Here is a 72089-nt window from a genome sequence, read left to right on the forward strand (position 1 = left end):
ACAGATTGGATGAGGTTATTATACCGTGGGGATTCCCTAAGACAAAGCTACTTGATAGTATAGTGCAGGGAAGTACTAACAGCTCAGCTATCCTTTTATTTTCCTCACAAGTAATCTATTTGAAAAGATGTTTATTCAATGAAGGAAGGAAAGGAGGAGGAGGGAGTGAGGGAGGGAAGAATAATAATGCCTAGAAAAAAGCAACTAAAGGTTGTTTCAATTATGCTTCTGAAGTGCTAGCTGGCATGTTTCATAAAGATGAGAGGCTACTTAAATCTGTTAAGGGAAAAAACATAAATCTCTCTGCTCTTGAAGAGTGGAGAAATGACAAAAGTGAAGCTGTTTTTGCAGCAAAAAGCAGAAAGCCTTGTACAGAAGTAACCCAAGAATTAAAGAGCCTTGCATGTCAGAGCTATCTAAATGTTTGATGAATTGAAAAGAAAAAGAACATTCATGGTGATTATTATTTTCTCCCCAAATACCTGATATAAAAAGAAGTGGCCTCCAAGTTGTGGAATGTAAATCTTTTATTAAAACAGTTGTCTTTCCACAGTAGTAAAGCTTTGGCACATACAGTATAAAAAATAATCACCAACCATAATTATACCAAATTTCTCTTGTCAACCGCATACCAAGTGTCTTCAATACAATTTTTTATCTGTATAAAAATACTGAGAAAAATTGATAAATAACAGGTAAGAGAAAGACACTTCTAAGCAACTGTTAGAATCATTTGGAAGAAGTGAATACTGTGGATATTTTAAATATCACAGTAGCAAGGACACGCCATTCCTATAGTATTGTGGGCCAGACAATTAAATGAAAGCAGAAGTGTTTGGGCAACTTTCCTATTTAAACTTTTGGTAACATTATTCAATACATTATGCAAACCAAATCACACAGAGAATCATTTCATTTAAAATACTGAGCAGTATTGACTATTCTGAAGCAGAATAGGCAACATACTGCCCTCATTTATGAGAAAAGTCTCAAAACACTTCCCAGGGTGATGCTTGGAGAAGCTGTGAGTTGAGCTGAAGCTGGAGTCTCCAGAGCAAAAGGCTAAGAAAAGAAACAAACATTCAAAGATGGGATCTGCTAACATCACTCGACTTCGGATAGACCATGGCAGACACAGATGCTTGTTCCGTTGGGTTGCAAATATTACTCTCTGGAATCTTCTTTGTCACCCTGCACATCTAAAGGCATGAAGCATTCGATTGGGCAATCAACATTCTGTTAATGGAAGAAGAAGAGAATCAGTAGCAAATACTCTATAAAGTATATGGGGGTGTGGGTTGGAAGGGGAGACTTGTGACAACTGTTCATAGAAAAGAAACTTTCTAGTTTGAAGATCCCAGCCATATACTGAGCAATGAGAGATGTTCAAAAATTCAATGATGCTTTAGGATACAGTATTCCACACAAGTCACTTAAGAGATCTTTAAAACAACAACAACAACAACAACAAATATTTGGTTCATTCAGAAGAAAGGAATCTGCAGAAAGAGATTCCCTGTCATGCACCCAATTACATTTAGGGAGAGTCTACAGGGGCAAATTGACTTATAGTGTTTGTTCTCTGATGATATCTCGGTGTATACTGGTTGGGGGAGTGACCTGAGGAGGGGCCTTCAGGAACAGTTGAACCACCTGGTCTGTAACAGTTGTCACAGAGCCAACCCTGGAGGAGAGAGATGAAACAAATGGAGCTTATGACAGACATCCCAAGGGCATCATAATTAGTGCTTGAGTTAAGAATTTCAGCTCTTGTGCATTGGTCAAATATAAGCAGTTAATCACTAAAGAAGCACTGATGAGAATCTCATGCATTTGCAACTCTTGGAATACATTTTGGTTTATCACCAAAGCTCACACTGGCCTCTGCATACACTTTGTCTTTCTCCTGGAATTTCCTCTCTTCTCTTCCTATCTAAATCCCACTCAGTCTGCTAAGTTTGATTGCAGTCCCAACATCCTCAGCAATGTTTTTTTTTTTTAATACTAGATGATGGAAGAGATTGTTTCAAAGAATCCTAGAGCTTTTAAAAGAGACTTGAGACCACATAGACACATACCTTCATTATACAGCAAAGGAAATAGAGATCCAGGGGAGAGGAGTGGCTTGCTGAGAGAGAGAGGGAAGTCACACAATGGGCCATGGTTTGGGGCTGCCACCATGGAGTTGGGCTGATGCTAGCCATGGTCTTTCCAGCATTGTGTGGCTACTCCCTTCCTAAACCACCCTGGCCAGTAACATGGAAGTCTTGTCTCTGGCCAGCAATGGAGTGGAGCATAGGAACAGACCACGCTACACCAATAAAGCTCTCTCAGATTTTTGCCTGAAGTGTGAGGAAATGAGAGTTCTCTTTCTCTGTTCCTAAATTGGGAGACGGTAAATTTGAAGCTGGTCATGGATGTTACCATAAGCAGGGAATCTACTAGAAAAGAAAAGGTAGCCTAAGAGCAACAGACTCCATATGCCATGGTGGGAGCTGCCCCTCAAGCTGGTAGATACAGAACTTTTCAGTTATGGGAGACATTTTTGCCCACTTAACTTGAACAGGACTTTCCTCTTGCAACCCAAAGAACAATAATATATTCTTTCTTATTTTTTTAAATATATTTTATACATTATTTCATATCTTTTATATATTCTAGACATTTTCCATTTTGTAGCCTACTTCCCATAACACCTAACATAATGCAGGTCAATGTCTACCTACAGAATCAGGAATGTTCCTACTCCTGTCATAAGTGGTTCATTGAGCACTTTGGAACAGAATAGGGGTCACAGGGGAAAGGTTTCATGTTCATTAAGTAACAAAGTGACTGAAGTGTGACCAATGTCTACTTCCCAATAAATTCTCCTTTACACATTTTTATACCAAGATGACTGAGTTCTATGATCGGTCTTCATGAGAGAAAGAGGGGGGGGTTTGAAAGAAAGAGACCAACTTCACACTCTAGGGATGGAATCAGATCAGTTTCCTTGGACTGTGTCCCTTGGTAAGGTGATGCAGAGAGAACCCTGAAGAAGCTTCCCTGATGCCAGATGAATCTCCCCAAAGTACATTTTCCATCACGCTCATTTTCTTCTTGTGCATCTGTAACTGGTTAATGCCAAATATATCATACTGTGGACCTCGCCTGGGGTGGAAGCATGTTTCCTTCCCATGGATCAGAATTTGGAGTGTTGTTAGGAAAGGCATGTCTCCATTGAAAACGAAGGACGATGACCTTCCATTACTTTCCAGTTACAAGAGTCATTTCCCTTTGAAATTTTACTTATTTGGGAGAGGCACAGCATTCTGTTGTTACAATGAAGGAGGGCATATAGTAGAAATAGCTGAGGAGTACTGGCTTAAATAGTGGATTTTTTTGCCATCTAATTTTTGACAAGAAGACACTTAGGCAGAGGTTTGGTTCATGGAGCCCACCTGGGCCAGTTCATCCTGTCCCTGGGGGTGTGCTTACTGTCCTTCTGCTCCCTCAACCAAATCTGAGACACCCCAAGTCCAGCCAGTTTATTCTTCTCTTTTCCATAAACCCTTTCTTGCTGACTCCAGTATAGTCAGAACTGTATTTGTCAGACTCAACTCAAAAACCTTCCTTAATTAGCTTGATTTTAAATACATACTAATTTAATTTCTGACTATATCATTAAGTAGAGCCATGACCACTTCTCATTTCCTGTTTGTCCCATTTACTTAGCATATTGGTAGAGCTAGTACAAGGATATATATTTGGACTAAGAGAGGGCACAAAGTGGAATTTTCTTAGACCCAAAGTATTATTTGAAATATTTCACAACAAGGCCACAGGGAAATTGTCCATCAGCATAGAGCTGGCTACTCAGTGCTCCATAGCAGGTAACACTTCCAGTGCTGAAGAACAGAACAGCCTGAGAAGAGCAGACATGGGGAGGGGCTGTCTGCCATTCTCAGGGAGGATGCTCCAGAGTCTTATCAACTCTTCATAAGAGGCATGGAGGCACCTTGCACACAGCATGTAAATACAGGAGCCTCCCCTGTGTCATATCTAAATTGCAGGGAACCTGGCACATCCCATCTTACCTGCTGGCCTCCAAAGCATGTGCAGGAACAAATGGCACCTAAAAATTCCTTCTACCACCGTTCTCCCACCTGGTAAACCTTCCCATCATCGTAGCATGTTGTTCCATCTACATGTAGGCACAAATCAGAAGCACATGTAAGACCAAGAACAGCAATGCAGACTCAGCTTGATACAAGGGTGGGTTCTATTTTATCCTAAATTTGTATCATCAAAGTCCAAATTACTCAAATTTATATGAATCATCATAAGAGAGGTACTACTTCTCAGATCTTAAGGCAGCATTTCCACAAACTAGATCTAATAGGTTCAATGGAAATCATATTTTAAAAGTTGAATTGACAGACCAATAGAGACTTCTTCCACCATTTTCACTGCAGATAATGATCAAAATACTCAGAAAAGTGCTAAAGTGGCCTGTAATAACATTCCATCATGACTCCTTTTTGAGGCTCACCTCCACTTTTCCAAATCAAAAGATGAACAAAGCCTCTGTTCAAACCTCAAGGGGACCTAAAGTCTCCAGTCCATCCTGTGAATGGGCGTTACAGCCCCTAATGGAAGTGGGTGTGCCAATAGAGCTCCGGAAACCATTCTCAATGATGTACCGGGATTGCACTTGAATTCTCCTTTCCCATTGCCCAGACACGTGCAGCTCAGCATCTCGCCGTTGTCTGCCCTGCGAGTCCACTTCTCCCCAATCTTGTAGTTCACATCATTGTCGTAGCACCATTCTATGTGGGTGGGAAAATCACAGGCAGAGTTATTTGTGTTCTGACTCTCAAGAGAAAAGCACACTGGGATATAGGATTTTAAAATCCACATATCTCGAAAGAATGACAAGTTAAAGGTCACAATCCCTACTGTGAACTGATTCTTCAGTTGAATTAAAAATACAGTTTCTACTATTTATTATTTTCTAGGCCATTTTAAGGCACTCCACAGTAATCATGTCATAGCACTTGGTCAATGATTTCCATTTAAATTTTCATTAAGGTTTAAAATTGTGGTGAATGAAAGCAGGATCAGAGTAGTCTTTTAGGAATATATATATATATGTATGTATATATATATATATATATATATATATATATATATATATATATATATTTTTTTTTTTTTTTTTTAAAGTCAGTTTTGGATTTGCAGAGACCTTAGATACAAAGAAGTGCAATGAAACAGATCAGCATTTTCTTTCTGCCATGACCTCTTGCATGTAAGTTGAAAGAAAGAATAAACATAGATGACAAAACAATGATAAACCCTGGCTATCATCCCTACAAATAGAGACCTGGTGCTGAAGAGGATCCACAAGTTCTATGCCTTTACCATATGTAAAAGATGACTTTTAGTCTCTGAGATTTATACTAAATAGAACACACTTAGGAAGTTTACATCAGAATGCATTTTTTCTTCTAATTTATAAAATCAACAATTCAGTCTTCTTAAATTGGAATAAAAGGCATTAAACAACTATGACATTCAAGCAAAGAATATGTAAGTTGATCTAAAGACACTCATAAACAACCCTAGACTTCTGCTCCCACAATTGCACCTAATACTTACGCAGGCAAAAAAACAGGCAGACTTTAAGAAAGTAGTTCATTTTCAGAAGTTAAAAACCAACCACCTCATTGCTGCCACATGTTAGCACACCCAACTCTACCGCAGTGCACACCCATACTTCTGCTCAGCCTCCCAATTTTATATACCATTTTCAGGTGGCCAAGCTCAGAAATCTACACTGTAAAAATCAGTTGGCTTTTGAATTTCAATCTGGATTAAGCCATTTCATGTATACAAGTCAACTAACAACTTTTAAGAAATCTTTAAAAATCTGTTCTGTTTTACTTCCATGAATATGATTTCTGTAAAAGTTGATAAAAGGGTTGTTTATATGGTATAATGGTTAACACTTGTAAAAACGAACCATTGGTCAATAATGATTATATCTCCTAAAATCAAAGGATAAGTGAAAGGTTATAAATTCTAATAGTAACTCTCAAGGCACAATAGATAATCCTAGGATCACTGTAATTTGAAACATTAAAATCTCTATAATTTGAAAATCAAATATATTTTGGTGAAGTGGCTTTTAAATTATGGACAAGTAGTATATCTGTACATTTTCCTTTACATTACTAGCAATATTCAAACTATGTGGCTGGTGTGTGTGTGTGTGTGTGTGTGTGTGTGTGTGTGCACGCACACATATTCAATGTGTATTTGTGATGTGTGTATATAATGTGAGAGTGTGTGTGTACATGTGTATGTTTGATTTGTGCTAAATGAGTATGAATATGAATCATCATCTTGAACCACATTTAACACTAAAGATTAAAAGAGAATTGGGGTTTCTCTGACTGGTACTCTAAATGAGAACTGACTCCACTGAGTTTGACTTAACAGAAAATTTCAAAGGCATCACCAACAACTTGCTTTAATCAGTAGTTGTATTAGCATACGACTTGAAATGAAGCAATATTCAACAAGTAAATTTTCCCATCATTTTTCAATGATGCAAAATGTTACTTTGAGTCCAACAGTTTTCTCAAATATTTGGAAGAGCTTGTGTCTACCAAACATGACTCCTTGGTACGTTAATGCGAATGTATGGAACTGGAGGAGATGGAGGAAGAGTGGATGGTCAGAGCAAGCTACTCTACTCACTAGATGAATCGCATCTGAAATGCCCACTGCCAAAGCCCAAGCACTGGCACGTGAGTTTAAAACCAGTTTCAGATATTCGCTCCCATTCATCTCCAATGTCATAATGGGAAGCCGAGTAGGGGTCAAAGCAGGTGTCATCAATAGGTTGGTTTGGGCCTATGAGCAAATGGAAGAAAAAGCAAAAGAGACCTATTATTTGTGGTTTGGAAGAAGAAGAAGAAACCAGAACATTATATACAATGACTTAATCTAACAGAAAAATTCCGGTAGCTCTAAAATTCCATCTGCTCCATGGATGTATCAGCCACTCTCATAAATGATGTAAAGGTGTAGCCAATGGACACTTGCCACCAGCATCTGAAAAGGAGACCATCTTTCACTTTTGTCTTCAATTGTAAAAATGATCAAATCTGGTAAATCTACTTTATAGAACATGGAATCGACCTTGAGGCAATTTAAGCCAGGTAAGAACAAGGGTAGCAATGCCTCTCCATCAGGACCTGAGTGACCTTGAGTTAATTATTTAACATCTCTCTCACGAGGCCAAGAAGCCAATGTATTGTCCTTTTGCCAACCTGTAGAAAGTGCTCACTAAACTAAGAAATATTATCAGAGGCTACCTTCTGCTTATGATGCAAAGGTCTTAGCATTTTTATATACTGTTATAATGCAGTCTTCACTTTTATTATTGCATCTTTTTGCATAATAGTTTGGAAATCCTAGATTTTGCAAAATAGTTATTATGATAGTAAAACTGATTTTATTAATAAAACCAACTGTTTCAAATAGGAGAAATCAAATGGGAAGTACATGAGTTAGGACTAAGTAACAGTCTCATCATGTGACCGAAGATCTTGTCTCCTTATGTTTTAGAAAAACTTGTTTTAAAATAATTTGTGTAAGCCAGGCATGCTAGGTACACACCTGGAATCCCAGCGACTCAAGAGGCTGAGGTAGAAGGATTGAAAGTTTATGGCCAGCCTCAGAAAAATAGCAAGGCCCTGTCTCAAAATAAAAACTTTTAAAAAGGACTGGGGTTGTGGCTCAGTGGTTGAATGCCCCTGAGTTCAGTCCCTGATACCAATAGCCAAAGTCAAGAGACCCTGGCTATCATGAAGAACACCACTGCCAGGAATACGGAGTAGGAAAGAAAAACAGAAAGAACTTAAGACTGTTAAATGGGGATTCATTATTCCAAAAATATTCAGGAGTTAAAATTCTATCGTAACTAATGTTATGGAGATGGAATCTTTTAAAGAAAATAAAAAGATGTGGAAAAGCACAAAAACCTTTATGCTCTCAAAAATTCCTTTCACACAACAATTTTGCCATTAAAGCCACAAAATGCAATACCTAATAACAAAGACAAAAGAACCTCCCCCCAGCCTGCCAGCAGTTAGCTGCTATAATTCACCAAAGTTTACACATATAAAATAGTAGTCTTTTGTCAGATGAAGAATAAGGCTGAAATTATATAACTGGACCCTAGGATGGAATTCTGTCACATGGCATAGACATGAGTTACCACTCCTTTTTGGTGTGGAGAGAGACCCTTCCAATGGGAAGATTCAGGATTCAGGATTCACGATTTTGATTTTTTCCTATCTCATGTTCCTGGGTGAATAACATCAGCTGCTGCAAAGTAAAAGCCAGGTGGCATGCTACTGGCTTGAAAGGACTTGCAAAGTGCTACAAAGAAGAGTGAGTGGTTGCCGGGCACAGTGGCACATGCCTGGAAACTCAAGCTACTTAGGAGGCTATGGTAGGCCAGCTTCAGCAATTTAGCAAGGCCCTAAGCAACTTAGCAAGCTCCTATCTCAAAATAAAAAATAAAAAGGGCAGGGGATGTAACTCAATCCCCAATACCCATTCCCCACCCCACAATAAAGTCAATGGTCATTTAACCTTTATGATGGTTTTACACCTATATCATCAGGAGAAAAAAAGTGAAATAACTTTAGAATTAGGAAGCTCTTTGGATAAAAATGGGTTGCAGAGGAGAATTTCCCATTAGTATTGGTACTAAGAATCACTCTAGGGGACCACAGCATGGTGAGAAGGAAGGGGTACGGGAAAGTATACCAGGAAACCAGTGCCTCATATCAACTCAAGACACTGGGAAGGATTCAATACTTTTGGGCTAAAAAACTGGCCTGTCATCCTAACACTGCATGTGTGTTGGTGAGGACACTTAAAGTTAAATGAACTTAAGGTTGCTCATGTACTTCATATTGATGGTAGGCACACTTCCCACAGTTGCAAGGCAACAAGCAACAAAGGAACAGTCACTAGGAAAAGCCTTCTCTGGTGCAGTCCAACAAGGAGCATGTGCCTAAACCACATGTGAATTTACATACCAGGGTTGCCCACAGTCACAACCTCCTCCAGAACCTTGTGCCTCTTCAGGTTTTTCATTGCCTCCACTAGGATGATGTAGGTGGCCCCTCAGGTAAGGCCTGTCAGAGTGGTACTGGTGGAAGTTCCAGGAACTCGGAACTGCAATTATTGGTACAGCCAAAATGGGGAGAGAGCATTATAGTAAAGAACAGATGCGGGCTCCCCTGGTCCCTTATCATTAACCCTCACTGTTTAAACAAATCAAAGGGAAACTAATAAAGACCAGGGGTATATAGGAGTCCCAACTGGCCAAGGAGAGAAATGGAATGAGCATGGAATAGTCACTTCTCTCAGATTTTCCTACCCAAAGTCTGCCTATGTGCTCCATAGTTAGCAGGAGCCCTCAACAACACTAGCCGCCTCTTAATCCTACTAGATGTGGCTCTGTAGAAGCCCATGGAAGCCCTGCATGATCCTTTCACATCAAGCACAGACACTGCTCTCTGTGGAGACAGTCTGGCCATGCACAGTGGGCAGTAGACCACAACACAATACAGAGTCCTTAAAACAATGGCACATCCTCAAACTCAGGTTTCTAAGCTCAGGAATCTCCCACAACATAGTCATTTTAAAAAACTGTGCCAGTGGGACAAATTAAAGGATGGGGTTTTAGTAAGAGAATCCGTTACTTCTAACAGCTGACATGCACATCTCCTCTTACATTCTTTTTCCTTGTATATACTACAGATAATGGGATTCTTCAAGGACAAACTAAGAATGGTGCACAAATGTAAATTCAGTGGAATATCTTTCTTCTTTTCTAAGATCATCTCTTTGTTCATCTTACTATGGAGCCTCCAATGTGTGAAGATAATACAAATGATTTCATTCTCTACTGAATAAAAGCTAATGACGCTCTCTGGTACATCCTCCCAAGTAGAGCCATATGGACTTTTAATAAATGATCAGTGCTTAAATGTGCCATCTCTCTAAAAGTTCTAGAAGTAGCCATTTTACATCAGAGCCTCTTAATCCTACTAGTAAGAAGCCCATGGGAATTGATAACCATTACCAATTAATAACCATTATCAATTCAAGCAATGAAGACTATTTATCAACCTGATCAAAGCCCCTGGGGAAATCAGCAATTCTCAGATTACAAAACACTTTCCCAGAAGGAAAACTTTGTCACTTCTTTCCTCTAATTTATTCCTTTCTGAGCTTCCCAGCCACAGGCAGGGAGGGAGCTGATTACCTGTAAGGTTTCTTCTGTCGTGCCAATGGGCTGACATGAAATGATATACTCAGAACTGTCCTGGAATGGAGTCCAAGAGATGGTTGTCTGAGAGAGAACTTCTTGTCCTGTAGAGGCATTTGGATTGAGCTCCCTAATGTGAGGGTAGAGGTGGTAGTCTACTTCTTCCCTGGGGACATGAATCTCATCTATATTCGGCGAGTATGGTCTTGGCCTATGCCTTACGGGAGTGACTGCTGTGGGTGGTGTGGTTCTCCTAAAACCATGTTCCTCATGACCATTTGTTGCCCCAAACTGGGCTGCCAATGGCTTGTGCCAGGAAGCTGAATACCGTTTCCATTGTCAACCCCAGGGCTGGTGATGAATGGGGTCTTTGGTACTGTGGAGGGAACATCCAAGATCTCTGGTCCTTGAAGTTTGGGGTGAGGAAGGGTTACCAGTTGGGGAAGCTCATCTAGCCAAGAGAGGTTATAGCAAAAAAAGCAAAGTGCGTTAAGTTTCAGTAAGTAGCAACCATTATCAATTCAGGCAATGAAGATTGTTTATCAACCTGATCAAAGCCCCTGGAAAACCAGCAGTTCTCAGATTACAAAAAAAACCACTTTTTCCCAGAAAGAAAACTTTATGATTTTTCTCAAAGGTTTCTTTATAGTTTAGAAAAAGAAAGTGTTAGCATGAATTTGTTAGAGACACAAAGCTTTGAACCATTGAGCACCACAGAAGCTGCCTCTGTTCAAATTAAGCCTAATGAAACTGCAATGTGTAGTGCCTCCCCACCCCATTCTCTTCTCTCTTTAAACCTGAGAAACAAATTATAGGAACTAGAATCCACAGCGATCATGTCAGTATCAGAAGTATGAGAATTACAGAGGTTTAAATCAGAAGTATGAGCATTGCAGAGATTTAAATCAATAGTTTTCATGGTTGGAAATGGTAAAAAGAGGTAAGAACACATATTTGTTTTGAAAGCTTTCCTATTGCCATATGTACAGCATTTTCTCCAAATTGAACTAAGACTGAATGACAAAGTAAAACATTATTTAGTTCCAAATTTCAGAAATCAAATAATAAGACAATGGGAGGGGTTTCTATCCCTCCTTTTTTAAAAAAAAAAATAGTCAACACAAAGTATAGAAGAATAGCAATAACAACTTGGTTTTATATTTTATATCAGATATGAATTTTTGAAAGGTAATAACAAGGTTTTATATTGACTGGCCTTTTAATAAATAAATAAATAAAATGGAATTCTACAGAGGATGTTCAGTTATTCCTCCTGTCAGAGAGTACAAAATATACACTGGGCAATTAGAAAAAACATCCAAGAGATACGCATCAAAACATGGAGAAACCCTTTTCACAATGCAAAATCCATCATTCATTAGTTTAGTCTTAACGTTCCTCTCATTACCTGGAAAGTGCTTTTTACCTGTCTTTTTCCTCCCAATCAGGGGCTCACTCTTCTGGTTGTTCTTCAGGGCAATGATGTAGATTGTGTACTCGGTTCCAGGTTCTAGGCCTGATGGGCAGAATAGAACGTCATGTCATATGGAGGGTACTGTGTGGAGAATGTCTTTTGAAGTGCAGGGCTTCCCGTTCTCATGATATAGCATCAAAGATACAGATGGAGTTTCAAGACTTAGACTGTCAGAGGGAGTAAAGAGGAAAGGGAGGGAGCACAATACCAGTAATAGTGGCCTCTGTGACACCAGGTTGGGGCCGAGGGACCACTTCTCTGGGAGGGGACCCAGGCTTCTCATATTTGATGATGTAGCCAGTGATCTTGGCACGGGGTGGTTGCCATGCTACCAGCAAGGAGTTGGGGGTGGTAGTCAGAAATCACTGGTTGGATGGTGCATCAATGGCTAAAAGAAAGCAAAACTAAGTCTCAGAAAATAAAAGCCAAGAAAATGGTCCCATATCCACCCCCCAGCCCTTTTAATCAGACTTAAGAGAGTGAAATTCTGTAAGCTCTTCCCATGGTTCACAGGGAGTCATATTACAAACACCCTTCATTTGTTTCTTAAGTTCATGTGTCTGATTATACTACAAGCCAGTGGTGTCCCTCAGCACAAAGCAGTTACCAGTGGAGGCATCGATGACCACGGGGGAGCTGTGGGCATTGTCGTTCAGGGTATACAGGTAGATCTTGTAGTCCGTGCCAGGTTGCAAACCTGGGATGTGAGAGGAGATGGTTTCTATGTGTTCTTCTTTACTAGGAAAGTTTTCAAGCACACACCTGCAATTTTCTTGGCTCATCTACCCACCCATGTTTATACAGACCATGGAAGTGGTCTACCTTTGAACAATAAAGTAGAACATAATGTGGACATTAACTGTTATTGTGGAGCATACTTAAAAGCAAATCACTAATGCAGAGAAGGACCTCCGACTAAAATAAATTTTTAAATGCAAAAACGCTACTTTAGAAGCAGTCCTCTTGGAGAATGAGGGGTGCCCCACTGAGTGTACTTTCTCTATAGGGTAATTAGGTGGTCATTATTTGGTACTTGGAATCAGAATTGTACAGCACAAAAAGACCTAAATTGATCTATTTTATCAAATTCCCTCTGAACTTTGACCTTTATTAAGTAATGTTGTTTGTCTTTATTAATTATGTCTTTTTAAAATCTATATTAATGCTAAGAACTATACACCACCATTTCATTTTTTTTTCTTTTCTATTTTCATTTTTTTGTGCTTCTGGGGATGGAAGCCAGAGCTTCACCAAGTGCTTTACCATTGAACCGAATCCTCAGACCCTATTTCTTTTGGTTTTACATTATTTTACTTTTTTTTTAAATAAGAAAGGGCATAGGGATGAAAGAACAAATCTGATAAAAAGCCATTTCTCTGAGACCACACACTAGACCAAAATCAGAGATTCAAAGGACAAAACTATTTTGGTTATGGTATGAGAATAACTGTTTCAAGCTTTGTTATCATAAAAAATTGGAAATAAATTGAATCATATAAGACATAGAATAACTAAGAAGCTGGTTTACATTGTGAATGTTGATTGACTGTCACTTGTGGTGAAGGTGGTGGGTCCCCTCACCTGTGATGGTATAGCTTCTGACATCTGGGCCGATGGTTCTATGAACTGGGGTCTGGCCATTGACTGGGACAGCATCAACTTGGAAACCAGTGATCATCTCGGTCTTGGTTCGCCAGTTAATGGTGATGGTGGTCTCAGTAGCATCTGTTACATGAGCCCTTCTGGGAGGGCTGACATCTGCATGGGATTATAGCTAGAGATTAGTGCCTGCCTGGCCCATATAGGTGAGATTTCGATCTTTTAAAACATTTCTTTATGTTTTAAAAATACATCCTCTTCAGAAAATACATTGATTAAATAATTTGTAGATTATCTCCCTTGGCATTCAAAGAATGTTCAACAGTAATTAGAAAATATGGAAATAGTTACATTGCGTGCCTTTTTCTTTGAAGAACTGAAAAGCTTTATAAATACTACCAGTGGTTCCCAGGTCTGACTTTATAGTACCTACAAATACTTCAGTAAGTATTAAAATGATTAATTTACTGTACTGTAAAAGTGTGTGGTAGGAATTATAATAGCATGGCCAGCTAGCAATTATATGTATATATAGCCAGTATTATTGCTAGTATTTCGTTGTTTTTATGGGGCTTCATATCTTTTCTCTCAACAGAAAAGATTCTATTTTATCTCTATTTTATAGATGATGGAACTTTTGACACTTTATGTGACGGCTGAAAGAGCGCACAGCAAGTTATTGATGGAGCAGAAACTAAAATCTGGGCCAAATTTGATCCCATACTTATGGTGCTGTTAAGATACAGTAGAAGTCAACATGTCCTCCCCAGACCTAACTCCAGGAAAACAAATTCTAACAAGCGGAGCCTAAAGTAGCTGTTAGTCCTAATCTTTAACACCAGTGTTATACCATTATGAAAGGATTTCATTTTAGGTATCAGTGGAATACTTTCTGAAGGGGCAAAAAAGGTAACAGTCAAAAAGTTAGGGAATCCCACCAATTTCCACATTGGGATTCATTCCACTTTTAACTTAGTGACCAGAGAGATCATTTATCATTCTTTGTTTATACAGAAAATTTTGAAACTAGAAAACTGGATTACTTACTCTCGAGAGTGGTGATGATCCCCTGAGCTGGTCTGCTGGTCAGTGTGTCCTTAAGACCATAGACACTCACTTCATATTTGGTAGCCACCTAGAAATAAGGGCTTGGTGAGCTTTAGCAGTGTCATTGCAAGAAGCCCCGGGAGTTTCACCATGGCTTAGATAATTCAGTGGTTATTAGTAAAAAAGAAATAAACTAACAAATCTCACAACACTGTCAATTCCTAGATTAATTTCATCTCTATACTACAGATGACCAGCAACAGACTGAAATTAAATGAATTTTAAAATGGGCTTATGCCCAAGTAAGCTATAACTCACATTTTCATGTAAAACTGGTGATGAAAAAATAAGAAAAATGGGTAATAGCCTGGTTTTTTTTTCTTTTATGATATGACAGGTGTAAATCAAGAATTTTTATGGTAACAGACAAAGATAATTTTATTTTCTGTCTCTGAAACCCTTTTCTGTAGTTTCCCTGTAACTGGTCTTAAGATATATATTAATTCTCTGATACTCTAGCTAGTTTTCCATATATAAGTCTAGAAGGATTTAAACATTTTTTAATGAGGGTAGGGTCAAGTTGGTTGGTACAATCTGGAGAACATTTCTTGCCAAGATGACATCACTCAAAAAATGTATAACTAAATGAATTTATGTACTCAGCCTACTGATATGCAAATTGCCCCCACATATATAGAATACTTCCAAAAGAGCTGCACAAAATCTAAAGCTATTTATAAAATTCTGTTCCAATAGTCATCTGGAAAAGCTTAGGTCAACAAAAAGCAATTCTCTTGATACAAAAATCACAATAAAATTATTTGACAGGAGAGGAAAAGATCAGTTGGATCAAGCATGAGATTATGTTTCTACCACCTAATAAACTATGTAAGAGAGGCTCTACTTTATTCCAATGACAGAAGTCACTTCTTACCATGAGTCCTGATACAACCACAGAGGTGCTGTCAGGAGCAAGGTTGATTTCTTTCATTGGTCCGGTCTTCTTGTCTTTGGGGGTCACTCGTACTCGATATCCAGTGAGCTGGACATTGGGTGGTGTCCACTGGGCACTAAAGCTTGTTGGTGTAATCTGAGTAAACCTCAGGTTGGTTGGAGCAGGGATGGCTGTTGAGATGGTCATTGGTCAAAGATTATCTTACAGGAAGTGGGGAGAAGGGAACATAGAGTGAATTCCAGGAAGTAGAAGGGATAGCTCTTGTTGGATTAGAGGATTCCCTGGTCCAGAAAAGATTCAGAAGGAGAACGTAACAAGAAGGGATACAAAAGGAAGAAAGTTTGCTGAAATGTGTGTTCTATATCTGCCAATTCTCAAATCCTGAAAACACTTTAAATACTTGAGCTCAGTAGTCTCTGTATCACATTTGAAGACCAGTGTTTAAAATACTGTGGGAAGTAATATTTTCAAGTGTTTCAATGTTCAAATAGTCCAGTTCCATCCTGTATCTCTCAAAGTAAGACAAGGTCTGCCCACTGTCAAGTTAAAGAAGATACCAAAGAAGCTTTCTGTGCCCAAGAAGAGACTAATTTGTCAACAGAGTTAGTGGTGATGATGCTGGACATAAACTTTCTAAAACTGAAGACATTATCCTGGACAGATCCAATGCAGGTAATTCTTTATGAATTGAGAACTTTTGAAAATTAATAAGAATTCAGTGTTCATTTTATTTAACCCAGATTCAAATTATTTAACCCTTCTGGGACTTCCAGCAAATTTTTATTTGAGTTGAAATATTCACTAATTCTATTTAATAATATACTCAAACAAAATTGTGATATATCAACTTCCTTTTGGGAAGTCCTTTTTGGACTATGAAGAACTAAACACACTAAAATAGGCTTTTTTAAGGGAAAAATTAAAAGCATTCATATTTAAGAAAGAACATACTGTCTCATGAAAAGAAATGTCCAGCAACTCTAAAATAATAAAGTTTTTGAGATATTCTTCTTGGGAGTTTCATTTTGTTGTTTTGTTTTTGTTTTTCTGTTTTTTAAAGCATAGACAGCAAAGTTTCTGAACTAATTTCAGTCCACTGTGGAAGCAGGAGTAGAATGTCACTGACTGAATTGCTAATTATAAATTACTAATTGTTGAGTGAGATGTCTTTTAATTTTCAAGACCACTGAAGAAAAAGTAATGACAAGGCTTCCCACACCATCATCACCACAAAAGACAAGGTGTATATTTAGAAGTAGTGTTTCATTTTGTTTTTTAAAATCGGTAGGCAAGGGCTACTTGATAAGCATGTTGCTCCAAGACTCACGTGTTTTCTGTCTTCCTTTAAGAGGTATGCTCTCATGGTGTTCGTAGACACTGGAAACACTGACTAAATATTCAGTCCCAGGCAAGGGGTCTGAAGAGGCAAGTGAGACTCATTTTACACTTGTGCTTGAAGGTAGGAAAAACCAAAGTACTCCTGGGACTATTTCAACTGATACCATATACAAGCTTTCAGTCCTGCAAACAACTTACAACTATGTAAACATGGATACCTGGAGACGGTCTGTAAGCAGGTGATGATGAAGGGTCACCTTGCCCTGAGTCCTCTCCAAGCCCTGTCCTAAGTTCTTCCTCTGTATGACTTAGTTCTATCTGCACCTATAACCAGTACCTCTGGATGTTTGGTTGGTGACAACCGCCCCCCACTTTACAAAGAAGAAAGCTGAGGCAAACAGAAATGATCATTTTTAAATGACTTGCCCAGGATCATTCAGTGATTGACCCAGGTCAGGACCAATTGTCTTAATAAGCTTTATTGGAAAAGGGTCACATGATAAAGGTATAGCAATCAATTGAGCCATATTAATATATTTTAAAAGTTTAGCCTACATCCATGAGTAACCCTTTCTCCCATTTTGATATAACCAAAGGGTACAGAGGAAGCTTTCCAACCTTTGAACTTCTGCTCACTATACCCTCATTCCCCTATATACTGTTGACTCTTCAGTCTTTCTGCAGAGGGTCCTGCAAGGTTTGGAAAAGGACCAGAAGGGAGGGCTAGATGCTGGAACATCACATCTTCCTTCCTAGTTGCCAGAGGCAATGTAACTTAACAACTGGGGACCTCAGTTGTTTCATCTTTAAACAGGATAATAATAATTCTCTAAGGGGGAAATGGCTACCTTGAGGTCATAGCATTAGGACCAGAAGGTCTTAGAACACATGAACATGTAATAGGTATTGGTTGAGCAGGAACCAACATGCAATGCAGGGTTTACTGTATATCAGGTGATGAGGTCACCAATGGTTCCAGAATGCTCTACAACAAAAATAGTGCTGTGGACGCTATCATGCAAATATAAGGATGTTCTCTGTCACCAGCCAGCAAGTAAGAAATCAAGATCATGGTCACACATAGCTGCCTTTCTTTGTGTTTTGCTTTCTAGAACATGTTGGAAAGGAAGAGGATGTTTTGAGACCATCATTTAGGAATGTCCCTAAATGTAAGCCATTTCTGCTTATGTGGAATCTTTGATGTTCTCACACATTGTATCACAATAGTGAAATATAATAAGAAATGTTTATGTGAAACACAGCACCTCATTGCAGCCTACTCTTATTTTCTTTAAAAAAATATTCTGTTTCAAAATGGCAGGGACTAGAAAGAGACAATTTCCATAACCTGTTTAATGTCAGTTGTTTTCTAAGACCTCAGCCTTCTGAGAAATCCTGCCAACAGATGCTTTTTGAAGTACAAATTAAACTTCTGTCCTCACAATATCCTGATCTATCCCAAGCAATCAGTCACTGTTTTTAAGTTTTCAAATGTTAAGTAGATTATCTACTGATACTTTAACAAGAAAAAATGACAACACAACAGATTTGGGGACACTATTTTCAATCTTTATTTTTTTCTCTTCTAAACACTTAGATTTAGTCAAATAATTTCTCTTGAAATTCACTTATTTTATGTGTTTAGTTGAAAGCAGAATGTGTTTGAAGTCTTGGAACATTACTTTTAGGGTTTTCCACTAAAGTTGTAGATATCAACAGTATATTGAGATAGCAATAAGTATTACGTCTTTCAGAATTTACAGAAGTGGACTTGGGACTTTAGTTTGGAGCTCGTCTGCAGCTCTTCTTCGTTAATTCTCTTTGAGAATTAATACATCTGCTCCAGGCTAGTGTTTATTCAACAGATGTACCCGACTGCTTACTTGTTAAGACCACTGCATTGTCTGATGGAGAAATCGACAACTCTGCAACATCGTCCTCGTTTTTCACAGGTGAGTAGTGCACCAACAGGTTGCTCAGCTCAATAGATGAAGGGGGTGCCCAGGTGACGCGCATAGTGTCTGGACCAACATTGGTGAATCTCAGGTCCATGGGAGGAGGGACAGCTGGTTTCAAATAAAAAGGAAGATTATATTAATATGATTTTTAAAGTCAAAGCTCACAAATCCACTGAAAAGGTAAAAAAAAAATCAATATTTCATGCATAAAGGAAAAAGAGTCATAATCATGCAAATAGTCTAATCTAAATCTAATGATTACTGTTAAAAAATCAAACACTACATTCAGTACTGTTAGGCTCCTTTAACCTTTCTGCCATCATCGGTGTGTTCTGAAGAATCATTTTAATCTACTTTTAAATAGGTTGATTTTTACATACATGATGAATACCACTTAAGATTCTTTTATCCCAGGCCAAAGAGGCTTAAGTTTCCACACAGCAAAAAGAAACATAGCGGGTATGTTCCAAAAAAAACAAACACACATGCACACAGACAAAAGACAAGAAGGTCCTAAATGTCCCCCAGACATGAAATATCTATGATCTAATGGCATAGCCACAATTTCATTCAGTGAATTCTACTTACAAGTGAGAAGGGTTCATGCAAATTGGTTCTCAGTACGTTTCTTACCATGCAGGGCAGAGAACCTTTAAGATGTTGCATGCTTGTCCCCAGACTGTGGTTAAAGAGGAGTTCCTTTACCTTATGATAGCAACAAAATCTAGCATATGTTGAAGTTTATTTTTCTTGTACATCAAAACAACCCCTTCCATTCTACTGTAAATTTTGATGGCTTTATAGTCAGCTACAAAAAAGGAACATGGTGGAGTTTATCCAGAGGTAGAAGGAAGAGTGTAATGGCATATTCTGGAAGTACCTTTCAGCATGAACTGGTGTTCATCCTAAAATTTGGTATTTATGTTAGGAATTTAAAAAAAATGCTAGGTCTACAAATTTAACTCACCTCTGCTGCTTTGTATTTACTAGATCTGACATCTAGATTCCTCTAGTTTTATGCATACTTGCAGTTTAAATGAAAGTGCACTTAAGACTCTTTGCATACGACTTCAATTAGTCAGGCATATGCTTTAGATTCCTTAGGCTCAATCCCTCCCATCTTCATCTCTGTGGCCAATTGCTGGCTTCTCCCTTGAAACATCCATATTTAACCAGAGTGGCTGTTGGCAGCATGCAACACCATCCATGTGTCAAACACAGAAGTTTTTAAAATTCACCCGTTTGCTGTGTCAGTGTAGTAGGGGCACTCTCTCCGCCATTAATGAGAGTGATAACGCTAATGTCATAGTCAATGCCGGGTTCCAGCCCTGTAACTGTGTAGTACCCTACTGAGGAGTCCACAAAATCTTCAAAAATAGGGATCCCTTCTCCTGCTGCAACTACTGTGATGCGGTACCCAATAATGGTGGAAGAGTTTAGCGGGGTCCACCTCAGGCTGATGCTTGAATCGGTTATATCAACAAAGCTTAGGTCAGTGAGTTGGGCACCTCTATTTAGTTACAAAGCGAAGAGGGGGCATCAGGAAAATAGAAGCAAAAAAAAAAAAAAAGAGGAAAAAATAAAGCAGTGTATATCAGGTTATCTATAGTCAAATTGATAGACTGGTAAAGCAATGATGGTAATATGCAATCTATTTCAAATGATCTGAAAAGATGTCCTAAGTATCCTGAATAGTTTGCTTTCCTGGGAAAATAAAACAGGTTACAATATTCTTTTAGGGATTTTCTTGCATTTTGAAAATGTCCCTAAACAGTAAAGTTTGACTTCTCAGATTCCTAAAAATCATAGGCCAGTTTAGGATGTCAAAACCATGAACCCAGACACAATATCCACATTAAGTATCAGCAATGATTTAAAAAAAATTTCAAGCTGTCTCAGTAGGAAAATCAAAGCTTGCATGAAGGTTTTAAAAAACTGGCTGATAAATTTTTTTTGCCTCATACAAAACTCATGTCAACATCATGGTGATAATACTAATGCATTATGGATGTACGGTGTGAAATGTGCCTTTCCCAAAAAAGCACATTCAGGCCAAGGACAGACAGGCTTGCGTCCAAGGCCACTGCCAATCTTTTAATTCATAATCAAAGTTATTTAATTAGCATTAGTAAACACATACCAAACAGTGCCAAAGAGGACACAGTCTGTGCAGTAATTTCATTCTGTCATCATCCAATTTTGGACAAACAACGAATGTATCCCTAGATAGGTCTTTTCTTTCAATTCATAAGAAGGAATGCCCTGTGGGCATGGCCTTGATTTCCTTCTTCATTCTCTTTTCCCTCCTCCAATTTAAAAAAAAACTTTGAAGTTGCAAGATAAGGAACTGGATATTGTCAACCATACATTACATCTGTGCTCACACATGGAGACAAAAAAATATTTTATAGATGGCTGCTAAAAGCAGAAACTGACTGTAAAATCAGGCACAGATGTCACAATGGGATGCATTTACCATATTACTTTTAGGCCATCAGTACTGAGTACAGACACATGACGTTTTAGTAATTTCCACGTGAGCAAACAGTAGAGAGTTCATGCCACGGTTGCCACTCCATTACATACTCATAGCAACAAAGAGCATCCCAGTGAAGCACAGACAGTGAAGCAGTGTTATCAGCAAGCCTTTGTCCAAACAGTCATTTTGACTGCGTAGTTTTGGAAAGTGCGGTTGGGAGGTTGACATTAAATCCCAAACACACTTGACACACTCAGCCATCTGGGGATTAAGATTCCAATCCCTACTTATTGAAACTGGCACTCTGAGGAGAACAGCTTATTTTTCTATTACCTGGGATGATGGTATCAGAGATAGGGACACTTTCCTTGTCATCTTTGACAGTGTAAGCACTGACATTGTATTCCAGGCTGGGACTCAGATTTTCAAAAGTGCAAGAACTCTGATCCGCACGAACCATTTCTTCCAAAGCATTACCCTGCTGTCCACTTGTAGGGGTGGTGGTGATTCTATAGCCAGTGATACCTGGAAAGAACAGAAAGGAGGAAGTTACCACAGAGCATTGATGACCCACAGAGGATTAAACAAGACTCCATGGTGAACTGACGAAGGAGATTGAATGTTTATTAAGGATTCTACTGCTATTCAACCCTTTGAGGTTGACCAAGAGTTTGATTACAGTCAAGAAAATCTTGTGTTAAATAAAATAAGCTTAGGACAGAAAGACAAAACTGTGTATTCTCATTCATTTGTGGAAATTATAATGTTGATCTTATAGAAGAAGAGAGTAGAATGGACATCACTAAAGACTAGGAAGAGTAGCAAGGAAGGGAGATACAGAAAGGTTAGATAATGGTCCGGGCACAGTGACAGCCAGTTTGGGAGGCTGGAGGATCTGAAGTTTGAGGCCAGCCTTAGCAATTAAATGAGGCCCTAAGCAGCTTAGTGAGACCCTGTCTCAAGATGAAAATTTTTTAAAAAGGGGGCTGATGATGTGGCTCAGTGGTTAAGCACCCCGGGCTTAATTCCTGTTACCAAAAACAGAAAGAAAAAAGGCAGGAAGGAAGAAACAAGGAGGGAAGGAAGAAAAATAAAAAGGTAGGTAGGTAAGAAAATGGTACCAGAATACAGGTAGATAGGAGGGATTCGTTTTAGCGTTCTACAGCCCAGCAGGGTGACTATAGTCTATAATGATTTATAATATATTTTGAACTAACTAGAAGAGACTGAAGATGCCCAACACACAGGAATAATAAGAGGAGATGGAGAAGCTTATTTGATCATTACAGACTGTATCTATGTATTCAATTATTTTACTGTACACCCAAAATACGTACAAATTTTGTGGGTCAACTACAAAAAATAAAGCTACCTTTCAGTAACAACAGAAAAGAAAGGAAATCTTGGAAAAAGGGGAAATGATGACCAAATTCCTCTCCTCCTACCACTCTCCCCAGCTTTCTCTTAATGATCAAGTCTTGGTAGGACTGTTGAGGGCCATCCCATTTTACCTGCATGGTACAAAACACTCTCTCGACCTATGGGATTTTCAGGAAGAGAAACCAAGGTGATGCCATTGATTCTAGAAAAAGTCTATAAATTATTTAAGACTTCAGGAATCATGGAAATTGGGCAGTAAAAGAATTGAGGGAGAGAAGGGAGAGATTCAAGTAGATGGTGACAACTAGAGATCTTCAGGACCCGAAGATAAGAGGTGGAAGAGTGATGATGTTAAACTTTCCAAAGGACAAGGAAACAAGGGTCTATTTTATCATTAGGAACAAGGTGAACACTAAAGTGTTATACAAGGAAATCCAGCTGGATGGGAAAAAATATTTAGGTCATTGCATTGGCTTGTGATCATCTGATGAGACCATTGAGACTGGAGATTAATGACTAGCTGCCAGCCAGCATGAAACTCCCCAGCAGAAAGTTTCAAAACCAGAGTAACTCAGTTGGAAACTGGGTAGCTTTGGCTTAAACTGTGTTCATATATTTAAAAACAAACAAAAAAACACCAAAATCATTCTAGACTTCAGAGGGAGATTAGAAAGGATATTTTGAGCTTATTTTACCTTGTGTGATTGTATAAACTGATCAGACTTAGAGATAATTACCTCAGTTTTATACCCACATAGCAGTAGAGGTGTGCAAAAAATACTTCTTCCAGGTTTTTATTTTTGTACCAGGGATTGAACCTAGGGGCAATTAGGGGCAATGTACCCCTGAGCCATATCTGCAGCCTGTATTTTATTTTTTTCTTTGTGATCCTTGGGATTGAACCCAGGGCCTTATGCATGTGAGGCAAGCACTCTATCAATTGAGCTATATCCCAGCCTCTTTATTTTGTTTTTAATATTATATTTCATTTTAGAGACAGGGTCTTATTGAATTTCTAAGGGCCTCACCAAGTTGCTGAAGCTGGCTTTGAACTCACAATCCTCCTGCCTCAGTCTCCTAAGCCACTGGGATTGCAGGCATGTGCCACTGCACCCAGCTACTTCTTACAAAAATTTTAACAGTAAAATAAGTACGAGTTAAGTAATAAACTAGATATATTCCTCAAGTTAAGTATAGCAGGTATGGATGCAACCAACATTAGCTGAAACTTTGGTTTAGTATAAAATCTTGGTTTTGGAAACCCTCCGACTGGTCCCAGACCTTCCTGGGGTGGTGCTCCTCTCCCAGGACACAGTAAGCTTGCCAGTATCAGGGTTGGCCTCCAGGTGCAAGTTGGTCGGTGGAGACAGTGCTATGCAAAAAGAAAATGTTAAATTAAAAATGAGAGCTCACACAAAGTTCTTGGCCAGAGGAATGTTTCTTCCCCTTCTTTCTTTTCCCTTTATCCCTCCCAGCCTTCCTTCCAGAATTGGTGAAATTATAGAAGTCATAGTATGAAAACATGGTGCATGATTATTTTTTACTACTAACGGAATTATTTCCAACTTTCCAGCTTGCAAATACTCTTGACATGGAAAGAACATATCATATGCCCCAAAATACCTGGCATGAGTTGGATCCGCTCTTCCAAATTTCTAAATAGTAAGTCGGAATAAGATTTTCCCCCATACTATTCTTATAAATAGTGCTATTGACAGATTTTTAAAAGTAGAACAGTTTGAAAAGCTAAAAGAAAAGAAAAAACACAAGAACTCTCCCTATGTGTCACCACTCTGTTGACAATCGGCTGTTCGATTTCTTTCCCATCTCTCAGGACTTGGACGCTGTAATCATATTCCACTCCTGGAGTCAAGTCAGACACGACAATGCTTCCTGAGTCTGAAGTCACTTCTCGTGGGGCCTCACCTCCCTGACTTGGTCGCACACCCAGCTAGAGGGAGGAGAGCACATAAACACAAAGGACAAGCATTTCTGGTTAAATAATAGTTAAATTATAATCTAGATACATGTTGAGAGGTTGTGGTTAGACTTTATATATCATGGCTCCTCAGAAACACACAATGTACTTTCACTGGGGAGGCATTGGGGACATGCCGTAGCTCTATTTCCAACCTCAGCTGGAAATTCCCTAGATTGGAGCCAGGGTGGAAGAGGTATCTTCCAAATGGCACTAAGGTATCTTCCAAATGGCACTAAGGTAGTTTGTGATGGATGGTTCCAGAGAAATGCCTGGAACCTTCTATTAAAAATGCTGATTTGCTTGATAAAGGACCTTCTGGTATAAACAGGGGGCTTTGGGCCACATGATATAGTTCACTTCTATTTTCTTTTGTGTGAGAGGAAATTCCCTAGGCACTCTATTAAATGAGTTATTTATATCTAGTTCACTTTTCAGTTGCCATTTCAGGGCACCAGCCTCTGTAGCACCTCTTATTAAAACACACACACACACAAAAAAAAAAAAAACCCTCCTGTTGAAGACATTATGTTCATAGTTTCAGCTGCAGGATATGTTCCAAAAGAAGAATTAAAATAAATGTGCCCATAGTTATGGTGTTATGAAATGGTGTTAGACCTCAGAAAAATCCTTCATATGCTACGCAGCATCTGAAGGTTAGATTGGTGCCATTAAAGGAAATCCACAAGGTACGGCACACTTCAAAAAGGAGTCTCAATAAGTGGCCTAATCATCAATATGGCCATTACATACTCAAAAAGGAAATTACCTCTGGCTTATTTTTAAAATAATCCTGGGGGTTTAGTCTTAATTTCCAGTCTTGATAAATTATTTCTTCCTCCATTCTCTACATAAACAACAAAAGTAATTCAAGCATATTCATTTGTATTCATCATTTCCCTAATATCATTACTTAAAAGAACATGAATCCAGATATCTACAGGGGAGACCTCAATCTTAATCTCTATTAAAGAGATTTATCCATGTGGCTTTGAACAAGTCAAAAGGAAACTGATTGGATGAAAGTGTGATTTTTAAATGACTCCGAGTTTAATTGTTCTCCCCAAATTGGCTTTTGTGAACTGCTTGGCACCCATTTAGAACAACATATCAAATGGAGTTCTCCTACATTTTTCTTACATGTAGTTCCCTGGGGGAAAGGATAGAGAAAATAAAAAGAGCAACAACTAACAGGTCCATGCTAATGTTTTCTCCTTTGCAAAGCACACACACACCCTCAGTCCATCCTTGCAGCAACTGAACAAGGTAAGCAAGGGGATCCTCCAGGTGTGAACAGAGGCAGGTGACAACACCCAGGTCTCCTCTCCTGAACAGCTTCTATCTACTGCATGCAAAAATAGGATGGCTCTATCAAGCCTGCATCACAAGAATTTAGGAACATTTGCAGTTTACCTTAAACCCAATCCTTGGAACATGGATCCATGTGATCACAATGGTGGTCTCAGTGACCTCTGTGTTGAAAGGTGGAATGGAGCTCGATGGCTGCACTGTGAAATGAACCAACACATGTGTTCAACACCTTCAACTTGTAAACGATGGTAGAAAATGTAAAAAAACAAGTATCTTTATCTAGAACTTGAGTTTAATGAACCAGTAGATGGAGAAGGAGTTACTTCATCAGGTGGGAAGAGCAGTGCTTCTCAATGATCAATGTGCCACACAAATAACCTGGTGAAAATCCAGGTGCTGATTCTGGAGGTCCAGCCTGGGGTTTGAGGAGCTAGCTTTTCAAACCGGCCAACGATGCCAACTCTGGTCTGTGAATCACACTTGAGTATAACAGGTGGCTAGACAACACTTTCAACTCCTTAGATTCTGATTTGTGGCTTTTCATTAATGTTGGGATTTGAGTTTGGTGACAATAAATTTTCTTATAACAGAATAAAGTCCCTTATAAAATATGTAACTGGTCACTGCAAACAGAGAATCATTTGGTTTCTTAAACATTACGAACAATGGTAAAATTACAGATGTGATCTAAAAATAGCTTTTTGCTGAATTTTCCACAATGGTGACTATATTTTTGGTTGTGGTAAGTGATGCCATATAAAAGTTAAAAAATTCTGAAATCATGAATGCATTTTAATTGTAAAAATTCATCCTTTTAATATATGATTGTTCATTCATAAGAACTCTATAGAAGTTTAGTATCCTACCACTAGAATTAGAAATCATAACAAAGGTTTATTTTGCATCTCCTAGCATCCTAGCACCAGTTATTTCTCTTAGTGAAAATATTTTTTAAAGCAAGGGATTAGACAAAGGGGAATGAAGGGAAGGGAATGGGGGTGGGAATAGGAAAGACAGCAGAATGAATTGGACATAACTTTTCTATGTTCATATATGAATACCACCAGTGAAACTCCATATCCTGAACAACCTCAAAAACCGGAATTGAATTAGAATAAGTTATACTCCATATGTATATAGTATGTCAAAATACACTCTATATCATGTATATCTAAAAAGGACAAAATTTTTAAATGTCTTCAAAAAAGCGAGGAGGAGAAAGAGCATGTGTACACAGTTAAGGCAGGCACTCCCAACAGCCTTGCAAATTTTTGTTATAAACTTAGAAAGATGAGGCTTTGGAAGCCAAGAAGTTTGAGTTGGATGAATTAAGTTCAAGGGTTTGGAGCACATTAGTAGCCCTGGGTTATGCCTTCACAGTTCCTTCCATTTTATGTCCCAACCAAACTCTGTTCTCACTGGGAAAAATAACTACTGAAAACATTTATTCTAAATCATGAATGGCTAGTGAGACAAAGAGTTATCCTCCAGAATTACACCAACAGAGATTAAAAAGTCTTCAGACTCTAGTCTATATAGCTCAAATCAAATGTTGTATTTTGTTTTTTCTGTGCCATGTGCGAATTTAGACTCAACACTGCAATTCTTCCTTTTTTCCCCCTCAGTCTGGATTTTATTGTCTTACTTCTTTTTTTTATTTTTAAAATACTTTGTGGGAAAAAGTCAAATATCTGTGTGGGCCATTTTGCAGAGACTGCTATAATGACTGAACTGAACTAAGGTTTAGTGAGCTATTTTGTTAAGTATATTATTCTGGTGGCATTTGGGGAAACGGGGGTGGGTGATCCTTGGTGCTCTCCAGCACCTCTGAAATCATACATTACGTGGCTGTGGCTCACTTTGCCAAAATACCAGGGCCAGCAGGGGGTCACCATTTTTAATGACCCACAAGAAACAATTTAGAGAACAGTCAATTTCTTTTATTGAACATCTGTGAAAGCCACAACTTTTTCACAAGTTACATTCTCTCCAACAGTCCTGGACTTTAGAACTGGGTATTTTCTATTGCTTGAGCTAGCCAGGGAAAATCTTCCCAAGTTTAAGATGATCCTCTCTGTCTGGGAAGACCATTACAGGAAAATCACCAAACCACAACCCCACAAACTGATGTCAAACAACGGATGTGACTGTTAAGTATGAGTTACAGATTCTGGAAGGTCTTGTTAGGTGAAGAACTGCCTGGCTGTTAAAGAAATAAAATATGCCCTATCAATAAAGGAATGAGCCATATTTTCCCCAGAAATAGCTGCTTCTTCCCACTTTTCTCACATTTGCTCTTAAGAATTCAGCACAAGTTATAAAACTCAGGAAAGTTATTCCCAGAATTCAGCTTAGTAAGACAGTAAAAAAGCTACAGAAAGTTACAAGTAATTTCAAAAACAGCAAGCTCTGCAGATGTTTACAGCCACAGGAGTATTTGAGGTTTAAATGAAGTTGTATAACTACTTGTTTACATTGGTTTATTTAAATATAAGCTGGCCTGAGTGGTTCTCATTATCATTTCTTTCTCAATCAATCATCTCAACAAATGGTTTTTGAAAGTATACTCTGCAATGTACTATTTTAACCTTTACATAATAAATATTAATTTTGCTATTAGCATTTTAATTCAAATATAATTATATTTAAGTAAATATATGTATATATATATATATATATATATGTATATATATATATATATATATATATATATATATATATATATATATATATATAAACATATTCAAGAAAGCAAAAAATAGCATTTCCAATAAGTATATCAAAGTTCCCCCCGCCAAAAAGTTTCTGTACTGATCCCCTCACTCCACTTAATTATTGTTATCTTCACTAAAAATTCTCTTTCATTTCATAGGCACTCTACTCTATCCAGCAAAAAAAGAAAAGTACATAAAATGTCTCATGGTAATGAAAAAGACAACTATATAATTCTACATTTCAGTAAAAAAGGCTGTCTGTTGAAAGGAAGCAGGCACAGGACTTTCCATTCTAACTCAGTGAAGGCCTTTCTTAAGAAAATACAAAGACAATTTCATGAGAGTAGATTTTAGGCTCTCTCAGAACCAGATGACATAAAAGAGTGAAATTTGAAGGTGAACTTTCTTTCAAATTAAAAGCAAATTTCATTTGCCTGTGATTAACAATCATTTAGGAAAAAGCCTTCATTGGCCAGCCACCAAATTTAAACGGAAATAAGTTTTTGGTGAAGTAGGGATTCTTATGGGGAAACATTTATAGAGAGATTTCTTTGGGAAATAAATTCCAGAGTTATGTACAAACTAAGGGTTGTCTTGACTTTTTTTTGACTGCTTTTGAATGTCTATATTTTTAAATTAGTAAAAGAGGAAGATTTGTGGAAAGCTTTTGGGAAATTGAAAACTAGTACATGGTTGCAATATATGCTTAAAAAAGTGCTTATGTTAGATGTGTTCATAATTCAAAATGTCAAGTTGAAAATAACAAATAATATTCGGCTAGCAATAAGGCGTCTCATAATTCTTTGTAATGTAAATGGAATGTACTTAGTGGAAATCAGTTTGTGAATAAAGGCCTTTATTGTGATGTGTATATATAGAAGATTTAAGACCATTTACTCTAAAATGTTGAGCAAAAGTAGAAACATGACCAAAATTTATTAGAATTTTCACCCTCTGTGGAACTTCAAGAGTTTTTTAAGGAAAAGGAAAAAAACAAAAAAAAAATGAATGAAAGAAAAGAAAGTTCGTTTCTGTGTGCTATAGAAGTACTTAACGCTTTGCTGTCAACAACACTTGGGAGAAAAAATTTCCTCAGCTTCTTGGTCTATTGGCTGGTTTCCACTCAGTCCCTAGATATTTTTTATTCTGCTTGTATGGCTATCATTTGATACCCACTGTAATAAACTATAGGTAGAGATGCTGATTTATTTTGTCTTAACTATTTGGTAAATTTATTTTGTCTGATACAATTTAATTTTTCTAATTGCAGGGTCATTATGCTACTCAAAGTGCTAGCCTAGGAGGAAATAAGGAACTTGGCAATGTATGCAAAAAAAAAATTTTTTTTCCTTTTTTTGGAGCTACTATAGATCAAACCCAGGGCTTTGGGCATGCTAGGCACGTGTTTTGCTGATGCAGTCACATCACCAGCCCTCATAGAGAAGATCTTTCTTCAAAAATTGTATCAGCTAAATGAAATAGCATGCTTTTGAATTACATTCTGGCACAAGCTCCTTGTCTTGTAGCAGATGAATAATAAACAATTTATGGCCCAGCAGCCAATCCATAGAGCACATTTTTAGTAGCATTGCTTTAAATGATGTACTAAGTTTTTAAAGTTAACCTTTAAAAATGGAAGAACAGAGACTGCAAAAATACAGTAAAGAACCTATGATACGGCTGGGGATACAGCTCAGTTGGTAGAGTGCTTGCCTTACATGCACAAGGCCTTAGGTTTAATCCCCAGCACCATTTAAAAAAAAAAAGAACTAAATTTTGGCTTACATGTAGTGAAGACTCCAGTGACTTTGGGGCTCTCTTGGTCGCCTTGGATACCTACGAGGGCGACAGTGTACTCAGATGCAGGCTGCAGGTTCCTCAGGGGGTACTTGGAGACAGAGGGCCCCATGTTGTAATGCTTGGGCCGGCCCCCTCGGTTCAGGCCCAGCGTCAGTCGGTACCCTGAGATCCAGGCCCAAGGTGGGGTCCAAGTTACCAGGACAGTTGTGTCACTTTCATTGACAAATTGGAGGTTAGTGGGAGCATCCAGTTCTAGAAAAAAAAGATGAAACATGTGAAGAAATATTTAGATCAGTAATTATCTCATTGGAATCTTAAGGCTTGACTAAACAGTGTTGCGTTTCTTCTACTCAAGGTAGAAAAAGGAAAAGTCAAAACTCTGGAGAAAATGAGCCTTTAAGAGACAGAGCACTTTGTACAACTGTGCCTAAACACTGTGTCAGCCATGAGAAGCCCTTGACCTTTTCCCCTTGAGGGTTATCTTTTGGACAGTCTCATTTTCAGCAAGATCTCCCATCACACTCAGAAATTACAACTACATTAAAGTGATGGCATTTTCTTAAAAAAGCAAAACAAATACTTGTGAACCCCACAATTTGCTCAGAGCCAGAAAGGTTATGGGAAGAGAGATAAACTCAACAGAAAGGACAGCAAGACAGAAGTTCCCTATGGATCAAAGGAAGAGTCTATGCATTTATTAAATGAATAGTCCTTTGCTGGAGAAATAAATGTTATTTTCGCATGGTTCTGAGTAGACAATAATTATAGTTATTAGAATAGGCTCAGAACCTCAGATTCTCAGTAGGACATGGGTGACTTTGTACTATCTGAAAGACTAGTACATCCATTGGAATGGAAACATCCATTGTGGGTTTTCTTCTTGAGTATGACAACTAGCAGTTTCCCCTCAGAATTCTAGAACACATTTCAGATACAAGAAATCTTTAGGAGGTGGCTGGGTATAATTGAAAACAGGGAGTCCAGAATCAAAAAGTCAGGTTTTAGATCCAGTTCTATCTCTTCTTAGCTCTATGACCTTAAAACTTGCAGAACTTCAAAAATGTTTAAGTTTCTTTCTGAATCCAGTAGAGATAATAATATTTTCCTTTATAAGATTAAAATGAAGATTAAATATGAGTAGAGTACTTCGCTAGAACTGAGCAGACAACTCAGTGTTCAAAATAGTAGACACTTATTCATTTCCACATTTTTTTTGCAGTGTTGGAAATTGAACATATTAGGTAAGTGTTCCACCACTGAGCTACATCCCTAGCCCAGCAACTACAATTCTAAAATTCTACTATAAAAGTGTTAGTAGTTTACATTTTAACTTAGATCTAGATATATTTATTAAATAAAAAATGCACTCAAATTACTTAACCATGTTTCCATTAGCAAAGGAAATTAGGTTCTCTTAGTGCCATCCCCCTGAGTATTGGAAATGGATTACCATTTACCATCCACAGAGCTTATCTGAATTTTCATTCCAAGTTTAGTGAGCTTTACATTCAATACACAGTCTCCCTGTTGGGCATTTTTCTACTGCTAAACTGTAAACCCAGGAGGTTAATAGAAGAGCAAGGTTGCACTTCCACAAAGGTCAGATGTGAGGGAAGAGCAAGGTTGCACTTCCACATAGGTCAGATGTGAGGGTGGAGAAGCTGGGGGGTGGGGCAGACACAGGTAGGAAGAGTACATACTGGTTGTCTGTTGTGCAGTCAGAGGCTTGCTCTCCCTCCCCTGGTTCACAGCAAAGACCTTGAAGTAATAGGTGGCCCCGGGGGACAACCCCATGACTTCTGCAAAAGTGTTTCTGTTAATGGGCAGCCTCTGCCCATGCTCCCCAGGCAAGTTGACGGGGATCACATCCACACGATAGCCGGTCACTGCACTGTCAGGGGTGTCCACATGATGGTGACCTTCACATCTGTCACGTCCACAAACTACAGGTCTTTAGGAGGGGGAACTTTATCTAACAGACAAGAAACAGCAAGTCATTCACAATTCCAACTTTTTTTTTGTACTGGGAATTTAAGCCAGGGAAACTTTACCATTAAGCCACATCCCCAGCCCTTTTAATTTTTTTTTATTTTGAGACAGGGTCTCACTATGTGGCTTAGGGCCTGGATAAGTTGCTGAGGCTGGCCTTGAATTTGAAATCCTGCCTCAGTCTCTCAGGTTGCTGGGATTACAGATGTGCACCACCATGGCCAGCTGAAAACTGTCTTTAAGGCCATTTTCCTGGACATGTTAGGCACTTCATGGGGCTACCCTCCAGAGCACTGCTAAATTTTGTCTCTTAACCAGATAATTGGCTTTTTTGCATAGATTTTCACAGTTCAGTCATACTGCTTACATTATGAAATTTGAAGTTTTGTGTCTAAAATACATAGGTAAATGTATGAGTTTACAACATAAGAGGTATCAATTTGGAGAGAGAAGTTAAACATAAAAAAATAGAGTTTAAGGTAACTGCCCAAAAGATAAGATGGTCTTATCTTACTGAACTATTTTATAATAATGAAGAGCAACAGATAAAATGACCCTAGGCTTCCGAGAAAAAAAAAATAAGAAAAATTGATGATAAAATTGTTTTTTGACTAGTCGTTCCAATAGCTGTCTTTGATAAGCTCCCTAACTTGTATTGTGGGCACTTCAGCGGAATATCCTTAGTTTCAGATGATTTGAATGTAGGAACTTCTGACAGAGAGAAAACAACCCTCTCTCAGGGACAATCAACCCTTAGTCTGTGTACTCCAGTTCTCCCCAGGAGGCTAATGGAATGAACTTGATCCCAGGAGGTCTACCTGTTATCTAGCTGCCCCAGGGGAGAAGACACAAGGGAGCATTACCTGACCGTGGGGTGCCCTTGGTTTCTTGCTGGATGAAGACAGGAGTACTCTCCTGGTTTTCTTCCACCGCATAGATGGTGATGTTGTACTGAACTCCAGGCTGCAAGTCACTGAGGGTGACAGAGTTGGCAGTCTCAGGGAGGTTGAGCTCAGTGCTACCGCCCACTTCTGATGGTGCATAGACTATTCTGTACCCTGCAAGGTCCGGAGAAAAGTATGAAGGGCTGTTTTATAAAACAGAGGCTAAGAAAATCATAAATCATCCCCTCTCTAGTCACCCTTACACCTTGCTTGATTAGTTAAGAATCAGCAAGATTCTTTTTGATTCTTTCAATGCTACCACTTCTAATGACTATTCAGCACAAAGATAAAATAAGAAGAGCCATACAAACTTTTTAATAATAAATATCATCCTTGAAGACATGAGATACTTAATAGCTGTCAATTAGAAAAGCCAGTAGGTGGAAATATTCATGCTAGGCTGATTTCTCTTCTTTGAGCTCTGGATTATGGAAGCAATTAATGAACCAGTCTGAACACAGAGCTCTCAAGCCCTGTCTGTGTCTTTGAGGAACCTCTATTATGAGGCTGAATAGGCAACTTAGCTCTTCTTTAAGTCTTAGTGTAAGGTTTTCAGAAATGCCACACCTCTGCAGCCCTGGAAATGCTTGCTGTAATGGCCAATGAGCTGCCTTTGCAGGTGTGTGTGTGTGTGTGTGTATGTGTGTGTAAGGAGTTAGTAAAATGGAATGTTACACTTATCCGCAGTATGAATCTGCTCTTGCCACACTTAGCCATAAAGATTAACAAAGAAGCCAAAGAACAAGGCTAAGCCCACCTGTGATTGGTGCCTAGGGTCTGCTCCAGCGAACAACAATGGAGGTGTCATCAACTTGGCGCACAGTAGGGTCAGGAGGGGCATCAGGAGCTAACAAAGAAAGGAAGGAGGAAGTAAGGCAGCTGGGCAACTTTGCTGTAGTCCTGCTTGTACAAAAGGATTCCTTGAACACCACGTAGCACACAGGTACCTGTTGTCTGTGAGGTAGACAGGATCAAACTTTGCTCCCCGTCTTCGGCTATCTGATAGACATTTACAATGTACTTTCAGCCAGGAAGCAGGTCAGGGATGCTCACAGAAGTGGCCGTGCTCGGGAGTTCTTTGGAATAAAAAAGGAAAGGTCACTGATCATAGCAAACCAATGCCTCCACAGCTGATACAAGAAGAACGAACGACATATCACAGGGGGGAAAAGACTAGAAGGAGATGTAGTAAAAGATCATCAGTGATTATTAATGTACCATGGGATATTTCTTCTTTCATTTTTCCAAAATCTTCTCCTAAAGATGCATAGTCTTAATAATGCACCCCCAAATTTTTGAAAATAGCTCTATGTGGTTATAAGTCCTAGTAGCAGCAATGTGCAGAAAGTGATGGGAGTTGGGGTGGGAGGGATATTCTTTGTCTTGACCTGGATGCTGGTCCCATGAATGAGTTCAACAAACTTTGTAAAAGATCTCTAACCAGGGGAATCTAGAAAGCATAAGCAAAGGACCTGAGCACTCTTCAAAGCTACAATCTTCAGAGGTAGTCCTCATATACAATCACTGCCATGAGAAAATAGCTTCTGTTGGGCAAACCTATGTCCAGGCAAATATTTGGTGCTCAGTGAAGCTCACATCAGGGACCAGGACAAAGTGTCTTTGCTCATAGGAACCCAGCCAGTTCTGTAAAGGGTTAGCCCCTCCCTGACTTTTATCAGAAGGGAGAGTGTTCAGACCACATGCGATGCCCTGTCCCCAGGGGGTCTAACCATCACCCCTCCAAACCTGTCCTGAGACAACGTGTTTAGCTTACCCAGGTACCGTGGCTCATCTCCCTCCTCACTCAGCTCATACTCCACCCGGAATTCAGAAACAGTATCGGAAGCTGAGACCCATGAGACCACAAAGCTGCTGGCAGTGATTTCAGTCACAGATTCAGACGTGGCCACTACTGGTGACAAAGGTGTCATCTCTCCTGTCACAGTGTTGCCTAGAGTGCCACAGAAAGGGAGAGAGCAGTCCTTGAGTTTTCTAGAATGTTCACCCTTCTTGTCTGAAGAATATTGTAATTTAAAAAATGTAGGTGCCATTCACAGAAGGAATTGAACTGAGAATGAAGCAGGTCCTGCAGGGAGCCCGAGTCTGGGATACCCAGATGTAGACACGAGGATGCTAGTTACGTACTGGTCCCTTTGGGGGTGCTGCTGCTGGTGGTGGTGAAGTCAAAGCGTGTCACTTCTCTGTGGCCATACTGCTGAATACTGATGAGCTGCCCCTCATATATCACTCCTGGGGTCCGGCCTTTAATGACGTAGGAGTTTAAGTGACCAGGAATGGTAGCTTCTTTCCAATGGCCCACAGAATTTTTCTGAAAATTTAAATGAAATTTAAAAAAAGAAAAAAATCACACAAGAGTTTGCAAGGATGCACATTCAGAGATGAGGGTGAGCAATCTTCAAAGACAAATGAGGAGATTTTCAGCTCCACTCTGGAGGACGATCGTGGAAAACTGAATTCAGAACAGGGGCTAGTAGTAAAGTTTTTGATGTTAATAATTGTATTATAAGTATTATTTATTGGGAGTTTACAGCTCTGTGCTGTTTTGCTTGTTTTCTCCCACTGATCTTCACCTCCCTGCATCCTACTCAGTAGTGTTGGTATCACTGCTCTCATTTTAGAGGTGGAAAAACCAAGAGTTATGTGACATGCTGGAGGTTATGAATTTGCAAGCACTGAACACCTTTGCTTTGGTCAGAGCAATTACTTAATATTGGTGAATACAATTATGATATCCTAAATGTTCATCTTGCCCACTTTTTTTTTCCACTTTTACAATAAGCAGAGATAGCTTCCTTTCTAAAATGGGAAATATGTTCTATCATCTTTTAAGTTGGTGGAATACAATTCAAGTTTCTTGCCCTGCAGAAGTGTCCAAAGGCACCATACTCTTTTTGTGATTCAGATTCTGGGGACAGCACAAACAAGATTCAACTGGTCTGGTTTTGTGACTCATTCTTGGATACAAACTATCCCATCAAAAGTGGTCAGCCAACTTTGGGCAAGACTATAGAAGAATGTAATTTCAGTTTATTTAATCTTTTGCTCCTGGTTTACATTTTCACATCCTGTTCAACTTCATTAGTATGTCATAGATCACAAAGCTCACTGCAATAGAATGTGTGGAAAAGAAACACCCTAACTTCAAACAAGAAGAAATCCTTTTAAGTATAAATATTCAAAGTAGTATGAGTATCAAAATACATTTTGTATCCCCAGTGATTTTTCTTTTTAATTGCCCAATCAACCAGTTTACAGATTTAATTCAAATGCTCAAGTGCCCATTTATATTTTGGGGATAAATGAAAGTGATCTTAGTATCCTTTGAATTTAAATTTTAACTTAAATACACTGTGAAAAATTTTGAAATTAGTCATTAAAATTAGCTCCAAATTGGTAGTAAACTTGTATTCAATGTGAGCTTTTAAAATTAGCTATCAGAAGAAAAGATTAGAAAATATACTCATAAGGAAACAATCAAAAAGTTTTCATTTTAATAGACATTTTCTCCTGTATTTAAAGTACTGTTCCTCAAATCATGTTATGAACTTAAAAGTTTTATTGGGGTAGGTTTGAGAGGGTAAGAAAAACTAAAGCTTAATGGACATTATCTTCCTTGGTATGGTTTCTTCAGTTTCTAGATGTTTAGAAAATCACAGGGCTCATTCTTTAAATAAACCAACTATCATCCCTCATCTACACCTTCCTCTCATCATCTCTTTCTCTTCTATCTAAATAACCTTAGGAGATAAAATTAATGCTTGAAACAATGAATCTTAGGCTGGAGATGTGGTTCAGTGGTAGAGCACTTGCCTGGCATGCAGGATGCCTGGGGTTTGATCCTCAGTACCACACACAAAACAAACCAAAACACAAAAATATGGTTTAAAATGTGAATCAAAAAAGAAAGGAATTAATTTACAGGACAGATTCCAATAAGTTCTTCCTTTAATAGAGTTGAAAGACATGCAAAAAAATTAGATTATCTTCCCACATTGGGCAAGATTAAGTTTATGCTATCATTTCTAATTCCTTGCAAAAATCATTTGCAACATAAATTTCTAAATTCTAAATACAAAAAAAAAACAGTCAATTTGATTGACCACATATTCTCACTAAGAAAACACATTGACAGTTAATCAGATCTGTTGACTCAAAAGCTAGAAACAAACAAAAGAAACATATCAGAATTTGGTGAGGTCGGGATAGTCGATGTTCAGGGTTTCTGGATGGATACTCACAGGTCTCCACCTGAGAATGTACTTGGTGATGTGAGATGGTTCTGGTGCATTCCAATGGATGGGGTGAGAGTTGGGCTGACGGGGGGTCTCAATGATAATTACTTGGACAGGACCAGATGTACCTAAAAATTTTAAAAGATGAGATTTGGTTATATAGAGTATCCACTCCAATTTAAAATTTAATGTTCATGGATTCCTGACACTGGAAATCAATGCAACAAATTCTTTCTTAGATGATTATTATTGTTCTTCAAATGAGAAACACAAATGTTTATAATAAACATTTTTTAAAAAAATCTCCTTAATCTGTTTTCTTCATTTTCAAAGGAAAATTGTGAAACAATTGTGAAATTGCTTTAACACAGACAATGTAATTCAGAATACAAACTTCATTTACTGATTATATTGTTTCCTTTAAAGAAAATTCTAATTTGTGAAAGTTTCATTACCAAAGACTCTGCTATCTGAGAAGAAAACAACATTCCAAAGGCCATATGACATGATGTAAAACAAACACATTTCTAAATGGTGTCGAATCTTAGGCAAATAGACAAAGGTAATAATTAAAAACCCAGTTTTATTTCTCATCAGCCTAAGCATTCTGTCAGTTTGGAAAAAGAAATCTAGCTTTTTTTCTATTCAAAAAGTATACTCTAAAATCACACCACTGGCCAAATTATTAAAAGATCAAAATTTTTTTTCAAAAGGAGTTAACAACTAAAATGACATTATGAAGTACATAATAAATTCAATGTTTCCACATCTTGGCATGTGTGACTGTTATGGACTTGGTTCTTTTGTTTAAGAAAAAGGAAAAATAAGGAAAAAGAATCAATTTATTAATACAATAGACTCCACTTAGGATAAAACAAAACAGTCCTGAAATATTTAGGTTTATAGAACAGAAAACTATCTTTCTCTTAAACTCTGTATTCTCTATAATGTCAGCCAATGTTCAATTTTCTAGAAATAAAAAAAAGTTCTTTGTAATAAATAACCTTTCCAAGAATTTTTTATGTTTAATAAAGCACTTCACCAGATTATTAACAGATTTAAGTTTCCTGAAAAGTCTCAGGGAAAAGTATATTTATTTTCGAATATATAGAAACTTATTTATAAATGTATTTAGTATCTTAGCCATTAAATTATCTTTGAAAACAAAGTATTCTCTAGCAGAATAATTATCTAACTTGTAAATCTAGGTATACTTAAAAGTCCTAGAATAATACACTGACTCTCATGCGGGTAAAAATTCAAAGTTGGTTGGAAATCCAAATATTCTTTGAATCTTAATTTCATTGAGGGTACATATTTCCTGGCCACATGGCTATCAAAGTTCATGTATAAAATTCACAGTTTTCCATTCTAAAGTGACATATATTTCACAGAACATGCACGATGTTTGCTTTAATCAATTGGCAAAAGTTACATGACCCTCTTTGAAATATTCCTCTGTTCATGGAGATTCTCATAAATATGAATATGTTTTTAAAGATAAATATTTAAGAAAAGTTTTAGAGATGTGAGTATTTAAAGTACTTTCATATAAGTCCGTAAATAGAGGAATATCAGATCCTTAAGTTATTTATGATCATTGGCATTAGGTTGTATAAATATTGATCCTTGAAAGAAATCCTACTACAAACTCTTCAGAGAAAGAGACACTAGGTATACATTTTATTTAGGGTGTCAATCATGACTTTGAGGTGGGGGAAGTGTATGAAGAATGAACGTATATGAAGATAGTTTTTAAAAAGACAATACAAGTCACCTTTAAGAATAATTATACTGCCATGTCCACAAGGACACTAGGAGGAGGCTGACAAAGGGAAATGAAGGGATATGGGGAAAGGTTACCATGATGGTTTGACCCTAGCCAAAGAGAAGCACACTAGAGTTGCACTTTTTACTTCATTGTTCTGAAATTCTAGGTTTTAATGTTGAGGCTAATGCCGTGGCACACCTTTAATGGAACTGCACTGAATAACAAATGGGGACTTTGCATATTTTTGCTCAAGAAGCAAAGAAACTGTGTCAGTTATTTGTGAAGTCAATTAAATTCCTTTTAATCACCACACTCTACTTTATACTACATACAATTCAGATACCATTGACAATTTTTAAATTTTGACCTTTATCTATTAATTTTTTTGGTGATGCTGGATTGAATCCAGGGACTCCCATGTGCTAATAAGCAAGCTCTCTACCAATGAGCTACATCACCAGCCATTTTTAAATTTTATTTTGAAACAAGTTCTCACAAAATTTCCCAGACTGGCCTTGAACTTGAGATTCTCCTACCTCACCCTTTACAGTAGCTAGGATTACAGTGTGCATAGCCACGCTGGATTTGCTCATTCTTTTAATATTGGCTGGTTGGTAGAAATTCTCCAATTAACCTCTCTGGCATATAGTAGCAATATACTGCCAATAATTCACCACCAAAATCTTTATTCCCTTTCTTCTTTAGTATGATCAAAAAAATAATAAAGTAGTTAAGATAGACACCAGGTCTACCCTTATAAAAACAGCTTAAAATAAGGTCAAAATGAATAATTTCCAGTAACGGTGACCCTGTAGAAGTTAAGCATTCATGATTTTTAGACTCAGTCACTTTTTCCTCTATTTAATTTGCTAAACTCTGTGTTCTCCTAGTTGCTTATTAACAAACCAAAAGCCATGTATCTTTTGCTAGTTTGAACAACTCTAACAGTCCTCTGTAGGAGGAACAAACACAACAGGGCTCAGAGACTATCTGTTGGTGATCTGTTGTCCCTTTATTCTTTCCACACTCTTAAAGCACCACATGCTTCACATGAGCCATTGAGCAAAGAGATAAACACCTAAGAATAAGACTGAGCCCCTTTCCCCAAGGTCTCCCCTGCGCAATGGATACCTGACCCTCCTCTTTTTCAGATAACAGAAACAAAGGCATCAGGTAAAACTACAACCAAAAGACTCCTTTCCACCCCAATTACATCTCTAACAGATCCACCTAAATGCAAGCAAGCAGGTGTGTGGACAGGTTTATTTAAAAAAAAAAAATAGAGGAAAGATTTCTGTAAATCACTCAGGAAAAAATAGTTTCCAACAATTGCCACATCAATTTGAGTAATCATAAACATAAAAACAAGAATATTTCTTTACAAGGTTCTATCCTCTGGTTGCATCATTTAAAATAAACCCAATGCATATTTTCCAAACCTATAGTGTTTTTGTAATCAGATGTAAAACTATATTAATTTTTTTTTACTTTTTTTTGATACCAGGGATTGAACCAAGAGGTTCTTAACCACAGAGTCATATCCCCAGCCCTTTTTTATTTTTTAGTTTGAAACAAGGTCTCACTAAATTGCTGAGGCTGCTTTGAATTTGAAATCCTCCTGCCTCAGCCTCCTGATCCACTGGGATTACAGATGTATGCCACAGTGCCTAGCTAAATTAAAAAAAAAAAATTAAGGTGATTCTTTAGCCTAAATCTACCAAGAAACACAACTTAAAGGGCAGGTGGGTCTGTGCCCTGAGCATATGCAGTCACCTTCTCCAGACCTGATAATGTCTGAAGATTGGCAAGAGCTAAATCTCCCAGGGTCATAGAAAGGATGCAATGGTGAATGTTATTTAGGATCACAAACTGTCAGATTATTAGTGTGGAAGGAATTTTGAAGGTAATTAGCTACAATCCCCCCAGTTTACAGATGAGGAAATGGAGAACAGAAGCTTGACTGCTATCCCTTTGGTAACACATAGAGTTTAGACCCAAGGTTTGGCTAATGCTGCCTTTGGCCAAATGGCTCCCATAGCTCATTCCCTGTGAGAGAGACTCTGTTATCATGTTCCACAGATAGGAAATCAATTAAATTTTAATTTCTGTCATATACAGATTCTGACACCCCTAAAATATTTTTCTTTCTGATGTGGGCCATATTCTCTCTAAAATTAATAGAGATTTGGGAGATTTTATATCTCAGATTTTGCTCACAAAACTGATGCTGAATAAGTAGACTTTCATAATTGAATGTTTTATTATAATCACTCAGCAAATTTTAAAAATTTTAAATTTCCCCCAAATGAATTCATAACACCTATAGTTAGGCATCATGTCTTTGTGTCCTGAAAAAAACCAGCAACAACATTTGAGGGTGTTTGAACTGTGTAGGCAAAGATGACCAAGTTACTCAACTCTTGGCCCAGGATACTTTGTTCTACATTCTAACTGATCAAACAAATGAAAGCTTTACACCAAGAGGGCCTAGGTGACATGGGGAGCGAACACATGCCCCGTGTTGCACTTCATCCCCTCTCTAGGCAACTTCTCTGTCAAGAACCAGGATAGAAAGCCCCAAACCCCCAGCACCACTCACTCCATGGTTTCTGTTTCCATGTATGGGTATGAAGATAAAATGAGTCAGTGTTATAACCTAGAGGAGCGTTCTACTATATAAAAAAGAAAATTACATATATATGCCTGTTCAGAGTCTTCGTACCTTTCACTGGATAGATTGGGTGGGGGAGAAAGGAAAATCATTTTATTCAAAAATTTAATCCATTTTTAGACGATGATATGAGAAATGGATGGAAAAGAGAGAAGCCCACGCCTTGGACCTCAGACTATGATGAGCACTAGTGCTGCCTGCAGTTTTATAACAACTGACAGTTCCCACTGACAGTTACAGAGCTGCTTACCTGGATAGGCCTGCAAGGGCTGGCAGTGCCACTCCCCAATGCCACAGCCATAGCAGTAGCACTGGTACCTGATACCATGCACATGTTTCTCCCATGAGTCTCCAATTTGATAAAATGTCTGGGTTTCTGAATCCTGGCAATGATCTAGAATACAAGCAAGGAAAAGATAAATAGCCTTGAAGATTTAAGTCTACCAAGTAAATTTCAGGGTGCTAGAGCATGCATTCTTGGAAATTTGAATAAAAATGTCCAACTCTCCTTATAATTATATGCAGTTAAAAAACACTTCGTTCACATTCTTTTCCTTACAGGATTATTAGTTTAAAAAATATCCATTGGAAGGAATATTTAGTTTTATTAAAACGGATATGTTTCTGAGTAAAAATGAAAAGAATAAGATCAGTATCAGTCTGAGCATTAATTTTTTTTAAAGAGTGAGAGAGAGTGAGAAAGAGGGAGAGAGAGAGAGAATTTTTTAATATTTATTTTTTAGTTTTCGGCAGACACAACATCTTTGTTTGTATGTGGTGCTGAGGATCGAACCCGGGCCGCACGCATTCCAGGCGAGCGTGCTACCACTTGAGCCACATCCCCAGCCCCTGAGCATTAATTTTTTTAAAATTACATATTTTATTTTAATGATATCAATGTAACTGGCTTGCCATTTGAATAGCTAGGGAAAATTTGCAATAATTTCACTTTAAATACTTCCTTAAAATCTGGGGGAACTACATTTTAACTACGAGTACCCACTGAGCAGCTTCTAAGAAAACCTTCCCAGCTTGGCCAATCTTAGTTTGTTTTCATGGTGAGCAACTTGCTTCTTTCAGTAAAGAAGTATTAATGAATTACCCTAAACTTTGGAGCACTAGGAACACAGCTCTTTTAAGATCCAACCTTTCCTCTTTGCTCAGTGCTACTTTAAAAGAAAGCCAAAAAATGGAGTGTTCTAGAAGGAGGTAGCGCTGGCATACTTCTTTGCCCATATTAATGCACGTTCAGCAAATAAAAGTGCCTTTTCCTAACATGAGTCAGAACTAAAGAACTAAATTTATTGAATTAAAACAGATGATTACCACTATTGAGACAGAGAAGAGTTTGCAAAGCTCTGTAAACAGCTGGGCAAACTCTGGATCAACTTCCGTCATGTAGCATTGAATAGCTTTCCTTATCTAAAACTGACTGGCCATGCTTCATACCCAAAACCATCCCAGGAGAAGGGCTACTCACCAATGGGATCACACTGCCATCGGCCTCGGCCCTGACCAAAGCAGGTACAGTTCAGCATGTGTCCCTCTTCATGTCGCTTGTGGAATCTGTCATTCATGTTGTAAGTGATGTCATCAACAATGCACTGATCTGTTTAGAGAATAGTTAGATGGGTGAGGAACTTTCAAAATCTCACTGACAAAACAAAATGAATTAAACTTTTCAAAGCATATTCCCCCCTCTTGATTATTAACAGATTGCATGAGAAGAATTTTCTACTGGTATAGAATAAACTTTTTTTCAAAGCTTAGTCAGTACTATAATTTTTGCCCTCCCCCAATTTTCTCTTATAGACATAAATGTTCAAGTTTATAGCATATGCAACTAAATCCAATTTTTAAACAAATACGTGTCTTAGTTTCTGAAAAGAAACTTGCTCAGGTGATAATTTTCTTTAAATCTCTGCTTGCCATAAGAAGATGATTTAACATAATATATAGTACACAGCACAGTGTTGTGATCTGGTCCCTGGAATGGGGAGAAGGGAGGAGACATTGGATTAGGGAAATAAAATTACATCAATGAATCTTTGTAAATTAAATTAAATCAACTCTGTGTCTCACTCCGTGAGAGATCCTGAGAAAATCACTTGATCCTGAGAAAATCACTTTGCTTCTTTGGGTCTCAGCGTCTGCATTTGTAAAAGGAAGACTTGGTTTGCACACCATACTAAGTAAGTAAGGCTCCTTTTGGCTCTGCCATATCATATGCAATTACTATTATTCCTGGATTGTGTATCCATTCAACACCACAAAAGGAATAAGCTCAAGCCAATATCTACTCACTAGCTACTATTATGACTATTTATTAGCTCAGAGTTCTACCTGAATATTACTTTTCAAATCAAAGAAGTGGAAAACTGAAAATCTGAATGAATCAACACCTCCTCATATTGAATCTTTGGGTTCAAAGCGGGGAAAGTAATCTGAACACGTATTCTTAAATTATTCTTAAATTCAAATCTACAAGAGTCTGATTTTAGAATGGCAGTGTTTGTTCTTTGTAGAAATAATTCAATCTCTTTTAGACACAAATGCTGTGGTATCATGTAAAGTTCGGAGGATCAAATGTGTTCTTGCTTTTGAAGCCACCCTTTTGGCTCAGCCTAAGTTCTTCCATCCTTGGAATGCTTCAGAGTCTTAGAATTACTGTGCCGGATCTTACCAGTTCATAAACCACACAGGCATTTTGATTCCAAAGTTAGAGCAAGGCCCAAGCCCAGTCTGACTCTACTGGGTTTTATCTTCTTGGGGGAGATCTAGAGAGTTGGTGCATGTCCTCTATTCTGAGCTGATATCACCCAATGTACCTCTTTCAAGAATCAATTATCGGCCAGGTACATGGTGCACACCTATAATCCCAGAAGCTCAGGAGGCTGAGACAGGAGGATCACAAGTTCAAAGCTAGCCTCAACAAAATTGAGGTGCTAAGGAAGTAAGTGAGAACCTGTCTCTAAATAAAATACAAAATAGGGCTGGGGATGAGACTCAGTGGTTGAGTGACCCTGAGTTCAATCCCTGGTATTCCCCCCACAAATAGAATCAATTTTCCCCTCCTCTGTCCTTCAATGACACGGACATTCCACTTTACTGTGCTTTTTCTCATTGCTACTGAGACGAAGAAAGAGAAATATTAAAAAATGGAAAAATCACAAAGATCTATAAAGTTTTTCCAAAATCTTCCTAAAATCTTTTCACTGTGATAATGTCCCATCAAATGTAATAAATGGAAATCTCTTTGAGAAAAGAAAAGAATCATCATGCCAGCTTTTACTAACTGGCTGCCCCCCCAAAATGAACTTCTTCAGCATAGCAGACTGACTAATGGAGTGGCATTGGGGGCTGCTCTGCTTTAGGCAAAGTACAAGTTTTCACATTAAAGTCTCTCTGTGTACCCTTTGTTCTCTCAAATGCTTTGGTTAATAAGGCGACATACCTCGGAGCTTGGAGTAGGCGACACATGTCCATTCTCCACGGCCATTCCCAATACACGTGCACCTCATCATGTGGCCCATATCATGCTGCTTATCCCACTGATCTCCAATGCAATACATGACTCCTTCGTTGGTTGTGCAGATTTCCTCATGGGCTGTTTTGAAATGGAGAAGCAATGCATTTGATAAACAATCACAGGGTCAAGGCAGGTGTGCAAACACCATTATCAGTTCAGTCTAGTCTTCCTAAGAATTCTCACTTGGAAAGACTTGTGTGCCTCAAAAATACCTACAGCTCTAAGGCAGAGGCAGAGTTTTCTGAGCTCTGGAGAGAGGATGCATCATCCAAAGGGAAAGTGTGATTTTTTGTTTGCTTGTTTTTTTATTTTAATTTATTATTGTTGGTGTATTAAAATATATATAATAGTGGGATTCACGATACCATATTCATACATGCACAGAATACAATTTGGTCCCTTGGTGAAGGTTGTTAAATTAAGATGATACCTGAATGTTCACTCATCTACCAGGCTTTAGTTAGAAGCCTGGATTGAGTACTGCTTTTAATTTTCCTAATTCCAGTTTATTCTAGTTCAAAGGAAAATTGTGTTTGGGTGTTGAATTGTAAGCAAAAGTGAGTTTTCCTTTTAAACTCAATATGATCTTTTGTTGCAAAGAAAGCAATAAATGCATGGGTGGTTTCCTTGAGTCTTGTTCATGGTTGATGCTGCAGAGTATACAAGTTCTTGGTTCTACAACCAGAAAAATCAAATGTACAGTTTGGAACTCTTGAAATTTGAAAACAAATAAAAGATACTGGTTCCCCTTTCTCCATATAAACTGGAGATTTGATAAATAATTCCCGATTGTCAAAAACAAATTTTCAGATTTGTCTCTATCACTTTGGTATTTAATAAGTGTTAAAGCTAATTCCAGCCAAACAGTCACGTGTCAATACTACAGCTCTGTGACTACAGCAGTCAAGTTGTTTTAAGTGACTCAAGCACACCAAAGTGTGATCTTGACAAAAGTCAAACCTTTGCAACTTTATATTTTCAGATTTCTAAAAAAAAAAAAAAAAAAAACATTTTCAATTGTCTTTGTGTATTTTGGACATTAAAACATGTCAATGAGATTTTTAAAGGATTCAGATAATTATATAAATCATATTTTTTTCAATTTGAATGTATATGATGTAACATGTGTACACATATATCACATAGATTTTTCTTCTCCAAATTGTCTTATTGGGTGAAGTACGAGTAAACAGGACACTCATCTGTCTCTGCTCTCTGAATGGTTGTCCACATGGGCAGCCCAGAGGGCTTCCTCTTACCAGCCATGGGGCAGAATCCAAACTTCTGGTCAGCATCATAGTTCTGTGTGGTTCCACACCATTTCATAGGTTCTCTGAACCTATAAAGTAGAGGCAATAGACATTCAATGTGATCTATATAAATGTCCAATTAAGACAATTTAGACCTAAATACTTTTCCTGCTCAAATGCTATTTCATTAATTTGATCTATGAAGACTGCTTTGATAAGCACAGAAGCATATATTCTTCATTTCTACATATGGCATAAAGCAGAAGAAGAAATGAGACTCATGACCTTTTCTCAAAACTAATTAAATCTATTTTTGTTATAATTCCACAAATAGGCACAATTTAAGGCCTAATTCCAGAGACAATGAATAATTTTGAATGATGATATGAAAAGATACAAATATCAAGGCAGGTGGAATATAAGGTTATAATAGATTCTGCTAGATAAAAGAAGTAGTTTTTTTATTTTTGTTTTTCTTTTTTATTCATGAGATTTGGAAACAGGAAAATTTAGAGCAATTACTGTTCAAAGTCAACATAATAATAAAGCTAAATAGATCTATACAAAGTATAGCTATTAAAATATATCTGTTGTTATAATAAATATTCTGATATTTAATCCTAGTTAATCTCAAAATTGAATGAAGAACATTTGAAAACACAGAAATTAGCTGAAAGAAATCTCAAACAGATAGAACAATTTTTCCAAAAAGAGAGTAAGAAATGAAGGAAACATCAAATTTAAGATGAATTTTATGGGATTCCAAGGGTTATTTAAAGGACTTAAAAGAAGTATTAATATTATATCACTTCGTGTACAAAACGTAAAGCAGTATACCTTTAGTCCCATAAATTGTTACTACCAATCATTTTAGTTCTGTACATTGCCAATAAAATCCAACATCTACTTTGCCACTTTGAAGTAAGTAGTGAGATATCATTTAAATCCCGTTCTAAATGAATTCCCACAACTCACCAGATGAAGCGTTCTTCTTTTTTCTCTGGTAGATCAGTTTCCACCTGAAATCATTTACTCTCTGCCTATATAACATCTTTTAGTAACCCTTGCCATGTTTTTAAAATTTCACATCTCTTGTATTCTACTTTCTATCCATTTTAGGAGGACATTTTGTATAGAGAAAGAATTCTCACTGGTACTTTTTTTCCCAGAAGAAAATAGGTCATTCTGTTGTCTCTGAAAGACATTTCTGGGAGAGGAGTTCACATAATCTTTATTTTTTGTCCCTATGTATAATGGATTACGTTCCTCTCTAGATACTGGCATGGTTCCTTTCCTTATAATTTTTGGTTATTTGACTACGATGTGCTTTCTATAGTTTTCTGAAAATGTGGAAGAAGTTTGGTCATTATTTCTGCAATTTTTTTCCCTCCCCAGCTCCCTTATATTGCTAAAAGTTTTATTGTTCGTATATTGAAAAGCTTGATGTTTTCTCATATATGTCTTCTTTTTTACTTATTTTCCCCTCCATGTTTCAGTTTGAAAAGTTTTCATTGCTGTGTTCTACACTGTTCAACCCCATAGAATTTTTTTAACTGCAGATATTTTATTTTATTTTTCTTTTTACAAAATATTTTTGATTTTCTTTAAAGATTCATCCATTCTGTTATGCTCAGAATATCTATTGAGTGATCTAAAGTCTTTACAATTGACATTTTTAAAAATTCTTATCTGATTATTCCTTTTTCTTTGTTACTTCTATCTTTCTATTGAATTTTTTTTTCTCTTGGTCATGTATTTCTGCTTCTTCCTCAAGATGAGTAATATTTGATAGAATGCTAGATATTGCAAGTATTTTGTTTTGAAGAACATTTAGATTTTTGTTTAAAGATTGTTAGATCATTTCTTTTTAAACCAGATAGTTAATTTGATAGAAGATTAAAGTGATCATTTAAAGCTGTTTTTTGGGTTTAAATGAGCTTCTAGTCTACATGCCAGGGTTAGTTAAACCCTGCTTTTAAGACATGGCTTTATTAGTGTATCTACTCAACGTAGTCCCTAAAGACTCCATTATCTGTCAGAAATCAAATAACTTACCTTGTGCCAACTCCCCAGTAGCAATTATTTCTCTGGTAGCTGTTTTGATCTCAAGTCTCCCCATACACATGCTCATCCTGGTACCAGCTAAAGACACAAAAGGAACACTTAAACAGATTTTTGAAGTTTTCTTTTGTGAATAGATCCCTTCTCCCTCCAGGTCTATTCCATAAATTCTTACAACCTGAATCTCTCCCTCTTAGGTTTAAATCTAATTAGTTCTGAAAGTTGTACTATGCTTTAATTTCCCCCCTGTTGCTAGGATCTTCTAAACTTTTAACTAAAAAGCCTAGACAACTATGGGGGCTTACTTTATTTATTTTCTCTTTTTCAGAAGTCAGTTCTTTGCTGCCAGTTGACCGGATTCTAGAAACATTTCTTAACATACTTTCTCCTTTTTACTAGCTGCTTACAATTAAAAAAAAATTAGTTTGCAGCAGTTATTTATGGTCAGAGGCAGAATTTCAGGTTATATGAATAAGAATAAATTAAAGTTTTATGCAAACATAAAGAATTATATGACCATTGGTTGGAAAGTTTGGAAGTTAAATTTTGTTGTTCTTGCCTCAGTGAGAAGCACCACACAGTGTTTTATTATTAATAACTTATCAGTATAAATAATTTTCATATAACAAAATCTTTCAAATGTAGTCTTGCAAACCAGACAATACTCCATCAAGGAATAGTGAGAGCTATGCTTATGAAAATGAAGAAATTGTTAGAAAAGAGACATCCCGGTTTTACTAACAAGAGCAACAACAGTAAAAACAAATACATTATCTTCAATAATACCAATGTTATCCAAAAGATGAAATGATTCATTTATCTGAAAATAACTTTGAGAATCTATTTCAATTGCAGCTTGTATAGACAAATTCATGAAGTGGAAAATTGCTAAAAGGAATAGGATATAGATAAGGGATATCCTCTGGTTTAATTAAATCAAGAAAAGAGGCACATGGGAAGAAGAAAAGAGGTGCAGAAAAGAAAATAAGTAGTCATAGAAAAGGAGATGGTGCCCATTGTTACATGAAATTTTAACCCTTTAAGTAGTACATTAGTTTCCTACAGTTTTCACCATACTGAATATGTTAAACAAAAGTATTTTATTTTTACAGTTCTGTAGACGAGAAACCTGAAATCAAAACTTCAATAGGATTCATTTTATTTCTTTTGTGTGTACAATCCTTGGAATGCCAGAGGCCCTCTTCTCCTTGTCCCTTCATGTGGTTTTCTTTCTCTGTATGTCTTCATCACATTATTTTATAAGGACCTGAGTCATATTGGATTAGAGCTCACACTACTGACCTCATTTTAACTTAATTACCCCTTGAAATGTTCTACATTGTCAAACACAGTCCCAGTCTGAGGTCCTACAAGTTAGGAGTTCACCATATGAATTTCGAAAAGGGGCAATTTGAACCATAACAAGAACAAATTTGTGAGCCTAAAGTTCCCACGTCCTAAAGTTTCAATAGCTTCTGTGGTGCCAATCAAGAGGCCTTTTTTTCATGGAAGTATTGCTGATTATGATGATTTATTTGTTATCATCTTTTAAAAATGATAGATCTTTAAAGATATGCCTTTAAATATTTTATGCAATATCTAGTCTCTTTAATCTGATTTCCCTGAAAAAAAAAAACAGATGAAATAGAAAATTACTATCATGAACTCATTTTTGACAAATGAAATATGATGGCTTATAAAAAATGCCATTTCAATAGCATGATTTATCACATATTTCTCATGCTCTATGATAGGTTTAGTGAATTTCATAAATGCAGCTCAGTTTAAGATTTATAGGTCTGTTTGTGATAGACAGCATGAAAAGGAAAGTAAGTTGCAGTAGAAATTTGGAATTAACTAAATTTTCATTTAAAATATTCATGATGTTTTTCTACTTCAGAGTCACCTTAAAAGATGTCAATGGAATAATTAATAATTTCATTTATGCAAATGTTCAAAACAAAAGCTTCAAATTATCATAATTTAATTTAATCTAGAAAATAAAATTAGTTTTATTTTTTAATATTAATATGTTCATTTCTACATCATTTTAAATAATGGTTAGCTTGCTGAATAATATCTGTGATTATAACTAAAGTACTTTGAGGTAGGCCCTACCAAATTAATAGCAAAATTTAAAATTCTGCATACTGTTCCAAAATACATGGTATGTTTGCTATTCTTAACTATTTTTTTTGTTCTGACATTTTATAGATAAAAATACAAACTCAAAACATCTGAATTGCTTATTTAAGATCCTATTAGTTATAAGTGAAAAATTTAGACATTATAAAACAAATAAATATTCTTACACCATTTGTTTCCACAAAATTATTATATAATGAAAAAGAGGGGATTCTTGTTTATTAAATAGTTCTACTTACTTATCTTAATAGGAAATGTATTTCCAATTTAGATTTGTGTAGTGTAATCTTCAAAGTTGTTTAAGATATGTGATCTCCTTTTTATATTTATAAGCACATAATTTACCAATACTTGTTTTTATTTATTTAACAAACACATACTATACATCCAAATCATGGAATAGATATTGTTGCTTTCCACATTGTCTTTACTTTTTTTTTTCCTTTTAGAACCTAGGGGCATCTAACTACTGAACCACAGCCTCAGCCCTTTAAGTTTTATTTTAAGACAGGATCTCAATAAGTTGCTGAGCCTGGTCTTGAACTTATGATCCTCCTGCCTCTATCTCCGGAGTTGCTGGGATTGCAGGCTGTCACCACTTTGACCTGCACTACCCACACTTCAACAGGAGTAAACTGAGGAATGGAAACATAGGTATCTCCCTAAGGTAGGTTGTCGCAAGAGTCGGAGTGCCTTTCAGTGTAATGTATATATTAACATCACACAGTAATAATTTTAATACAGATATTAAATATGATGAACATTTCAAGTAATAATTAAACTCAATTCTAAGGACAACCACAAGTCCCAGAATTCCTCCAAGGCCATATGACATCTCTTAGCCAAAAGGCAAATGTAGTCTGGTGGTTTTTTCCAGCCAACTCAGATGACAGGTTGGTGGGTCAGTGTCCTTGAATGATGACAGGGTGGTCAGTTTCTGGGAGGTGTCCTGGGATGCAGCCATGGTGGGCTTTTGCTCTCGGTTTAAATTGGTGCTGAACTCAACATTCACTAGTTATGCCTATGGCTGTGTTGGGTTATTCCCAGGGGTGTTTCTGGTTACCCCTAAACTGTATGTTCTCTACTCATAGCTACAGGGCATACTGCGCACTGAAATAAGTCCTCCAAATATGTTCTTTACAGAGGTGATAAAGTTGTAAAGTGGCATGGAAACATAGTTATTTGTCTAAGGGAAGTAATAAAGTTGTAAAGTAGTAAGGATAGCATTTGATTCAATGTAGTCTGTTTTTAATGTAAATAAGTTTAACTTCTATACTATGCAAATATAAATTCTCAGTCAATCAAAAAAGGTACATAAATACTTACGTGTACTTTCTTATGGAAGGGAAAGATGAATAATAAATGAAGTGAGCCACTATCTAAAAATTTCCCTAAATCAATAAATGGGTGTTGGCCGTTCAAGGAGAGTATCACAGGCATACTTCAGTGTCCTTCAAAGGATTAATTCAAAACTTCTCTTTAAAATGTATTGAACTGTATCTATAAAAATATGTGTTTTGTCTAATACTTTTGATTTTCTTGCTAAGAATTACGGATATTTATACTTGGTAGGTGCTTTTCCTAAAACGCCTAAATAAAATACCTAAAATATAATTTTTCCCTATATGATTATTTTAAATATTTACCTTTTTTGTTCTAGACCTTGTTTTTCTGATCATAGTTTTAGGGAAATTTTGGCTTTTAAATTAGTTTTCCACATTTATGTCCCTTACTAACTAACCTATATCTTATTTATCAATAGGATAATAAAGTACATTTAAATTTCTCAAATCTTATTTCTGGACAATTTAAATTGAACAAGTATTGAAGCATATCATACATTTGTAAAAGACATATTTCAACATCTTATTTGTGATTTGGAAAGTTAATGAATGCTATTGTACATCATGTTTACAAATTGTAGTGCTTCTTTGATGGAATTAAGAATTAAAGCCTTTACCTTTTTTTTTTTTCCAAACAGAAAACTTTAGATTGGGAGAGTGTTGTAGGAGCAGTGAACTTGGATCATTTTGTTAATTTTGTGACAAGTATAAATCTAGGTATATAAATCTAGATAGATTTGTAAAATCTAGTTATTTTTCTTATTTTATATTATTCAAATTCACAAAAACTTTTCTAATTTCCACCTGTTGTTTATGATTATTTTTAGATGTACGTTCAACTTTAGTTTTTCTCATTATTCTGCCATTTTAAATTTTCAGTCACTACTGTTGCCTAATATCTTGGCTTCTTTATCAACTTCCTGTTATTTCAGATGGGCATAAGTGTTATATTAAGTCATGAGGTTTTACGGAAAAATTTAATAGGATAAAAATTAATTTAATATTCTATCATATAATCCTGTTGTTCTAATTCTGAAATCAAGTATGTAAATTGCATTTTTCACAAAGTTAACATAGTATATGTTACACCTCCTACTTCAATTTTAATTTCAGAACCATTGATATTCTTTGAAATATTAGTACCAATAGCATTGAAAGTTTTTTAAAATAAACTTGCCAATATATCCTATCATAAAATTGGAATAATTAAGTGCATAGTTTATGTGCACATATCTTAAAATCATAATCTGCAGATTATTTAAAAAATGTCATTTGAGAATGTATATGACAGAAGTTTGCTCATAATTTTTACTTTTTTTTAAGCAAATCTCTGAATTAGAAAAGTCTGTGACTCGGTGCTGTGTGGCCACTTTTCGTCCAAGTAACCCACTAATTCTGTCTCTGCTTCAATGCTGTTTGCCCCGGCTAGATCACTGCCTTTTCTTTCAAATTTTCAATAACCAGCTTTCAAAAAAAAGGTTCATGGGATAATGTTGTTCAAATGGTGATGTGTAAGATTAAGAGGTACAAAGACTTTCTAGAACATATCTCGGAAAGCTGATTCTTACCTCTCAGGATCAGCTGTTAATTAACAAAGATGTCTGAATTGCTTTTTCCTGGATAAAGATTATCAGTGAAATTTTCTTCAAGTAACTTCTTTGAGGAACTTCTCTTTTATCAATTTGCCTTCATTATTTCTCCTGAACAATGATTAAAAATCATGCATAAGTAGTCTTCAGTTGAAAATGAATTTTTTATCTCAACTAATCATATTGAAGGCAGACAGTGTTAGTTAAATTTATTTAGTGACACTATCACATATTCTGGGATGGTAAGCCATAAATATAATTTGATATGATTGTACACAAATATCAAAGCTGTGCACAATTATCAGCCATTATAGGAATAGCCATATTAACATCCTAATAGCAGAGTCTTGTATTGAAAAAATTATAAAGTGAGACCCTTTAAGTCATTAAGTTCTTCAAACTAATTTAATAAAATTACTTTTCCTATGTCCTATGCTATCTTTATTCAGTTGTTGCTTTGAATAATTTAAGAAAAAGAAAGAAAGCCCAAAGTTAACTGACCTGTTCTTTCTCTTTTTCCTATTTTTTTAACTACAATCGTAATTACATGTACCACAAAAATCTACCCATAAAAAAGTAAATTCACCAGTGAATTCATTTAAATGACTTCTCAGAACCAATTGTTCAGGAAATTATTGTTTCTCTTTCCTCATAATGTAGTCATTCTACATGTAAATTGTCTGGAAATGTGCTTTTCTCTGAGAAAAGGTAATGTTAAATTTTTTTAAAAAGATTTTTGTGTGGAATTATGATCTTGGAATGTCCTTAATGAATATCACATTTCTGAACATAAATCCATAAGAACCATTCTTTGAGGATCATCTGGATAAAATACTCAAATTGCAAATTAAGTTTATCTTTACATAACATGACTAAAAGTTTGAAAGTTAAAACCTTAGAAAAAAGTGTTTTGAGCATGCTGGGAAGAATTGAAGAAAGATCAAAAGTAGGTGAATTCAGTCATATGGAGGAATTAGTAGACACCTAGTTGTTAACTGGTAACTCAACATATTTTAATACAATGAACAATAGCAGATAACCTCAATAATCTCACATTACTTTGCATGCATAAGTAACCACATTGTATGATAACTAACTCCCATGTTTAAATAGAGTCTGTGATGAGATAAAGACATGTAAATTCCCATACTGCATAAGAACATTTTAGTCAACTGTGGACAGAATATACAATGGTGGTCTCATAATATTATTATGTAGCCTAAGTACATATTAGGTTATATTATCTAGGTTTGTGTAAGTACAGTCTATAATGTTCACCTAATGGCAAAATTACCTAATGACCATTCTCAGAATGAGAAATATTCCTGTCATTGAGTGATTCATGATTTTATATACAACTTACTTTTGATGAGAAGAATTAAATGCAAACAGAATTGTTAGCAAGAGTTCACAATATTAGGTCAGTACTTCATTTGAAAAACATTTCTATTTATTCTTCTGTATTTCTATAAGATACTTATCAATGAAAAATGAGATGAAAGAAATCCATATTTTCATATGATTAGATCTTAACCCTTGCCTTAAAAAAATAAAATTGTCATTCCTACAGATAGCAGGAGGGAGAGAATTAGAGGAAACAATTGATTTTTATAAAAGAATTCAAAGAAATATTTGACTCAAATTTTATTTTTTAATAATTAATTAGTAAATATTGCCTCAGACAAGTAGTGACAAAAGGTATATTGTATCTAAGATTCTCCTAAACATATTATAAATATAAAAAAAAGAAAAGAAAATTATTTTTTTAATTGAGTTGGGATTAGACTGGAAAATGTAATGATAAAGATCAAAATATGGGATTTTTCACTTATTTTATCTGAGTTATTAGAATAATTTTACTTAACTTCAATAAAATTTGTCAATTGAATCGGTTTACTTACACCAGCTTTATCACAAGCACATGAACAACATGCTGTACTATGACACTAATGTCACTTTTACTTGGAATTAGGAATTTTTTAGTTCCATTGCAATCCTAAGGAAATACTGTCATATGTGTAGTACAATGTTGAACAAAATGTTGTTACATGGCACATGTCTGTAATTTATTATTTTAGCTTAAATTTCAAAATGGTTTTATACCTGAAACCAAAAAAGTAATACATTTGAATTCAAAATGATGACTGGCTAAAAATGGAAAGCCAATGATTTTAATTCTTGGTTTAAAAACGTGGCAGGTTTAGGTATAAGAAATCCTGGGTAACAAGAGATTCCCATATACTGTCAGGGTTTGAAAGTAGAATGTCAGAAACATAATCACAAAGAGTGTAATATGCATTCACTCCTCTTCAGAAAATGGCTGTTTGTATATAAGAAATAGTTCTACTCTTCGAAGAGAGTAAACAATATTTCTGGATATCAATAGTTCAGACAAACAAATCAGAACAAGAGTTTCATGGCACACAGGTACACTGGTGTTACTTTTTAGAAAGCTGTGCTGGACATGGCCCATTGACATGAACCATTCCAACTAACTTCCAATGTGTTTGTCTGTACTGCAAGGTAAGAAAGCTAAAGACTTTATTTCATAAATTTCCTTGCAAGTATTGGATGCAAATGTAGTACTAATAACTAAATAATTTATATCAGAGATTTGAAGGAGAAATTTAGGAAGTAGATATCTTCACTGATTTGGGCTGTGCTTTGAAGGGAAGCAAGTTGTGATGGCATGATTTATTTTGTGTCTGTGTTTCAGTGTGCAGTCTCCAGCTAGACTGGTATGCATGTGTAGTTCTAAGTTGTCAGCTACCTCCTAATTCATTAAGAACAGAATGTCAAACCCAGTGATCCAGTGGTAGATTCCTGATTTTCCACTTTCCTGAATATGTCAGAGGTTGAATCTCCCTTGGCTGGCCAATTCAATATGTGATGTACTGAAGTATAGCTAAGAGCCTACTTTTTAATAATTCTGTGGGTTAAATCCTCTTATACTCATAGTTAGTGTTATTTCTGACTGTTAGAGAAACCAAGAAGAAATTTTCAATTTTCTGTATGAAAGTAATATTATTGGCTTGTGAAAAAGCAGTGTGTAATCTAGATACTGAATTTGATTTATTAGAAAATGTTCACAATTGCAACCCATGATATCTCCAATTGTAAACATGAGTAGATGAACTTAACTTCCCCTTAAATATGAAAATGATTCTAATTTTACATGTGGCATTTCTTTTCTTAAATCACAAATACAGTTATTATTCTGCATCACTCAAAGCCCACTTACAAGATGGCATACATATACTGAACTGGTGATAATAACTTATAGTAGAAAACCTATTTTGTCACCAAAGGGATAAACTTGGTTTCATCATCAATTGATTACAAAGTTGAGTGATAACATATTCAGGCATATTCACAAAAGATATTGAATTTCATCTTCTCATCTCTAGGAACAATAGGAAGAGTTTGTGAAAAATAAAGTTATTTTATGCCCTCAGTCTTAAGTTCAATTTAAATATTTCTTGTCTAGCTTATAGACTAAAACTGCACTGAAATACAAACATGTCTTTTCATATCCCTAAGAATCTTTGGCAGAGTTTTACCTGAAAAAGCTTTAAAAGACATCTCTTTAAATTATTTTATCTAATGAAAACCTAACTGGGAGGGGAGAATGTTTGAGTTCTCATGTTTTTTCTTTTCCCGCAGCCATTAGCTAGTGGAAGACACATCATTAAATCCCACTGGGACTTAGGTACCAATATAATTAAAAGTCAGAGGTGACCTAAATGATCTCTACAATTCTCTTTAGGTCTATGATACCAAGCTTGTCTTCTGCTTAATCTGTACCAGGAAGGAATATTTAAAGAGAGTATTTAAAATGGCCTATTAGTTGATGCAGTGAAATGCTAAATTAAAACATATTAATTAAATATGGCAGAAATAAAGGAAGAAAAAAGTCACTTCCCAAAAGAGAATCTATAATGTAATGCATATTTTTATTAATATATCACAAATTTTCAGTAAATACTATGAAAGATGCTTTTTGTTTTCATTGTGCTTATTTACCTTCCTTATGTTGGAATACCTTGCCTTGAGGGAAATGCAGGCATTTATCTTCCAAAACCTCAAAAATATACTTGTCTATAAAGTTGCATGTATGTGTTGTTTTTCTACCTTAAAAGAAAACATTGAAAAATATCAGAAAGTCATAATTTTCAAAGTGATTTTTAGAGAGGCACAATGGTGAGGAAATTGTGGCTGTTAAAAGGACATAATGTTGTAAGAGCAAATTACCCCCAGGATATTTACTTTTATTAAGTCCTGTGGCTTCACTTTCTTAATATCTTCAGGGCTAAGATTGCTTAGATATTAGGAGGAGAGAGCAGAGGCAACAACCTTTTAGAATTCATCATGATTCTATCTAAAATATCAGTGCTTTCCTTGAGTTTATTGCCTACATGAAAAAATAAACAGAGGTCTATGAGAAAAGTCAGATTTAATTATAAAATTTATAAATTAATTACCTAAATGCATGCAATATCATGAATTGGTTCTCTCAAGTGCATGGTAAAGTATGCTGCCAATCGATTATATAAGGCACTTTCTTTGAGCTGTTATATACAAATTTTTCATTAAGACAACTTGAAAAAGATGGTTCTTTAAGCATTTTTTATTCTGAACAATCAGTTTGGCCATTTGCCTAAGCATACTAGTCAGCTGATTAATGCAATGAGTTGACCAGCTGTGTAACTGAACTAATCCAATAGTGCAATCTGTTTAATGTGAAATATGGGCACTCTGACTGCAGTATAATTCATTAGTTCCATTTTTCTGTTCATGCCCTGGGAGCTCACTGACCTTCTCTGCTCTGAGAATAGCACCCTCAACAACTAAACAGGCTGGAGGCTACATGATCATGGAAGTTTCAGATATATGAATACATTGTCAATGCCAAAAAATACTCCCAGAGAATTAGAACTGATGAATCCAGCTTTTCCTTTAATTTTCTTTATTGAAAACTGGGGAATTTCCAGGGATGTTGAATTTTAGGTTAATGTAGTTTGTAGGTTAATGATTCCCTGTTAGTGATTTTCTTTAGGAAAAGATTATTGACATAATAGTACTTTTGAACATTGGAGAGCAGAAAGAGATTCTAAGCCAGAAAGGGTTTTCTATACAAGGATTATGAATGTGACACTAGATGGCTTTATTGGTAGCTGCCTGTACACAGATAAGTGCCCCCACACCCTCTGTAGCAAAGTGGAAAGAACATGGGCTTTGAATCTCACGGAGGTAATCAGCACATTTCAACCAATTTAATTTCATTTGAATTCACAACACGTGCTATGAAGTATAACATAAGGTGTCTTTCTCACACGAGATAAGGAAATTCATATTCATTATGCATTAGTGAATTGCCAATGAACACATAAATAATAAATATCAGAGGCAGAAATAACACCCAGATAATTTTATTATTTTTTTTTCAAATACAGTATTACAAATCTTACATATTTCACTTTCAAATAATCAAAATGTTAATTTAAAAAAAAAATAAGCACCTTTCCCAAAATGTAGGTGAATGGAGATTTCCTTGATTTTCACAATCAGGAAGTCTACAAGTGGAGGTGATTTCTGGTATTTCTTGCATGCAAAAATTCAAACAATGAGCAACTTAGTTACTTGATCTTCCTCCCTCTCTCAACATACATGTTTACCTTCCTTCTCCTTTCTCTCCTTCTCTGTGTTGACCTTATATTATTTTGTACAAGTTCTCTTTACTTGTCAACAATGATGACAATTTCAAATCAATATTTATTCTTTTCAGGCTGGTGCACACTCCCTTTCTCCTCCTTTATCCTTGCTTCTCCTTGCTGACTTAGATCACAGGTGAATCTGTAGACTCACCAATGCTCCCAGACTCTTAAGTTATCTTTATTTTTCATATCTGAGTCACATATAATCTGCCAGGCAAGAATGATTCGGCTAGAGTCCTTACAAAAATTGTGTGTCAAGGTGTGGTGATTTAGTCCAGATACAAACATAAAACGTGTTGATTGTATCATGTTGTCTAATAAAGAATGGCTGTAGGATATTTAGGGACTTAACATGATATACTAGGGCCTTAAAGACTAGGAGTGTAATAAAAGGAAACAGACTGGGAACAAAAGGATTCTAATGTATACAGTCGATGTATTAAATGTATGAAGGTCATCTAGCGCCTATCATGCCTCCAGGAGGGCCTGGAGATATCCAGACTGATTTTATTGATCTGAAACATACATTCTAGATAGTGGCAGACTTCAGAAGACTTAAGAAGTGGCAGAACTAGAAACTGGATGAAAATAGTAGAAACAATCAAAGTATCATGACTTAAATGCCATGGATAAAGAAATATTTTATTGTTCAGAAGGAGCTGTTGGAGTAGCATGATCCCTGGAACACAGATTCTTAGACTCAGGCCAATAGTAGAGTTCTATTTATAACTTTTACAGCTGTAAATTTATAGCTTCATACCATAAGTAAAGTTAGCAGAAAAATGTAAGTTATTTTAGTTCGGTCTGACTTCTATCTTTTTGATTCAGAACCAAAGAATAGTTTATATTGTCTGTTAGTATTTTGCTTTTTTATTTTTTTTAAATTTGAGAAAGATTCTGAAAGTCTGTCTTCTGTGTAGACACTGTGATTGTCTTCTCAGTATTTTTTTTTCTCATGTGAAAGAGGGACATTCAAGAAGAATAAAAGAAAAACATAGCATGCCTTTTGCAACTATAAATGCAAATCTGTTCCTAATTTAACCAACCTGTTCTTCTATAGCAGAGAGATGGTTAAGATCAAAATTGTGTAGTGTTCCCAAAGACTCAGTCACAATAAATTATTTTTTCAAGCATAAAATAGACACTTTCTATTCTCAAAGGACATAGGCTTTTTTCCCATTCCCAAGAGAAATCTAGCTGTTAAGTAGTGCTTACAAATTATTCAAATAAGAGTTTTCCTTAGTAACTGAAGTTAAGTCCTGGCCACAAGCATTTTTACATGCAAACCCTTAACAAAAACAGACTCTCAGATAAGATTTAACCTATAAGAAGATTCGCACTACCCTTAGATTTGTATAGATTATCCTTGTCTAGGAATTGGTGGCAATGTTGCCAGAGGAAGTAATACATAGTAAAAACTCAAGACTAAAAATTTTAAGGCATAGATTCCATGATTTCATGAAGTACTACTGACATCATGATTTTTGACATCATGAAAATAGTAGAAATAGTCAAAGTATCATGACTTAAATGCCATGGATAAAGAAATATTTTATTGTTCAGAAGGAGCTGTTGGAGTAGCATGATCCCCGGAACACAGATTCTTAGACTCAGGCCAATAGAAGAGTTCTATTTATAACTTAAATAATGAAGACTTGTTACAGTTCACTTATACAAATACAATCTGCCACTAATTTTAAAAACTAACCAAAGACTTGTATCACATATTGTGTTAAAGGTATTAGGTAAAGGACAATCACTGAAAGATATCTGCCTTATATGTAAATAAATTTGACCTCTACTTATTACTTGGGTCATAGGTTAGCCATTGGTAAGTTTATGTCCTCTTAAGTAAAAATATGGGTAAATAATTATTGCAGGTTTTTAAATGCTTTATTTAAACATGACAAAAATAAAATCCTAAATTCTTATTTCCAGAAACATTTTTTATCTCATTTACAGGTGTTTACCATTTGTAAATTTTACAATCACAACATAACGCTTGAGTATTATAAAAAAAAATGTTCATCTAAGTTAATGCAAATGAGTTATATGAAACTTCATTTGGAGAAAAATATTTAAAACTTCAAATTGCCAATTCAAATTCATGCAAGCAACTCTAAGTGTGGTCCATTCAAATATCAACTTGATTCAAGTCCATTTTATTTATTTTCTATATCTCCTGGTTTCTTAGGGGTTTTCTGAGTCTGCAGTCGGTAGTGGTGCTTATGTGTCATTCTGGAATTGGAAAGCAATTGCTAGGCTGAGTCTTATATTCTGACACTTGCCATAGTACATTTTTATTTTATGATATCTCATTAGGTTCTATAAATATTGTGACTTTTGTCTGTGGACCTACCGAAATGACCATCAGCCTCACAGTCAACCACAAACTTTGAAGTCTCCTTGCTTCAAACAGTACTACTTAGGACCACCAGCTCACAGGAAATCTTTATTTACTCCATTACCATATAGATGTGTGTGAGATTCTCAGCAATTCCTGACATATATGCATCTATACATTTTTCATATATTTAAAATGGAGTTTTGGAAATAATCTTTTGTTATCTTAAACTATGCCTAGATTGTCACAAATCAGACTGATAAAATTTGTTTAATAAACCTGCTACTGATGCAGACAGTCTTTTGACCAACCTATAGTCAGGCTCCTCAGAGTCTCCAATAGGCATCAATTTAGTTCTCTCATTGTCCTGGCCATGCATGTCTAAGCAAACAAAAGAACATTGTCCTTCTTCAACCTTGATACCTTGTCAAGTTCCTTATCCTATACATTTGATGTTTAATTTTTAGATTCACTTTTAGCAAGAATCCTGTTAGTCCATTTTATAAAAAATCACCCTACCCATGATTCTACCTCTTAGACACCAATTTTCCAAGCACTGAAGTTCCACTTTGCTCTTCAGTTGTATATCTCTCTTCATATTTACAATATTCACAATGGAGCCTGGTGTCTCTCCCTTCTTCAATAAATGACACCTGTAATTGAAAATTCAGATATAAAAGGTGGAGGATGAAGAACTTTGTCAGATATTTAGAGGGAGTTGATATCAAGAGTAAGTAAAAGGGATAACTTGCAAAGATTCTTTGCTCACTGGGTTGGGCAAAACCAAGACCAGACCAAGATAGAAACCTAATTTATGTCCATTGTAGTAGTCTTAATAAAGTCTTTTTTTATCATTTTAATGAGTTTCAGATTTTTTTTTCTTTAACACCATCCTATTCCCGATCATTCACACCAGCCATAAAACCTGCTCCTTCATAAAAACTCACTTCTATTATTTTACTTTAATTTTTTAAAATACTTTTCCCAAACCAGGGTTATTTATGTACATCTTGTCTTTTATAATGTAGTAAACTGCTCTTATACCATGATCCTGAATCTTTTGTTCTCCTACTTTGCCCAAGTAGGAGCATTCCCCCCACCTTACACTGTAATCTTTGAGCTCCCTGCTTTGTGGGACAATATATGTTGAAGTCCAAGGTTTGGAATGCACCAATTATTTTTTTATATATGTATCTTTACTAGCTCTACTTTGTACATTTAATTTTTTTAGTCACTGTGTGTCTACTATCCTAGAAAAATACTGAACAGGAAATATTTTGGTTTCCATGCAGTGTCGTAGCCAGTCCTCACCACAAATAAACCACAGTAGCTTGGAATACAGAGAGAGAGGAAGAAATATTTCTTAGGCAATTATTCTTTTTCAAGTAGTCTAGCTATTATGTTAGGGGAGCACTGGGTTAAGGAGAAATGAAAATGCACCTAACACTAGAATGTGAGAAAGAATTGTATCCCTCAGACTACCATATACCCTAAGTTTGTAAGGTAATCTAAAGAGAACCACATGGTAAAGCAACCACAACATAACCAATCACACTTGAGTACCTATTATGTAACACACTGTTTTCTAGGTGCCTGGGATACATCAGCAACTGAAACAGATTCAACAGTCTATTTTCACAAAGTTTTCATTTTTTTGCATTGACTTTCAATCTTAAATCTGGTTTCCTCCTTTTTCCTGCTGAAAGAATCCAAATTCTATTTAGGTATCTAGCTTTTTCATAGTGGCTATGTGCTTTAGAAAAAGTACATATTATTCCAATCCTGGGATAAATTGTAGCATAAAAGTAAATGTTGAAGGATAAGGTAAGACTTGTGGAAAATAATGGAAGAAAGGCAAGTGTTATTGTTAGTTCTAGTGCTACTAATACCACTAATAATGATATGCTGAAGTACCTAATAGCTAAATATATTTTATGTAAAATAAAGAGGACCCACACTTACCCATTTTGGGTTGCCATATTAAAAAAATCATACACATAATTACCTGTATATATAAATTCCTAGAACTACATAAGTTAAAGAAGTTACCTTCAAATATTGAGAAGTTGATAAATATTTATTAACTGATGCTTATGTGCTTAATCTTGAGCTTTATGGTTTGGAAAGAGTATGGGTCAAATGACACATTTCTTTATGTCAGGGAACATAGTGCAGTAAAAGCCAGGACAGCAGCAATGGGCAGTTAGTGACCTGTGTTATAGACCTAACAAGAGCTCACAGGTAACTTTTCTAAAAAAAGTGATGGTATACAGGGTTCTGAAGAAGTATGATTTACTTTTAAAAAGACTTGGGCACAGTGGCACATATCTGAAACCCCAGCAGCTCAGGAGGTTGAGGCAGTAGGGTGCCAAGTTCAATGCCACCCTCAACAACTTATCTCAGTGAGACCTTGTCTTTAAACAAAATAAAAAAAAAAACAAATAAATAAAAGTGCTGGGGATGTGGCTCAATGATTAAGTGCTCCGGGTTTTAATTCCTGGTATGAGAGAGAGAGAGCGTGAGAGAGAAAGAGAGAGAGAGAGAGAGAGAGAGAGAGAGAGAGAGAGAGAGAGAGAGAAGGGGAAGAACATTCTAATGAGCATGTCCAACACCTTGCCTGGCACAGCACTCAGAGCAGCTCCTACAAAGTAATCAACAGAATGGTCCTGTCAATAATAGTCAGAATGGCTTCTGCAACAATAAGTACTAGAAAACAATGAAGTGTGTCTGGAAAGCATGAACCGACTGAGGTTTTGTTCCCAGCTGTTTTTTTAATGTTCCCAATAAATTTTGTTTAATCATTGACTCAAGCAACAAAATATTGATCCTATGAGATATCTATTCTACTCTGGACCAACAACCATATATAAAACTAAGCTATTGTCCTCAAGGAGCTTACATCATAGAAAAGGTGATTGGAGATAAATGAACAAATGCATGCTATATTGTCAAGTGATATGGACAAATAAAGCAGGTTAGTGGGAGGATACTGAGAGTGCTATTTTAGCTGGGACAAACTGAGACAATCTTTGTAGAAAAATGACATATAAGCAGCAATCTGGATACAGAGAGCAACTAATATATTACAGGAAGGCAAGTGAGTACTCCACAAGCCCAAAAAGCTGCAAGAATGCCCAAGTGGGCAGAGTGAAGTCTGAAAGGATAGGATTAGGGATGAGAAAAGAGAGTTACAGAAGTAACAGTGCAAGGTCTAATGGAAGAAGAACTTTTGACCTTCAGTCTAAATGTTTTATGAGACTATTAGTAAGTAGAATGTTTGGGGCTTTCTTGAACTCACATATTCTACCCACCATGCTGCATCCCTGTGGTGTATGAACTACAGCGGCACTGCAGTAGTTACACTAGGTCACATTCAAGATTTAAAAAATATAGAACCGATAGTATTAGTTGATTGGATGAAAGGCACACAGTGTAGAGTTTAAATATGATTCCAGATTTTGCTTTATTGCTTTTTGTTTTGTTTTGTGGTGATGCAAAGGACCTTGTGTGTACTAAGCAAGCACTCTGCCACTAAGCCACATCTTCAGCCTTGATTCCAAGTTTGATTGGAATAACTATATATAACATGGACTCACTCGCTAAGATGGCAAAGACTGGAAGAGGAACAGATTTTCAAAAACAAGTCAAAATTAAGAAAACATAAAATCATGTTATTTTCTTTAAAGAAATCACTTTATATATATGCCTTCATGTGTGAATTATAGCACTGCAGTGATTTTTTTAAAGTTTCAGTTCCACAATCTCACTCTCCAAGCTTAGCACCAAAAGACCTACTGAATTTCAATCCCCACAGATCTCTTTATCTGAGCTCTTTGATCTGAGGTGCATGACCACTGCATGATCACATGAAATAATCCCATATGTCTGCATAAATTGGCATATTTGAAAAATTAATTTGTCATTCAATTTTATAAAAATGAGTGTCTATCAGTTAAGTGATATAGTACTCTTTGAAGGAAAATGATACATGTTTGCAAAGAGGAAAACTGGAAGTTAACCTGTTTGGTGGCAAATACTACATTGTACTTACTTTGGAGTATGAAGCATTTGTTCAGAATTTTTGCTTATATAGATATTTATTAATTACTGCTCTCTTGGGAAAATCTTGAATTCATAGAATACTCAGAACAATAATCTGCTCAGTAATAAAAAAATGTTTAAAAATTACATAAAAATTGGTATATCTTTATGACCTATGATTTAAAAAGAAAAAAAGCAATATTCTCCTGTGATGCATGTAATAAATTTAACAGATTTATGTAAGTATGAAAAGTATGCAATCATTTGGAAAATTGTACCTTTCTCAAGCTTTTAATAAATTTTGAAAGCATAAAATAACATTTTCTGTTTACTTGAACTATCTCAGTACACACATATGTACATGTTTCTTTATTATTTAGCTCAGCCAAATAAATTTTAATTGTGGGTGATCATTTTGGGGAAGTATTTTATTTTTTAAAAGTAAACTTTTATAAATTCTACTGCAATATGTAGGTGTATTTAAAAAATTAGAACATGCATAATATCTAAAAATAAATAGAAAACTTTTCCTGCAGATGTTTTGATAATGAAACTATTTATTTCCATTTGGAAGATTGTAAATTAGAAGAATTTTATTTTTCCCCTAAGTTCATAGAAGAGTGTATAAAATGAATTTATGGTACAGTAAATTTCATGTTTAGGTGGCCTTAGTATATAAAGTAGGAGATCAAGATTTATGGGATTTTATATAGCATAACCAGAAAGAGCTTCATTCTAGGCAACAAATGCTAACAACAAAAAACATGTTAGTCACTAGCTTCGCTATATTGTTGCTGCACCAATATAGGAGGAGCTAATTCACTTCTGATGTGTTGACTTTGTGTACAGCATCTTCTGTAAAGCTGAATCACTTGAAAGAACAATTTAAAAGATTACAGGATTATGTAAGACCACAATTTTGTTGTAATTAATATGCTTTCAGAGGCAACTTGGTTCTTAGTTTCTCTGCAACAAGACAGATAGATGATATATACAGAGAGAGAGAGAGATGGAAGTTAGGTAGACAGATGATACAAAGATAAAGAAATTAAATCAAGGGTTCTATCATTTCTTCGGAAAAAGCTACTAATTTAAGTTACTAAGAGAATATTCAATTTCTTTTAAAGAGAAAGCTTTGACAGATTTGTAGTTCTGCCGGAGGCCCAGAGTGGGAGGGCACAGTTGGTAAGTAGCGGTGATTAGGTTGATGGTCTGTAAGTATTGTTGACATTAATTCCTTATCTGTCCTCTTCAGTAAATAGATTTCTTTCCTAAGGAAATAGTTGCATATAGATGTTATTGTGAACTTTCCATGAATAGAGGAAAAGGATTAAAATGCATTGACTACCATAATCCACTGCCTTTGTTTCTCTGGTTAGCTAAGGACTTGCCTATGAAAACAATTATCAACATAATTTTAAGTATAGGCCTAACTTTGATTCATATCTGTAGAATTTACTGGCTACAAAATGTTGAGAAAAACTTAATCTCCTTAAACCTATGTAATTTTAAAATTAAGACAACTTTATTTCTTTGGTTTAATATAACACTTGTCATATAGCAGACTTGTCTTATTCATTCTTTTTTTTTAAATTAGAACTTTATCGTGATGCACAGTAATGGCAAGCATCCAAACAAACACATATACATACGGGATTCAATTTCAGTTCATAATCCCCCCACTTTCTCTCCCCCTTTTCTCTCCCAAACTCCTTCCCTTTCTCCTTCCTCTACTCTATTAGACTTCCTTTCAATCATCTATTTATTTATATTAGATTAGTTCTTTTTACTTACACAAATGGTGAAATTCCCTGTAGTATATTTATGTATGCACATGACATGATGTTTTAAGAATTCATTTGTCCAACCGCTTTGCCTTATCTAGAGTTCATCTCTTCCTCCCGTGCTCATTCTCCCTATCCCACTGTGTCAGCCTCTTTATATCAGAGAAAACATTCTGCATTTGTTTTGGGGGGATTGGCTAACTTGTTGGAGGGGAAGATAAGGGGTGTGAGGTTAGAAATGATGATACAATGTGATTGTCATTATTATCCAAAGTATGTGTATAAAGACACGAATTGGTGTGAATATACTTTGTATACAACCAGAGATATGAAAAATTGTGCTCTATATGTGTAATAAGAATTGTAATGCATTCCACTGTCATATATAAATAATAAACAAACAAACAAATAAAAAGAATTCATTCATAATTGCCTCCCCCTTCCCAATCCTGTACTCTGCCTCTTGATCACCTTCTTCTACATTACTGATCTTTCCTTTATCCGTATGATGTCCTATCTTTCCCTCTTCCTTTCCTTTACTTAACTCTAGAGTTTGCATAGGAAAGAAAACATAAGACTGTTGAGTTTCTGAGTTTGACTAATTTCACTTAGCATGATATTCTCCATTTCTATCCATTTACCAGCAAATGAAATGATTTTGTTTTTCTTTATGGCTGAATAGACCTCCATTGGTTTACATTCCACAATCTGTTCATTCAACTATTGACAGGCCCCTGGGCTGATTCCATAACTTAGCTATTTAGAATTGTGCTTATATTCTGCAGTCTGTATTTGGGGTAAAAATGGGAGTTCATAACCCACTTGAATCTAATGTATGAAATATGATATGTCAAGAGCTTTGTAATGTTTTGAACAACCAATAAAAAAAAGGAAAAAAAAATAAACATTGTGGTGGCTATATTGCCAAAAAAAAAAAAACAGAGGGGGGAAAGACTATACTCTGTTCAATCCTTTAATACTAAAAATTAGGACTTGACAGTCCATTTAAGATGCCATATATTCTTAATCTTCAGTCTTTTCATGATTTTCACATTTTTTGAAGAGTACCTGTCCTTTGTTTCATAGACTGTCTAACATTTTAGATCAATTGAACCTTTCTTATCAGTAGGTTAAGACTGTGTATTGTGTGTCATGGAAGCCATGGAATTGATGCTGTGTTCTTAATGCATCATAACTTAATACATGGTATCAATAGATGTTATTGAAGGTTTATCAACATCATTCATTGGATTAAGGTGAAGTTAGAAATTTGTCCTCTTTCCTCTTATTATTTTGAGGCTGTAAATATTCTATTCCTCAAATTTTTGGTCCATCAAATACCCTTCTCCTGAAACTAAATGGCAACAAAATTCAATAAATTGAGTTTCTAGGGAGGACAAAGTTTTGAATATAAAATTCTTTCTGTGCAAACAATAGATTAGTTTTGCTCCTTCCCAACCTAGACAGCTATAGGTTGTCAGGAGAATACACATTCAGATAAAGCAAGGGTAATGTAAAGAGAGTGAGGTGTTGGTCTCAGGTACCAGATTTAAGGAAGAAACAAAAATTCTCCTCAGTTCAGTAACTGAGATAAATAATATTTTAATGCAACAGAACTAAAGGTTCCTTTGCTTCAGGTGAAAATATGTTTAATCAATTCAGTTTTGTTGATCCAGTCTGGATCTAAAATTTCAATATTTTGTTCATCATGACTTATTTGGGATTAATGTTTATTTTAAAATTTTATATTTAATATTACTTATCTTGCTTATTAACTTTTGGAAGTTCTCCCTCAAAATTTGTCCCTGAAGTAAGATTCTCACCCACCTCACTCTCTCACATTACTGTAGCACAGCCCTGCTCAGAGTCTCCCTTTCATTTTAGTACTTGATATTGTAAATGTTAACATTAGTCATAAAATAATTCAGAGTGCATGTATCTATAAACAGATAATCTAAAATGTGCATATACATATAGGTACATATAAAACTAATGAGGAATGATAACAATGTAGACAATAGAGTTTTTCTCCTAACAATCTAGTTCCTCTTTGAGACTATGTCAAAATATTAAATATTTACAAAATAGTTGAGTCAGATCCTTCCTACAATGGCAAATAGCAAAATCACAGTATCCCAAATCGAATGAAGATTACAAAAGAAAATGTATAAGGCTTTTATAACTTAGTTGACAGAAACATATGAGAATTCTATTATAAAAGTGAAGACATTAATTATAGATTTCTTGTCAGGAGAGATGAATGCATGCCTAACCACGATGTAAGAGGAGTTCTGCACTACACAGTTCTCTTATACTATTAGGTATTTTCTTTTAAGTTTTACATTCTTAATGACAAAAGAAATACAAATCCCTGGCTGCACAGATTGTTAAATCTTACTTTAAACGCCACCCAGACATGTTGAAATCTCAAGGGTCTTATGATTAATATCTTTGGCAGAGTAAATTAAGAAATAGATACTGATACCTTTAGGTCTTTGTTGTCCCAGATTCTCTCTCCATGATCCAACAATCTTGGCTTAAATAAAAGCACATGAGACCCTACTAAGTGGATTGCCTCAAAATTTCTGCAAGAAAATAATCTTTTTTTTTTGGTTCCTGTTGTCAATCTTGTTTTAGGCAGCTAGGATAGCATTTCCTCTGAAAGTTTGCAGTCCAATCTGTAAGATTTCTGTTTTCAATTAAAATTAAAACAAAAAGCAAAATGTTGCTTTGAAAAGTGTTTCTAAAAATAAAATATGTAGTAATTCAATATCAACATCATGTGATAACTAAACATCAGAGAAGATATAGTAGAAAGCCTTTGGTGTGGTCTCTCCACTGAGATACTATTGGAAAGACAAGTACTGTCTGAAGCAAGTACTTTTTAATTTTAGACTCTACTTGAATTCTTACAGCATTCATAGGAGTGTTTAATGAAGAAATGCTCATAAATATTATTAAATTTTGAGTTCCCCATTGTCCCTAACGTTCTCCAAGGAGGCCTAGGGGAATGTAAGGCCAAATCCTGCCATGAATTGCTGGTCCTAGAAAGGTAAATATGAATCTTCTCCAGAAATTCAGGTTCTGCATTTTGATTGCTTGTATTGATTACTAAGGATCAGGCACAGAAACAGACCATGAAGGGATCAATGATAAAAGAGTTTAAAGCTACAACACTTGATGAACCCAGCCTAATTCTATACTAAGATTGGGAACCATCTCATCACAAAGTTATGAAAAGTTCATTTCTGTTTTACTAAAATTTCTATTTTCCCTGACCATGTTCTTGTTTGGAATTCCTGCCTGTGCTCTAAACTCACCCAAGCCTAGCTCTCCTTGACGAGATAACAACCCTTCCTAAAACCTTAGTAGTCCCTCATAAATTCTGATGTTGGAATCTCAATTTACTCCCTACCTTGAAATGTTAAGCCAAGTAGATCGTTAATCTGCTATCTGCCTTTGTATTATGTTTGCCAGAACCCTGTTAGCTGTAAGTCCCAAGATACCTTTATTTGTAACTTTTTGTGCTATAAAACCTTTTTCCTCAAAATCTGGAGTGTTGTACTCAGGCCCTGCATTTTGGGTGAGGCAGCCACTGGCCAATGCTCCTATGTACACAATACAAGCTTGCTTTAATTTGGTTTAAAATTGAAGCCGGTGATCATTTCTTTGCATCATGGTTCAATACACTCTTAATTGTTTTTAATTTTTTTTATTATTAGTTAAGTGTATAAAGAAATTCTATCAACTTATTATCTGACCAAAGTCATACAAGAAAAGAGAATTCAGTGGCCACGCTCAACAGTTAATAAAGCTTTTCCCATTTTTTTTTCAAAAGTTCCTATACAAACAGCTGTGGCATTCATCAAATACCTACATCAATCCAAGGACACAGGGGAAATCTGATGTCCAGAATTACTTCATTAGAATATTCAAAATGTCCCAGGCTTCAACAACAACAAAAACAGCAATCATACAAGGAAACATGAAAGTATGGCAAATCATAAGAAAAAAGTAAATCACTAGAAATCATATAGATGAATCCCAGATACAGAACCTAATGAAGACTTTAAAATAACTGTCTTAAATATGCTCAAAGCTATGAAGTAAACTATGGATAAAGATGTAAATAAAAAAACACAGTAAATAGGTAATTAGGGAATGGTAATATATGTACATAAAGGAATCAAATGGAAGTTCTGGAGCTGAAGATTATAATAGTTTGGGGGAAAATGTTCAGAAGTTGTTAAAAAATAGGCTTAAGCAGGCACAAAAGAAAAGCAGAGAAC

The 72089-nt window shown here is 36.1% G+C and overlaps 1 protein-coding gene across 1 annotated transcript; it reads right to left on the bottom strand.

The window, feature by feature from the left end:
• Positions 1-1164: 1164 nt before the first annotated feature.
• LOC143389961 (fibronectin-like) lies at positions 1165-51949 on the bottom strand. Its single transcript, XM_076842651.2, is given in 36 exon segments — positions 1165-1236; positions 1553-1684; positions 4077-4183; positions 4683-4808; positions 6745-6900; positions 9102-9240; positions 10337-10611; positions 10614-10790; positions 11766-11855; positions 12022-12201; positions 12421-12510; positions 13395-13571; positions 14460-14547; positions 15394-15590; positions 16742-16831; positions 18636-18818; positions 19949-20218; positions 21523-21714; positions 23840-23941; positions 24352-24520; positions 25961-26055; positions 30358-30624; positions 32073-32273; positions 32276-32344; positions 33225-33419; positions 34063-34152; positions 34253-34381; positions 35080-35256; positions 35451-35634; positions 37565-37686; positions 42251-42394; positions 43481-43609; positions 45455-45607; positions 46789-46902; positions 48835-48921; positions 51868-51949. Coding segments are annotated over 36 exon segments (5250 nt in total).
• Between the last annotated feature and the right edge of the window lie 20140 nt (positions 51950-72089).

This window comes from Callospermophilus lateralis, unplaced genomic scaffold (genome assembly GCF_048772815.1).
Source record: "Callospermophilus lateralis isolate mCalLat2 unplaced genomic scaffold, mCalLat2.hap1 Scaffold_129, whole genome shotgun sequence".
Classification (NCBI taxonomy): Eukaryota; Metazoa; Chordata; class Mammalia; order Rodentia; family Sciuridae; genus Callospermophilus; species Callospermophilus lateralis.